Source organism: Lactuca virosa, chromosome 2 (genome assembly GCF_052849685.1).
Source record: "Lactuca virosa cultivar CGN04683 chromosome 2, Lactuca_virosa_CGN04683_v6, whole genome shotgun sequence".
Classification (NCBI taxonomy): domain Eukaryota; kingdom Viridiplantae; phylum Streptophyta; class Magnoliopsida; order Asterales; family Asteraceae; genus Lactuca; species Lactuca virosa.
In genome coordinates, this window is record NC_136427.1 from 285,207,150 (window position 1) to 285,273,960 (window position 66,811).

The 66,811-nt window shown below is 35.9% G+C and overlaps 7 protein-coding genes, 1 long non-coding RNA gene and 2 other non-coding genes across 12 annotated transcripts; 1 reads left to right on the forward strand and 9 right to left on the reverse strand.

The window, feature by feature from the left end:
• Nucleotides 1-7,296: 7,296 nt before the first annotated feature.
• LOC145161841 (small nucleolar RNA snoR143) lies at nt 7,297-7,428 on the reverse strand. The gene has a single exon (XR_013738713.1). It is a non-coding gene; the product is annotated as a small nucleolar RNA snoR143 (small nucleolar RNA).
• A 3,641-nt stretch (nt 7,429-11,069) lies between these two features.
• On the reverse strand, nt 11,070-14,296 carry IDN2 (XH/XS domain-containing protein). 2 transcript variants are annotated; one of them, XM_079080784.1, is made up of 7 exons: nt 14,026-14,296; nt 12,722-13,669; nt 12,454-12,635; nt 12,270-12,359; nt 11,912-12,196; nt 11,613-11,822; nt 11,070-11,512 (listed from the first exon to the last, which is right to left on the reverse strand). In XM_079080784.1, the coding sequence occupies exons 2-7, from the start codon at nt 13,644-13,646 to the stop codon at nt 11,276-11,278; spliced, it is 1,929 nt and encodes a 642-aa protein (XP_078936910.1). In that variant the 5' UTR covers nt 13,647-13,669; nt 14,026-14,296; the 3' UTR covers nt 11,070-11,275. The 2 variants fall into 2 exon arrangements, with proteins under 2 accessions (XP_078936910.1, XP_078936909.1); XM_079080783.1 differs by having other exon boundaries at nt 14,127-14,295.
• A 1,726-nt stretch (nt 14,297-16,022) lies between these two features.
• On the reverse strand, nt 16,023-19,184 carry LOC145161281 (ternary complex factor MIP1 leucine-zipper protein (Protein of unknown function, DUF547)). The gene is made up of 8 exons (XM_079080785.1): nt 18,861-19,184; nt 18,303-18,413; nt 17,519-18,222; nt 17,349-17,448; nt 17,182-17,241; nt 17,029-17,112; nt 16,813-16,920; nt 16,023-16,725 (listed from the first exon to the last, which is right to left on the reverse strand). Exons 1-8 carry the CDS (start codon nt 18,927-18,929, stop codon nt 16,369-16,371), a joined length of 1,593 nt encoding a protein of 530 aa, XP_078936911.1. The 5' UTR covers nt 18,930-19,184; the 3' UTR covers nt 16,023-16,368.
• LOC145161282 (uncharacterized) lies at nt 17,098-17,980 on the forward strand. The gene is made up of 2 exons (XR_013738437.1): nt 17,098-17,462; nt 17,550-17,980. It is a non-coding gene; the product is annotated as an uncharacterized LOC145161282 (long non-coding RNA).
• A 1,559-nt stretch (nt 19,185-20,743) lies between the features above and the next one.
• TRNAK-UUU (transfer RNA lysine (anticodon UUU)) lies at nt 20,744-20,816 on the reverse strand. Its single transcript has one exon. It is a non-coding gene; the product is annotated as a tRNA-Lys (tRNA).
• A 19,785-nt stretch (nt 20,817-40,601) lies between these two features.
• Nucleotides 40,602-41,198, reverse strand: LOC145158596 (uncharacterized). The gene has a single exon (XM_079077472.1). It carries the CDS (start codon nt 41,196-41,198, stop codon nt 40,602-40,604), a length of 597 nt encoding a protein of 198 aa, XP_078933598.1.
• A 788-nt stretch (nt 41,199-41,986) lies between these two features.
• Nucleotides 41,987-43,648, reverse strand: LOC145157064 (Calcium-dependent lipid-binding (CaLB domain) family protein). Its single transcript, XM_079076211.1, has 5 exons — nt 43,442-43,648; nt 42,801-42,866; nt 42,581-42,719; nt 42,361-42,496; nt 41,987-42,222 (listed from the first exon to the last, which is right to left on the reverse strand). Exons 1-5 carry the CDS (start codon nt 43,506-43,508, stop codon nt 42,166-42,168), a joined length of 465 nt encoding a protein of 154 aa, XP_078932337.1. The 5' UTR covers nt 43,509-43,648; the 3' UTR covers nt 41,987-42,165.
• A 2,118-nt stretch (nt 43,649-45,766) lies between these two features.
• LOC145157065 (16 kDa phloem protein 1-like) lies at nt 45,767-46,960 on the reverse strand. Its single transcript, XM_079076212.1, has 5 exons — nt 46,773-46,960; nt 46,584-46,649; nt 46,362-46,500; nt 46,127-46,265; nt 45,767-46,011 (listed from the first exon to the last, which is right to left on the reverse strand). The coding sequence occupies exons 1-5, from the start codon at nt 46,837-46,839 to the stop codon at nt 45,955-45,957; spliced, it is 468 nt and encodes a 155-aa protein (XP_078932338.1). The 5' UTR covers nt 46,840-46,960; the 3' UTR covers nt 45,767-45,954.
• A 1,077-nt stretch (nt 46,961-48,037) lies between these two features.
• On the reverse strand, nt 48,038-50,768 carry SCL30 (SC35-like splicing factor 30). Of its 2 annotated transcripts, none has more exons than XM_079080787.1 (8): nt 50,619-50,768; nt 49,993-50,194; nt 49,824-49,901; nt 48,976-49,140; nt 48,834-48,871; nt 48,683-48,752; nt 48,435-48,584; nt 48,038-48,323 (listed from the first exon to the last, which is right to left on the reverse strand). In XM_079080787.1, the coding sequence occupies exons 2-8, from the start codon at nt 50,154-50,156 to the stop codon at nt 48,212-48,214; spliced, it is 777 nt and encodes a 258-aa protein (XP_078936913.1). In that variant the 5' UTR covers nt 50,157-50,194; nt 50,619-50,768; the 3' UTR covers nt 48,038-48,211. The 2 variants fall into 2 exon arrangements, with proteins under 2 accessions (XP_078936913.1, XP_078936912.1); XM_079080786.1 differs by having other exon boundaries at nt 49,993-50,191; nt 50,619-50,762.
• A 4,161-nt stretch (nt 50,769-54,929) lies between these two features.
• LOC145161284 (receptor-like cytoplasmic kinase 176) lies at nt 54,930-57,077 on the reverse strand. The gene is made up of 5 exons (XM_079080788.1): nt 56,248-57,077; nt 56,013-56,148; nt 55,782-55,924; nt 55,579-55,702; nt 54,930-55,486 (listed from the first exon to the last, which is right to left on the reverse strand). The coding sequence occupies exons 1-5, from the start codon at nt 56,575-56,577 to the stop codon at nt 55,077-55,079; spliced, it is 1,143 nt and encodes a 380-aa protein (XP_078936914.1). The 5' UTR covers nt 56,578-57,077; the 3' UTR covers nt 54,930-55,076.
• Between the last annotated feature and the right edge of the window lie 9,734 nt (nt 57,078-66,811).

Consider the following 66,811-nt stretch of genomic DNA (forward strand, 5'->3'; position numbering starts at 1 on the left):
TGGCCCAACAAGGCCCAAAACCCTAACAGTCCAAGTATGGCCCAAACCATAAAAGTCAACGAAAGTCAACAGCTGCTGAGTACGCCTATCGTACTCAGACTTACGCCCGACGTATGCTACCTTTGGTCAGTACATGATGCGTACGAGCTGGCTCTGCCCAACGTACTCCACAGCAGCCCAATCTCACCATTAAGTACTTAATTGGTTAAGCCACTAAGTCTACTTCTCAGATCTGATCCTAAATAATGTCTTAACACGTAAAGTTGGCAACTTTACTCATTTTCATGTCTTAATGGGACCCAATACTTGTTTTGACCATTAAAACCCATAATAAGAGCCCTAACTCATGCATAGTCCATTATAACACATCAAGACTGCATTTTTATGCACAAGGAACCTCAAAAATGCTAATATCTACCATCCTTAGCTTCTAGAGTAACTCATACTCTCAAGCACGACTTAAGGGACCATAAAATGCACAAAAACAAGCCCTAAATAAATCTATCATAATGAACCATCAAGTTAAGAGCTTTATACCTCCAAAATCTTTCCAAGTTGGTGATGATTCTGGATCCACAAGTTCCAAGTACACCAATGCAGATTCCAAGAGTTCTTCTTCCTTCAAGATCACCAAAAACACCCTCAAAGGTCACTTCCAAGCTCAAAACACTCAAATGGAAATTAGGGTTTTGTTCTCATGGTTTGGAGAGGTAGAGGTTGTTCATAAGAAGATCCAAGAGCAACTTAAAGTGTTTAAATAGGGGTCAAACCCTAAAAATTAGGGTTTATCCCAGGTGACCGTACGCCCATCATACGTGGATGCCTCCGCGATCATTATTTCGACCCAGTACGCCCAACGTACTGGTCAGGGACCAAAATGCAAGAGATTTTAAGTTGAGGGAAAAAAAGGGAAAAATACCTTAAATGCAAATGTTACATAGTATATGCACCGTATACGAGATTGTCTGTAATGTCCATAAGTTGGTTCTTCCTACCAACATATTATAGGGAGAAGGTGCTCGGATTACCAAAAATTCTGCCAGGATGGTTTTTCGAACGCTACCTCTATAATCCTCAACTGTAAAGGGTAATGAAAATTTTCCCCTTAGCCATATGGACTGCCCCACGAATCCCACTACAGATGTTGTGGTCTGTCTGATGCACTTTTGAACCTCGGTAGGCAAACCTTTTAAGTTGTGTTCGTATATAATGTTAAAGGAACATTCGTTGTCTACATAGATCCTTCGTATTTACGTTCTTCCCAGTGTCACTGCAATTATCAACGGCTTGGTTCCTTGGTGATCGAAAGGCACTGGGTCATGATGGTTGAACTCGATATTGATCATCTTTCGCTTCTTTATTGGCTTGACATCAAATCCCCTTCCCCTTGTATCATGAAGATTTATGTGTCATAGGTTCGGGATTCTTCTTTTTTGGATGTTCGTTCTTCCCCGATTTTAAATGCCCGGCCTTTCTCTCTTTCTATTTTTAGGCCCTCGCATTCTTCCGTAGCATTACCCATCTTTTATGGAAATCGCAGTACTTATTGGGGTCTCGGGGTATGTTTTAGATCTTTCCATATTTCCCATGTTCGGGCTCCTGGGAGCATATGTGTCATATGTCTCCTGCCGATATGGCTAAAAACGTTCCCGACGTTGGTTTGAACCTTCCGAGTGAATCTTCTGTTAAAAAATCTTTGGGATTGATTATCGGCTTCTGACCCTGATACTGTTTAGTTCGGTCATCTCGTCCACTACCTCGAGCTACTATTTTCCCTTCCATTCTTGTTTTTTCTGCACTCTCTGCTTCTTGCCTTAAAAACCGATTAACCTTACAAATCATTTCTTCTACGTTCACCCAATCTCTCCCCACCAGTTTTCAAAATAGGTCACCCTCTAGGAGGCCAAAAGTAAATGTTGCCATAATCATGGGGTCATCTCTCGTCGGCATTTTTCGGCTGATTTCGTTAAATCGCTTAAAATAAGCTCTATTGGATTCTTATACCCTTTGTCGGCAAGGAAATATTGCATGTGCCTGCTGTTGGAATTGTCTTTCTTGAATAAAGTTGTTGCAAAATTTCTGACACACATCTTCAAAACTTCCTATACTCTTAGGGGGGGGGGGGGGGGGGGCTCGCTGGCAAGTATCGATTAGATCCATCTAAAGTTCCTGCAAAGTACAGACCCCACAACTTTGGATCCATCGGGATCATCTTAATGGCCCACTGGAAGTTAGAGACGTGGTCATCCGGGTCATCCATCCCGTCATACGTCGGAACTCTTGGCCCTTTCAACCCTTAGGGATAGGGGTTTCGTTGATTTCATTTATGAATGGCGATCAGAAGTTCAGATTTTGGAAAGCTCGGTTATACTATTTGGCTTCTATTATTTCCCGCGCTTTTTCTTGGTCCTACTGAGCGTCTTTTTTTGGCTTTTGTACGACCAGAACTTTCTTCCTTTTTGTTTAACCTTTTCTCGCATTCCCTTATTTCCTCTTCTTCTTCGTCTGAATCTTTCGTTTGATTTGTGTGGACAGAGACTCAATCCCACTCTGTTTCTTTGTGGAGTTGCTTTTCTCTCTGTGACCTTCTCATGTTGTCCATGAGTCTAAAGGTTTTAATTGCCTCGAATTCCTCCAGCTCCCCTTCTTCTACCATTTTGCTTCGCTGATTTGCTCCTCCTTCTTCAGTTACACCTCATGTTGTTGCGTTTTGATGTCTTACCACCGTGGTAACATGCGGTGTTTCTCCAGGACCTTCGAGGTTCTTCATTCTCGTGACAGGACTCGCAGTAGCTGTTGAGGCGTTTATGTCGATCATTTGTAGCGAGGTCCCACGGATGGCGCCACTTGATGAGTCTCCGGGTCCGTCCTCCATACTAGCAGAGTTATGTAACTTCGTCTAATGATGGATTACCTAGAAACAATCACAAACTCGTGAGTTGGTTGCCCATGAGGGGATCCCGAAACAACACTCCGATGATTAAGTTAGTTTGAGACCTTGATAAGATTACTATAATATATCTTAAATCGAAGTGAGTGGATAGTTCCTAGCGTACCTCGCAGGGGTGCATCGAATCCCCTATTTATAACTGGAGTAGGAAACATTCCGACCTTCTTTTCTACCGAACTGGTCCGAGATCTTGTCGTATTTATGGGCGTACACCCGAAGGTACGAATAGGAACACTCGGAAACCGTTATACATTTGTACAAGGTTCAATCAATCATTCCTGCATAGTTGTTCCTGTTTCTTTGAGTTCCCATGCACTTTGTGTACTATAGAGATGTTGTCTTGTGAACGTTTTTATCCCTTCACCTAAGTTCGGTGCTTTAGGCTCGGCCAGGTATCGAATGTGGCTCGAGGTTTTCACATAGTTCGGGGGTTACGCAAGGTTTCGACAGTTCGATCATTCTGAAGGTATATGAATGGCGGTCAATCCTATACCCTATTATGTAGCATGTTAAACTAATCGAGTGAATGAAATGGATCCACCATTTTGAAAGCATATTTAAATTCTTACAAAGTTATATATCAAATAGCTCATAAAAATAACTAATTACTTAGTGAGGTCCCAAGTAATATTTGACATTTAAGCTTTCAATTTTTCCAAATTAGTGAACATGTTCATGTGTCTAAAATAATATATTCCACCAAAGTTTTTAATAGTTTTTTAAATTTCAATATTAAAAAAAAACTTTGGATAAATGTACAAACTTGAAGTTTATAGTTGAAACAAAAACTTCAAACCAAAAAATTATTTAAAAACTTCGAACGAGAAAACTATTTAAGTAGTTTTTAAAAGCTTTTTGCTTTTATATTTTATGTTATTTTACTTTCTTTTAAAAAAACGTACGTCCAGTTTTATTGAACAATTTTACATAAATATAAGGTATAACTTAGAACTATCAGAGTGCAACTTCTAATTTTTTTTTGTCAAATATAACCTAAATCTTGAATTTTTATATTTAAGCTAAGTTGGGTCTCGAAATTAGTGGAATAGTGGTACAAAAAAAAAAGATGTATTAGGCTCTACTGACATCACGTTATCACTCAATATATATTGGGACTTATCTCATCATTGTTGAAAGTGTGACCGGTTGGTGGGAGATGCCCAATGATTCTAAAAGGTGCATCAAGACGTGCTATGTCGCGAGGCGTGACTATGACGTCTATGCCGACGGGCGTGGCGCATGTCAAATGGCTCAAGGTGCAACTTTGTTTTTAAGGCACATTTTTTTTCTTTTTCTTGTTTGATTTTTCCGAACATAACACGATTTAGTTTTTGTTAACTTTTTGTGATTAGGGGTTGATATAACTTTTCTAGAAACTTGATTTATTTTATATATACAAATATGAAGCCTAAATTCACCTTTTGGAAAACACCATGACTTGTAAAGCTTGGAGCTTCACCTTGTTGCCACACCATGCCATACACCGGTTTTAACTTTGCCAGTTATCAACTATAGATGACAAAGTGGTCATGGAGTATTGAGGACACCGATAAGCCTATAATGTCGGCAACTTCGGACTAGACAGTTAAGATATAATAAGTGATAAAATGACATTTTGATAGAAGATTATTTATCCGATAAATAATCTTAACCAAAGCTATAGTATATGTGACAAGGATTTCGTACATAAAGAACTCTGAAATCCAACTCCGTATGAAGAAGTTATGATTCTTTGAAGTTCTGCGATTAAACCGACACGATTATGCGTATTGTAAAAAGTGAATTTTAGATAGGTTGCTTATTAGCCTAAGCAATTTAAACGTAGGTCGTAGTAATCGTAAAACCAAGAGTGTGCATATAGAGAACATCAAAATCTGACTTTGTATGAGGAAATTATGATTTTTCAAAGTTTCAGCGCAGCTGTGTTAGCATAGAAATCGAAATTAAAATCGGTTGGTTGTTAAGCAAAACAATATAAACGAGAGTTGAATATCTCGTGATTAGGAGTCTATAGATATAAAGACATGAGAAAGGAGTTAGACTGTTAAAATTAAGCCAATTTAGATATGAATTTTAGTTAGAGTGAGAATTAGTGGTTGAGACCTCAATGAAAGTTGTAGAGCATGTCGATAGGATTCAAGAGATATAAAGAACGTCGAAAACAGATCTCATATGTGAATGTTATGGCCGTCCGCAGATCTGCGAGAATTTACCTGGACCAATGATGTGGTAGCACCTGGTGGCGCCATGTGACATGGTAGGGTAGCAGCCCTCTCCAAGAGACAATGCGACATTGTACAAGGAGCGAGTGACACGTGGCACCATGAAATGTTGACACGTGACTGCTTCTAGAAGAGTAAGAGGTGGCCAAATTGAACGACGACACATGTCACCAACCTGATGGGCCAGCAAAGCTCGAGGGCGCGGCGCCTGCTGCAGTATATATACCCCCTCGATTTTCTTCATTTCCACACTAATTTCCAATCTCTTTCTCTCTAAGATACTACTCTTTCTTGAGTCCGAATTTTTAGGGTTCCTTAGGATATTTAGCAAGGTTCTTATGGGTGTAGGTGTCATGCAAATAGAGCCTTCAGTTTCGGAGTTCTGCCAGCATAATTTCCCGATTTTTGCTAAAATTCCTATAAGTCAAGTTGCACTTATTTTATTCCAAGTCATTATACCGATTGATCTATTTATGAGAATGATATATGGGTTGGATTTTGTGAAGTGTTTAAAGTGATATTTCCAAACAGTATACTTTGTATACCAAACGGACTCTACCTCCGATATGATCATACCTGGTTGTTCCTTACTTGATAGAACTTGATGTAGATATTAGGATTAGTGATGATTCTAGACAACCGTTAGTCATAAATAATATTAGGCAAAGACTTAGTGATAATCATACCTAGGTCACATCAAAGAAAAAGTCAAGGTGTTAAATGGAGCGGTGTCGAATTTATTAGTCATCCATTTTATCAAGTGAGAGCATAGTTACTTCATCTTACACATAGATATGAAGTATTTAGATAATTAAATGTTATATGTGTCAATTATCTGTGGTTAAGACCTTCTGTCAAGTAAAAACGAATTTTTTTCATGAAATTCCGACATTGTCAAATCGGATTTCATAACTTTTATGAATCTCCTGTTTTATTATTTTATAATATTTTTTTCGAACTCTGACATTTTAGTCCGGAATCCGAAATGCACTTTTATTAGATAATGTTTTTATATCCGAAATGCATTTTTTATCAAAAAATTTTGAAATGCCCGGACCAAATGATTATTTTTATAAAATCAAAATTTTTAGTTATTTCTTCAAATACACATTAAATTTTAGTTAGAATAAGTTTCATAAATTTTAGTTCTCCAAATGATTATTTTTATAAATTATTCAGCTATAATTATTAACGAATAGTTTCAATCACCTTCAAAACATGTACCATAATCAGCAAAACAGTTAATTATCCGATTTAAAATTAAAAAGAAAAACTTAAACTATTTAGGGCTAAAACGCTATCTATAAATTTAATGATTTCTTATTATATAAGAAACGTTTTACTTCCTTAAACCATGTATACCATGTTAAAGCCTTTGCATGACCCACATGGATTAGGCAAAATTCATGGATTGTATGTAACAAGCGATTGGTTTGCAACTTTGCAATCACAAAAGTCCAACTCTTTTATTGCAAAATCCGTGACTATTCACATGAAAATCGATCAATCAGGCCTCCATATCCATAGGACAACATGCCTTTGTTTCTCCTTAAGATATAACTAATAAATATATTTATTACAATCTCGTTCACACAATTGAACATTGACAAACTATACAAGGATTTATTCAAACAATAACTAATAATTGGTCTGTTATTTGATTGCAATTTTTGCAAGATATAATAACCAACGATTGTCATCATAACTTGCAATAAATATTTGATGAATTAGGATTAGGATTACTAAATATCTAGCTATTCATATTATAAAATATGGAAAAAGCAAACAAATATGAATTCCTTTTAATAATCAACTTCCTGTTTGATTATCCGATCCAAAAGTCCAAATTGATTTTTGGTTTCCAAGCAAAACATGTTAAGATTCATGAAATATCCCAACAAGAAGGTTATGAACACAATGAAATGATTATCTCAAGGCAAATCCCAGAATCAGAGACTGCTTTAAAATCCATTGAATCAAATTCTGAAGCATTTCCGACGATTTATATTAACTTGAGTTCTGCAAATACTGATTATTATTTGCCCCAATTATTCAATACATATCGTCACTAAATTAATAAGCGAAAACAGAAATCGTGTAAAAAATGATAATTTAAACTTCACAGGATGTGAGATAGAATTTAGTAGACGAACAGATGGAAATAACTGTTCATCTGTGGAAACCATCTCTACGGTTGTCTGGCCGTAGCCTGATTTAAAACAAAATGAAGAAAATCACCATCGATAGATAGTGAGATCAACAGATGAAGAAATCAGGCTTTCGATTTAAGCATTGTTGTTTGTAAAAAAAGAAACAGGATTTTAAATAAATCCATCTCTATCTACAATTTTAACGTAACAAATGCAATTAGGTAAACAAAAAACGATTCTAGAAATTATGAGAGAAGTGACTATGTCGTCGGCTGATTGGAGGGTTTTTAGAAATAACTTCTTTCATCGCATTGTCAAGAGGCGTACGTTTGTGTAGAAGAGAAAGCGATGTAGGGTTTTTAAACCCGAAACGCATCAAGGGTACAATTGTAAATTAACTCATAAATTACATACTAGGTATAAGATTTTATTACATTTTCATTTCTGCCACATTAGTTTGTTAAAATGTTATTCATTTGTTATAATGATTTGTATTTGAAAATGATCATTTTAACGTCTATAATTATTGTATTACTTTACTCATATATTTCCACAAACTTTTATCTTATAAATACTGACCAAAACTCACTTTAATAGATTAACCCCTTTAAAAAAATGAATTAACAAAATTGTTCCAGTCTATTTTCAATATTTAAAAAATATTCTCATGTAGTTTGTCATCTTTAAAAAAGTCATTGTATTTTGTAATCATATTATTTTACTAGGTGTGAGACCCGTCTGTATATACGGGTTTGATAAAACAAAAAATTAAATATAAAAGTTTAAACAAAAAATTATTTAAATTTGAAATTTTAGATTCGAAATTTAAAAGTTAAAATTTAAAATCTGAATTTAAAATGAAACATATTAAATACTATATGAATATTAATATTGTAATTTATTGGTTATTTTCAATTAAGACAATTATTAATTGAGGTATAAATATGATGTATTAATTAAAAAAAATAAGAAAATGACAAATGGAAAAAACATTTATTCAAAAATACCAAAAAATGACATGTATCCAAGTTAATTAAAAAAAATATACAGACGTTTTTATTTTGTGTATATTTACTAAAGTAAGTTAACTCGTCAAAACATAATAAACATCTTAATATGAAAATTTCAATAGAATTTACAATAAAATATTACTTAATATAGATAAACAATTTACAAACATACCAATAAAATAAGTTTTAAATAAGTTTTTCTTTAACTGTTAAAATATATTAAAAAATGGTTCAAGTAATTTGTACAATTACATCATTGTATAATGATCTTTCGAATAAGTTTTCATCGTTTGTTTGTTTGTTTGTTTTTTGGATTTTACGATGTTTTGTTTTGGAGTTTTAGCTTTTCTTTTACCATGAAAGTCTCAAAATTGTCACCATTTGTCCACTAAAGCTTTAATTGTGCTAATTAAGTTCTTAAGCTATGAGTTTTGTCACCATTTAGCCGGTAGAACATTCTATATCATGTTCAATAGGTAACTGCCTAAATGTGGTATGTCGTGTTGGCAAAATTTGACCATATTTATCCATGTGGCGCTCACGTCCATGTGGAATTTAATTTATTAATTACAAATTCACAAGCAAAGCTTCCACACTGCCGACAACCACCATCTCCGCCAACCACCACTATCTTTGACAACTACCCGTAAATCCGACAATGGTGTCTCAAATCAAAGTTGACATCTATAGTGTTCTTATCATGGATGTTGCTTCGATGGATGTGGATATTGTTTTGGAGTTCAATCACCAAGAGTATGGGCTACAAGGTTACCGACAATGGTGTCTCAAATCAAAGTTTGCTCCTTGTATGGCCAGTTGAAAATGGTCTTGAACTATCTCGTGCCTTTCGCACTTTTACCTTAATGGTTGGTTTTCCCCACTTAGGTTCGAACCCTCACCTGCTGCTACTCATGACCAATCAAAGCTCAAGTTAGCTCTACTTATGTGACATGTAGCTTTTTTTCTTTTCTTTTTTGGAAGAAACTCTTGATTGTCATATTAATGATTTTGACATCTTCAACGTAGTATCACTGGTTGTACCTATAACGAATGGTCTTCTCGTATAACACGACCATAAATCGATCAAGATCTTGGTAAGCACGAAGTTGTTTACCAATGCACATACATGCAAAATGGTATAAGAAGGTATTACTATCGTAATGGAAATAGTAGCAACAACGATGGTTGTTAAGTTCAATATTATTCATTTCATCTTCTCTAGGACAATTAGCTTGTCGCGCTCCAATTGATCTTCTTGTAATGATCATTATGATCATCTTTGAAGCATTTGGGTAAAACGCATAAAAGACACTTGCATGTGTCTCATGTACTAGCTACAATGACCGTAGATCCCCTAACTTCCTAAAACAAAAATTAATAGGTTTGAGCCAATGGCAGTGTTTAAAGCTAGCGAAACTATCTCCAAGCGCTCCAAACATATTCTTTTAAACCTTTTTTTTATTTGTTTTCAATGGTTTACCTTATAATCTAATAGTATCTAATATAGATTTGTTTGCAAAAAAAAAAACAAACAAACAAACTTTTTGGAAGTGTTCACATATGACCATTATGACCGGCTGTAGCAGGTTACATCCGGTCATAATGGTCATATGTGAACACTCCAAAAAGTTCGTTACCTAGATGTGTACACAAAAAAAGATAGTGACACAGATGTGAACAAACCGAAAAGATAAAAGTAAAATACACGAATGGTCTCTGTAGTTTGGGTAATTTGTGCGTTGGTCCCTAATTTATTTTTTAACTTGGATGATCCTTACTGTTTATTTTTGTTGTGCGTTTGGTCCCTCTCTTACTTCAAAAGACTATTGTGCATTTATTTAATTTATTTATTTAATTAATTTTCTTATTTATGTATTTATTTTTTATATATTTTAAAATATTAATAGACCCCACATATTTTGTATCTCCTCACCCTAAACCTGAAACCTCATCCGAGAAATTTAAGCTCGGTCCCACCAGTCACCATCCCATCTCTCATCCTCCTCAACTTCTCTTTTCTTTCCATCTTTAATGACATCAAAGTATTCACTATCTCTTCTTTTTTCGGTCCTTCAACTCCGGCGAACCAACCCCGCAGCCCTTCTATTGGGTTGTGGTGGTGGAAAATTCAATGAAGAGATAGTGAGTTGTGGGATTGGTTCGCCGGAGTGAAGGACCGAAAAAGAAGGGATAGTGAAGACGTTGATGTGGGGCCTATTAATTTTTTAAAATATATAAAAAATAAATACATAAATAAGAAAATAAATTCAAAAGGGCACAATAGTCTTTCGAGGTAAAACAAGGATCAAACGCATAACAAAAATAAACAGTAGCGATCATCCAAGTTACAAAATAAGTTAAAGACCGAACGCACAAATTACCCAAACTATAGGGACCATTCGTGTAATTTACTTTTACCTTTTCGGTGTGTTCACATCTAGGTAACAATCTTTTTTGTACACATCTAGGTAACAAACTTTTTGGAGTGTTCATATATGACCATTATGACCGGTTATGATCGGATGTAACCTGCTACAGCCGGTCATAATGGTCATATGTGAACACTTCCAAAAAGTTCGTTACCTAGATGTGTACAAAAAAAGATAATTACCTTATTAAGTCCATTTCCCTTTTCATTAAGGCTTGTTATTATTTGTATGTATAAATAACCTTCAAATTTTTACAAAATATTTCACTTATTAATTATTTTATAAATTAAAGTGTGTTAATAAGATCCTTTAGGGGTAAGAAATTACAGTTATACTCAAGTGTTTTCGCCACAAATATCTCAATAACCAACAATTATTAGCACAGCCTAAGTCTGAATACATTTGTTGGAGAGTCTTATCATAAAAGAAAGTCTTATAATCAATCAGCTACTAAGAATCTGGATCCATTAAGAACCAGAATCCCATATCATAAACTAGAAGAAATCCCAATCCCTCACATGATTCGCCTGCGTTTTTGAGCAGAATCCCACAAGTCCAAAAGAAAAGAAGCTCCCTCCTGCAAAAGAGCTTTCCTTCCTTGAGCAAAATTCCATAACTCAGTTGTAATATATGATCCACTTGGATTATAATCATTAATCTCAGTCAAAGCAGTCGTCACAGCTTTATACACATCTTCACCCAAATCTCTCTTTAAACTTTTCAATTTATCATCACTTTCATCAATCAATCTCTGCAACAAAGCAATCATATCAAACTTTCACTTCAGTCACACCATTTATCAGACTTTCAATTAATCATATCATGTTTTTTTCACTTTAACACACACCCACCTGTGATTGCTCATTGACAGTGATGACCTTGAAAGGATGCCAATTGGGATCTCTAAGATACTCTTCCCACAATGAACACATCTCTGAAGCCCTATCTTCAGCATCCATGTCACCATACTTCCTCTTCATGGCATCCAAGAAAGGTTTATTTTCAAGCTCCCCCATCCTCTTCACCCCAATATGTGCACTTTTTGGAAGCTCCTTCAATCCCTATAGTTAGTTTTACACAAAAAATATGTTTATATAATAACTTCAATTTTTACATAAATGTGTAATTTAAAGAAAAGATTGTGTGTTACTTCAATTAATTCTTTGCGGGCATCTTGCAACTCATCATTTCTCTTGCGTTCTTGAACAACAAGAGTTTGATTCAAACTTTGGATATGTTCAAGCTCTTCTTCTCTATCCCTTAAGTTCTTGTGTATCTCTTCCACTTCCTTCAACACCTCCAAATCAACATCTCCAATGTGTTTCATCACATTTAATTGTCCCTTTAAACGTTCTATCTCAAGCTCTACAGCTTGCTTTGCATCTAGCTGTTTCTCGAGATTAATAATTTTCTTATGGAGTTCTTCCTTTTCCCTCTGAAATTTAACACATTATCTCAACTCAACATTCAAATATTCTAAATTAACAACAAATTTCTTGAAATCAAACCTTTTGATCTTCAGCAAGTTTCATCACACTTTCATCGGCTTTCCTTTGTTCATCAGAGGCCATCTGAAGCAAACTATTTTTCACAGCATTCTAGCACAAGAGGTGAAAAAAAAAATATTAGTTTTGTTTAATGTTTAGTGCTTATAAAATGATGGTTGAAAACTTATAAAGTGTCATGTCACACCTCTTCAATCTCTTCAGTGAGTTTTTTTCTTTCATTTTCATTTACCACTTCACGTTTCTCAAGTTCATTACCCCTGAGCTCGAGTTCCTTCTTCTGGTTTTCCAGCTGGAGTTTAATCTTTTCATGGTCATTAAAGATTTTTTTAAAATGATCATGTGCACTGGCCTGGATTTTCTTTAACTCTAATCAATACAACAATAAAGTTAGTAACTTTATATGTTATAAACAAACCAACAGAAATAAACTCAACTCAAAGAACATCAACAACCATCATTATAAGACTGATGAAGCAAATCTTTTTCTTCAATTACTTTGCTAAGTGAATTCTCTGTCTCAACATATTTAGTCTCCATTTCTTCAAAGGTTCTCTTTTTCACCTCAACTTCTCTTGTCAAGGTTGAGACTAAAGTATTTGCCTTTCGTTCTTCTTCTGCCATGATATCAGAAACAGTCCTAAGATCACCAATCTTGCGAAGATGCTCTCCAATTATATTAAGAGCTTTGTAATCATCAGCACGAGCAACCCAACCATAAATATCAGATTTGGGATCATCATTTACCTTCCAATCCCTTTTACCACGATGATCAGCCTCATAAGCTTTCTCAAATGACATGGCATTCTTAAAACCATCCCAACCTTTGTTAAATTCAACCACTGCAGATCCAGAATGACCACGATAGTTCCATAAAGGGTGCACTCGTGTAGGATTAAAACCTCTTGCAGTTAAATGGTCTCTCATGTTTGACCCACTTTTTCCTACATATCGCCCGTCTTTTAACTCGGTTGGGAGATTGACCACAATACCCTTCCATGGCCATACAAACAGCTCATCACCATCATGATCTGCAAGGTTATCCGTCTCCTCTTTAGGTTTTGATGGGCCAGAGTTAGAGTTTCCAGATATATCTTTTTGAAGAAACTTAACTAGTGCAAGATGATTTGCTTTGTCTTTTGGGTTTCTCTTTTGTGAATCGCTTTTTCCCACCATTGTAGCGTGCTGTAGTAGATCTTTGTACTGATAATCACGCTTTTTCTTGTTACGACAATAGGGACAAGTGAATGTTTCATCAGATAACTTTACTTTGTGTTTTCCGCTTTGTAGCTCTTCATAAGATTTATCCACATACTCCTCTACCTCTGAATCACTTCCATCAGTGTCTCCTCCAGAGCTTTGATCCATATAATCCTCCATTTTTGTTCAGCAAAGAAGGTTGGCTAACAACAAACAAAGTAATTATAAGATAGGCAATTTGGTTCGTTTTAGAAATGAAATGCGAGTACTTTGTGGCGCCCCTCCTAATTTCGACTAGAATACATTTCGGAAACACAAACAGCATTTTTGTGAATACTTGAACAAAGTTGCAAATCGGAGAATAAAAAATGTAAAAGCCCTAATTTTCTTAAGAAAATGGTAGAATGTAGGATGATAGAACACAAACCCCTAATTTATACATCCAATTGCAAACCATACTCAACGATTCGATTTCGAATGCTACTAAAAATCATAAATTTGGTAAATAAACACAAGCTCAACATAATGGAAAGGGAAAATCTAGGCAATTGCTAATTACGTAGAGACATAGGAGCTGGTGTACGAGCCTGCACTTTGTTGGTGTGTGAAGCAAGAACGGGCGAACGAGATTGATAGGGAGGAGAGATATACAGCGCTTACCTCGAATCAACCGTACGAAGTGTAGATTAATTTGTAAACCAAGGTGATGGAATTATAAGAAAATGAATTTAGGGTTTTGGGTTTGGCGAAGAAGAAGCAGCAAGTGACTGAAGAGGGATTGTGACTTAGTTTGACGAGAAAAGCAAAATTCCACGGAAAGATACAGAAAAAGTGAAAATTAAAGTGCGTTTTGGCGTATATTGAATTTGTGGTTCCAAGACTCCAACAGGACCCTGTACGTATCACAAATCATAAATATATAATTATATACTGTCACAAAGATCAATACAAAAATATATAGTTAATCATAAAAATATGAAAAAATTACAAATCTAGTCGTATATTCAATGATGTTTTCAAAAATATTTAAAATATTAGTTTTTTTCATAAAAAAGTCATTGAGATCGCAGTTGGTTACGTCATTTTTTCAAAAATGATATTTGAAGAAACATAGATGTTGTTCATCATTTTTTCAAAAAATTGGTTTTCACTTGTCGGAAAAATAATGTTTCGTCAGATCAGAGTCTCGACATAACTAACAAGAAAACTGGAAATTAACTAAACCCACAACAATCAGGATTAATTGTGTATAAGATAACAAAAATATCTTACTCAAATGTGTATAATTGTGTATAAGATAACAAGTTTAATCAAATGTGTACAAAACAAAAATATCTTACTCTTTTAAGTTATTTTCCCTAAGTTATATATAATTAATTAATTTATAAACAACTAAGGGTCTGTTTGATTTACCTTTTACTGGTCCAGTAAAAGGTTATCTCTTACTCGGTCCAATAAGAGTGTTTAATATCAACATATCAGGTTTCTTACCTGGTCCTTAAGTCTCTTACCGAGTCCATGAAAAAAATACGATGACCGAGACTTTACCCGCATTCACCCTTCTCCTCCTTCTAGCCCCAAACGCAATTCCTTCCTTTCTCCTTACACATACATGATTTCTTCCATTACCAGTTTTATTATTCTACTCATTTGGTTTGGAATCCTTTTATTCTCATCGCCTTTTGTTCTTCATTACCAGTTTTAGGTTTTATTGTCCATCGTGTTCCTATTTTCCTATATCTTCCTATATGATTTTGAATATTGATCGATTCTGATTTTCATCTACGATTTAATGTTTTTTGTTCGTGTATAAGGATGGATTGAAACCCATTAGTTTTTTCCTGGATTAAACACGTTTGATGATAGCTTTTTCTAGGGTTATTTTTTTTTCAATCGATGATTGTGATGAACGTGATTTATGATGTCCGAAAGTGTATTTCGATGATATGAAGTTTCCAGACTCATGCTTTGTTGGTTGACTCAAGGTAGAATCTGGATTTGTAATGTCAAAATGAAGCTCCAATGAACTATTTCTATCTTGGTCAATTTCACTTCACGATGCTCATGTTTCGATTAGTTGATGTTCGTTTCAGTTTTGATGATGGTAATCCATGAACTGGGTTTTGGCGTCCATGAACTGTATCTTTTAGCTCAATAGAGTCTTTATTAGGTACATGTTGGCAAGGGTGTGTCTTTATAAATATTAAACCCAAGTATAAAAGGTATAATCAAACTTCTAGTATCAATCAAATATATCATATTCATGTGATTTGATTTCAGGGAGCCAAGAAACAAGAAGGTGCCCAAGTACAACCTACTTCTACATCCAAGCATTATTGTATAGACCTGGTTTATCTTATCATGTATTTAGGATTTCATTTGTATATTATCATAATGAACTAGTAAATGCATTTCTTTCAATCATATTTTTTGTAGAATTTAGATATGTTTTTTTGGAAAAACCAAAGTTTATTTGATTATTTTTGCTTTTAGTTGAGTAAAATCTGGATTCGTTTCAAGCAACAAAGTTTATTTTTTTTAACAGGAGAAAGAGTATTGAAAAAATAGCAACCAAGTTTCAAAAATATGGAACATGTATGTGTGTTTGTATGTAAACACTGACCAGGTTTCAAACCATTTTACATATTAATTTAAATCAGGGCTCTGACTTCAAACCCTTACCTTACCCGGTAAGAGTTTTGGGCTCTGATTCAGTCAGCGAATCAGCAGCTATCAAACAACCTAACAAACAAACCTATAATAAAATACATAAACGGTTTAAAAACAAAGTAAAATATATTAGATTGTAGTTGTAGACCTTCTATTATACAATATAATTACTAAAGTTTTAACAAGAGTGTAAAGATTGAAGAATAATACATGGTGTTCCTCTCTCTTTAACCTAACAAGATGTTAAGCCCTTTTCATCGCTTCCAATTTCATGTCGTGGCAACAAGTATCGGAATTCATAAACATACGGCTGAATCTCTATCATTTTGGCCGGACTGGATTTGGTGTCACCATTCAAACACTCCATTATCAACCTTTTCAGCGACCCAGTCCCTGACTGCGGCAACTCGCTATAAATCCATTCCAGAAGCGACTCCATGTCATCCGCAAAATCCTTTATATGCCATTGCAGAAGCTTCGGTATCATAATCATCTTCTTCTTGCTTACAACCCCTACCGAAGCTTCTAGATACTCCACCCTCGCTCTTGCCAATTCGTTCACTATATCCTCCGCCGTATAAACCCTAAGCTGCAAATTACAGTATCACCCTCCTCATCAACACATACTAATTAGTAAATTACATACCAACCACTGACTTATGTTCTTAGTTCTTACCGCCGGCGAAGACCAGCTCCCTCTGCAAAGACCAAAGCTCACATTGGGTTCCGGGAACCCCAGTCCGTAGGTCTGTCGGAGTAACATTTCCCTCTCGTTTGCTGGACCCTTGTAGGATTATTATCATTATAACAAAATCATGTCAGATTTATTATATCTTTCAAGTTGTTAAGCTGTTAGTGTTCACTTGTGTTAATTTTTTAATATGAAACTTACATGACCGGAGCTGGATGGATACCGGAGAATGAAGTGTTCGATTCCCAATGCATTTACTACAATGCCACCGACGTTGATTACTGCCTGAATCATATAATATCAATTTAGGATTTCTATCATGAATCTTTTAATTAACATATTTATCAGATGTACCTTGTTCATAAGAACCAGTAGTTTCTCCTGTGTTGAGGGCAATCCATGTTGAAGAAACGCCTGCAACAAATATACATTACATTACATAGATCTTAAATCATAATCTCAAATTTTATATGCTGTGCATTTCAACTGATTTATTTAATTGAGTTGTCTTCTTACAGTACATGCATTATGCAGGCGTTGTATATGTTGATCCAGAAAGCTAACTTCTGCTTGTATGTCAGCAGATTCAGTTTAACATTGCAGAGTTTCTGCATCAAAATTCTATATAAAAAAAGGTAAGTTTCATATTTCATAAGCGTATGTGTCTTCAGAAGCTTCTAGAATTAATTACCTGAGTTTTCCGACTTCTTTGGAGCATTCAGAAATGCGAGTATGGTCCAAGGTGTTACGTGTGATTTGAGTGAAAGTCTTGTAAGGACCGATGTCTCTGATTGTGCAATCGGAATCAAGTAATGTGGCATAAGGGTCGAGATTTGAAGCGTTATTGTTGAAGAAGAAGGTTGGTGGTGTACAAGTACAATTGAAGGTTGTTTTAGAGATGAAGCTTTTTGAATTCATACATGAGATATGCTTTGGTACAATATCCGATCCTTCTTCACTGTCCATCAATGGCTGATTCAGTTCCAGAAATATCCCTATTAAACACTTGATTAGATCTTCCGACAACTTGTTTGGATTTTTAGTGATATCGTCTGTTCGCAAAACCGAAAGTTGAAGTTTAGCATGTTTGATGTCAATAGAAGAACCATGGAAGGATCTTCTCTGTTTTACTAGTGGAAAGCTTTTCTTTGAATCATAATCTTGTAATTCATAACTCATGAATTTGGCCCGATTTTGTTGTCTTCGAAGTGTGTGCTTTCGTGGTCGGTGGTGGTGGCTGTGTGATTGTGGATGGAGGTCTCTTAGCTGCCGGAACTCCCATTCCCTGGTTTCTTTTTTCTCCAAGTACAAACTCAGGTTCAACTTGTTCACTTTCCTCTCCAGCCACATGATTTCTTCTTCCACTGTAGCAAGTTCAGTCAACAGTTCTTTTATCTGCATCCAAACATTTTTTTGGTGAAAAATTGGTAACATGGTTGAAAAGGGGAATCAAATAAAGTGACTTTTTAATTTACCTTAAAGGGAAGGTGTGTAGAGAAACAAGGGTGAATAGGGCCATCTAATGCATACTGCAAGGTTTTGCTCAGTTTTAGTTCATCTTCTAATTCTGCTTCAAGTTGATCAACCTTTTCACCATGGAAACAACCGATAAGTACATATATATATGGAGTTTTAAGTTTTTAATCCAACATTCAATAACATTTTCATAACCATTTGATCTGAATCGATTCAAATTAACCAGAGGAAGCCAGATAGTGTAATCAAACAACAATCAATTTCGATTTTCATAATCATTACATTTGATCCAATTCAAATTAACTAGGCGAAATACAGAGGAAGGCAATCGTAATCAAACAAAATTCAATCCGTTTTTTTTTTCTTTTTCATAACCATTTCATTTGATTCATTTCAAATTAAGTAGATGAAAATATAAAGGAATACAACTGTAATCAAACACGATTCAATCTGGTTCTCACAACCATTTCATTTGATTTTATAACCTATGAAATTCGACTTGGTCTGTATCAATTAGACGATGACATTTAGAGAAAACAGAAAGAAAAAAAAAATACCTCTTCCTGAAGTTGCATTGTTTTTTGCTTCTCACGAGTCTCCTGCATGATGAGTTCTTCAAATTTCATTCTATGAAATGTAGGAGATACAGAGAGAGATGATATGGGAGGTGTGATTTAGAGGGGACTGTATGGATCTATAATATAGGTACAGTTGCATGTTGAGTACTCAGTGTCGAATATTTTAATAATTTAATTACGTCCAAAGCATCGCTTTCCATCTAATTTTGATTGTTTTCAAGTTATTGAAGTAGAATGGTGAATGGTGAATTGTGAACGTGAACATAAGGAAGCAGGAGGTGGCGGTGGTTATGGTGGTGGTGGGGAGATGAAACCCGTGAAATGAAAAGAATAAAGTCATAAAACCTTCTTCTTCTCACCCACTTGATTTCTGTTATGTGAAGAACTTTTTGGAATGGGTTTTTGGCCCGTGATACATGTCATATTGTCATCTGAATTTTGCTTTTCGGAAATTTGTCTTTTTAATTTTCTGAAATTATACTTATTATATTTTCAAACTCAATGAGCAAGTTGTTTCCAAACTTTTTAAAAGCCAAGTCACATATATAATAAGGATGCGACACAAGTTGTATCTTTTCCATTAATGGATGTATGGTATAGGTGTTAATGAAATGTTTTTTTTTTCTTTTGAAAACAATGTTCAACCTATAATTAACGTTCAATCAACTTGATTGAAGCTATTCTTGTGACTCGAATCATTCATGGATTGTTGTTGTAAGCAAATGCATCTTTGACCACCTCCTTTTAGCTTAGCGGGTACGACTCACTAAGCACCACTCCATATGTAACCCGAGTTCGACTCCTAAGATTTCAAACATGGGTGACTATGAGTTTGAGTTGCGGCATAGTTTTGAATTGGACTAGTTAGCACATCGCATATGCCGAGATCCTTCCCTCATATCCTCTCAAATCATGTGTTAGGGTGTGACTTGAAATTTGGTGATCTGAATTATAACTCGATTATTGTACCCAGAACGAAGTGAAGAAACCATTTGAATGGTGATTTTGAAGGGATAAGTGTTTGGAGTATATGAACTCAACCAAATAGTTTTTAGGGTTTTTACGGTTATAGGTATCTGTAACTTGGTTTTCCAATGTATCACTTTCATAATAGTCGAGTAATAAAAAAGGTTCCATGGTTATTGGCTTACTGCCCATGGACGTAGGTCACATCGACTGAACCATATTAATTCTTTGTGTCATTTTATTATCTTTATTTGATTGCTTGCACGATAAATGGTGTAAGAGCTAATGTTATTTGAGTAACTTGGAGATACATGCTTTGTATAATGACAATCATAGTGCTTTAAGTTTGACAAAGAATCCAGTCTATCACATGAGAAGACAAATCATATGATGTTAGGCTGAATTCCAATCGTTATGTTCTCGATGAAGATAGGTAAAACTTGACATATATGTTAACAAATGAGCTACCAACGGAGTAGTTCAAACATTGTTTGGACTAGATGAAAGTTCACAGAAGATAAATCTCTTCAAGACAAACGGCAACAAACCATGCATAGTCAACAAACCTTCCTTTACAAAATAGTCCAGAAATATGAGCGTTATTATCTTATTTATGTAAAACCTTAATTATATACAAAGTATCTTAATATGAAATCTTAAAATATAGTTATTTTGGGCATATAAGTTGCTTATTAGATAAAATCTTTAGATATTGTAAAAGAATATTGATTTGTTTGTTCGATGGAGAGAAGATTGGTTATGTATGTACGTGGAAGGCAGCATTTGGTGATCACGAGGTAAAACGCAAAGGAAAAGAAGACAGGAATGATAGTCTCCGGTTGGCCTAAAACATATACTACAAAAGAAAAGAAAAATCTAATGTCTCTGTAAAAAAACGCCATCCGTGGGACTCGAACCCACGACCACGTGGTTAAAAGCCACGCGCTCTACCAACTGAGCTAGAACGGCTGATGTTTATGATGATCATAATTTGTTTAAATCATAACAGGAACGTTAAGGCGTCAAATTCAATGTTGAGTAAGCCTCTAGTTGATTATAAAGTATAAACTTGTAATATATAACTTTAAAAAGTGGTTTTGAAAGTATGTTTCACAATATAATGTTACTTTACGTGTAATTGTAATATTATGTATCTATATTAGAATTTTTTTTATCAAATAGAAAAAACCAGTTTGTTATTTTTTATGATGCAAACTATTTGACATACGTGATTGGTTAATGAAATATTTTTTATGATGAATACTATTTGACATACGTGAGTGGTTAATGAAACTCATATGAAGTTTCTCTCTACATAAATCAATAAGTTTTAAGCTTGTAATTTAAAGTGGCCCCTTTTAAAAAAAATAGAAAAGTCTAATGTTAAATCAAATTTCAAATATGATGTGTATAATGTATGGCTATACTTATATCAATCCTTGACCTTTAGGCTATTGTGAAATAAAAATGTAAACATGTGTACATACTTAATATTCCAATGTGTTGTCCTTTTCAAAAACTTATTTTCATTTGGTGGATATGTTGTAAGATTAAAATCAATATTTTAAAAAGTTATATTAAATGTTATAAACATTTCACTCTTAAAGCAACCAAATACAACTTACATTTCAAGCATAGGATATGTTGTAAGATTAAAATCAATTTCATAAAATGGATTTCGAAATATGTTTAATTTTGTGCCAATTTAGTATATAAATGTTCACCGTTGTAGAACATTTTCACATGTTATTTTATTTTCGCAAAACAATTTCATCAAAATAATAATATTTTTTTTAAAAAGAATCTGATGAAGTCTAAGGTGGTGTTTGTTTTTTGCCCACAGATCTTCTTAGCCTCTTCTATCTGCGCGACGCAGACCACGCGCAGATATTAGTCTTCGCAGACTGTTTGTTTTTTTTGAAGACTGCGGACCTAAAAATGTCTGCGCGTCATCTTCTTGGCGCAGATGTGGACCAGAGTCTTCTAATATCTTCAGACATCTTCTAACTTAAAAAAAACACATATATCTTGATTTTTTTTAGTTTTTTTGAATTTATATTTATTCCAACTTTATTAATGATAAACAAATTGTAAAAAAAAAGTTAGAATACTTAAAAAAAATTCGACGACACAAATATGATATTTTTCACAAATTTATAAATAAAAATTTATTAGAATAATGGTCATTGAAGTTGTTTATATAAATATGAAAAAAAAAATCATAATATATTCTTATATTTTTTGTGCCAAATTTTATAAAACATTATGTAATATAATATCGTCAATTTCTTAGAAAAATATTTATGATACGATTTTCATTGATTTAATTGAAAAAAAATCAAAGTTTATTTCCATCAATTTATGTATCAAATTCTTTGATTCACAATTACAATGTTTAGGTATAACTTTGCGACCAAAATTGTTGGTTTTTATCAAATATACGTTAATTTGTACCATTTTTATTTTCACTTTTTATACAATAATACATAAAAGTTGATCTAGATTTGTTAATTATTTATAATAAAGTCATAAAAATATTAAAAAATCACTTTGTAGTTAGAACAATCAGTTTATTTAGATTTTAGCTTATTTTAGTAGCTTGCAGATGTTAAAAAAACAAACAATCTTTTTTCAGACTGCAGACGTTTGGTCCACCTCTTCTGCTGCAGAGGTCTACAGATGTGGTCCGCAGACTGCAGACATTTTGCCTAAAAAAACAAACAGCACCTAATTAATGGCTTCTACTATATGCGGCACTACATTCAAAAGGTTATACTAAACATGCAATTTCGATGACCCCTCTAGTTAAACATGAAAAACCCAAAAGGATGACATTCAACAATTAGGTTTTCACAAAGTCGGTTACTATATTCAAGTTTAAGTTCTTAGGAACTTTTGACATAACATATTTTCCGATTTTTCTAAAGTATTGAATGTTGATTTTGCTGAGGTTTTTGCTTTTGTCTTAACGTGGAGTTTGTTGAAGATGCTCTAAAACCTAAATTTTGCATGACAATGTGTTATTGTAGAATGCAACTTTGCTACAGTGTCAAATTTGCCTGTGTTGCATCAAGCATATTGAAACATCCCAAAAATACAGTCTGAAAATTTCTTTTTAAATCATTACTTAAACCACAATTGTCAATTCATAACATAAATCATAGCATAAAATCATAGTGTTAATTCAAAACATAATCTTCTTATCAGAGTAAAACATCCCAGGCTGACTAGCTATGGTGTGTGCCATGCGATCATCCCGAGCTCTACTCTCCGCTACCGAAAATGCCTGAAACCAAAACTGAAAACTGTAAGCACAAAGCTTAGTGAGCTCCCCCAAACTACCACATACCATACTATAACATATAAAGCACATATTGGGCCTTGCCCACTGCATCGGACCGAAACCCGGACTAACTGGGGTCTTGTCCCCTGCATCGGACCGAAATCCGGACTAACTGGGGCCTTGCCCCTGCATCGGACCGAAGTCCGGACTAACTGGGGCCTTCCCCCTGCATCGGACCGAAGTCCGGACTAACTGGGGCCTTGCTCCTGCATCAGACCGAAATCCGGACTAACTGGGGCCTTGCCCCCTGCATCGGACCGAAGTCCGGACTAACTGAACATAGCATAACATAATCATAACTACTAGCATAAACACATATATTGCATGCTGCATCGGACCGAGGCCCGAACTAACTAACACATAAACATGCCTGAATCACAAAGACATCAAGCATACTGAACTACTGCATTGGACCAAAGTCCGAAACTACTGCTATCTAACGGGTCGGCATTGTGGCCGTAGACCCGTTCCTACTGGAAGGAAACTCACCTCGTAACACTGGCTGCTGAGATACTAAATCTGAAACTGCTTGATTGCTGCTCCGGAACTCCCGGCTACAAATCCCATAAACACTAAATCAATACTGATAACAAATCTCAGGGTAAAATGACTACTTACCCCTGGTCAAGTCAACTTCCTGGTCAAAGTCAACTTCCAGTTGACCGGACTCGCCGAGTTGGGCCGCCAACTTGCCGTGTCCCTTTCATCCATTCTAGTCCTCTACTCGCTTCTACTCGTCGAGTTTGGCAAAGACTCGACGAGTTCTTCTTCGATACAAACATCGAGTCTAACTTCATCCGACTCGCCGAGTTGTATGAACAACTCGTCGAGTTCTCCTTCATCATATGAACACGTCCAGTCTGTGGCTCGCCGAGTCGTATGAACAACTCGTCGAGTCTGAAGAACAACTCGCCGAGTTGAAGAACAACTCGTCGAGTCCCAAGCATGCTATTACTATACAGTCGATTCTAATCTATTTCAGTGCTTCCAAATCATAGATCTGAGCTTCTAGGACTGGTTTTACACGTAAAGTTTCCAACTTTACGTGCATGCACAAGGGTATGAGGCTAAAATACCCAAAATCATCAAATACTAAGCTCTTAGGGTTTGGAACAAGGCCAAGATTTCATAAAGGTGGCTATAATGAGCTCCTGGAGTTCAATAACGTCCATATCTAAGGTTTCCATCCAAAGGAAAGTCCATATCTCAAGTTTTGAATCATATAAGGCTCCAAGGAAGACATAACAAGCATAAAAGAGGGTTTAATGGAGGAATACACAAGGTAATAACTTTATTACCTGAATGAGAAACAGATGGAAACTAACTCTTGGATCTCCTTTCTCTTATATGGACCTTCTTTCCTTCCCTTCCAAAGCTTCCAAACTAGCACAAACACACTCAAGTTCAACAATGGGGGCTAGGGTTTACAGGGGAAAAGGTGCTGGAGGCTGGGGTGGGAGGCTATAATGACGTTTAAATAGGGTACAAACCCTTGAAATTAGGGCTTCATCCAGACAGGCAGACTCGCCGAGTCCCAACATATGGACTCGCCGAGTAGCCAACTTAAATCGCGAACTCATCCCGCTTCTACTCGACGAGTCGGACTACAGACTCGTCGAGTACCCCTTAAGAAATGGAGATACTTAATTAAAATTACATACCAGAAATGGGGCGTTACAACTCCCCCACTTATCTTAGACTTCGTCCTCGAAGTCTGCTGCCGCTGAATCCGAAAATAACTCAGGATAATGCTCCCTCATCTCCCCCTCGGTCTCCCACGTCCACTCTGAACCCTTTCGGTGCTGCCACTGCACCTTCACTAACTGAACCACCTTGTTCCTCAAGGTCTTCGTCTTCCGATCCAAGATCGCAACTGGTCTCTCGATATAATTCAGGCTGCTATCAACCTGAATATCCTCTAAGGGTACAACTGCTGACTCGTCCACCAAACACTTCCTCAACTGAGAAACATGGAAAATGTTGTGGTTCTGGCTAAGCTCTGCTGGAAGGTCCAACCGATAAGCAACCCGACCCACCCGGCCAAAACCCTAAAAGGACCAAGGAACCTGGGGCCCAGTTTACCCCTCTTCCGGAACCTGATAACACCCTTCCAGGGTGATACCTTCAGGAGGACCATATCGCCCACCTGAAACTTCAAGTCCGAACGCCTCCTGTCGGCGTAACTCTTCTGTCAACTCTGCGCAGTCTGCAATCTGCTACGGACCTGCTGGATCCAAAATACCATTACCGCTTGAGACCCAACACTGTCTGAAACACTGATCTGCCTGGAAGCACTGAACTTCCTGAACACTGAACTGCCTGAACATTGTACTGCCTGGAACACTGAACTGCCTGAATACTGAATTGCCTGAAACACTGGACTGCCTGAACACGAAACTGCCTGAAACACTGAACTGCCTGAAACACTGAACTGCCTGAACACTGAACTGCCTGATCACTGAACTGCCTGAAACAGCATGCTGCTACATGGCTGTTTTCCAACATCTATCGAGACCTTCCTGGTCTCAATTCATTCGTCATTCATCTGAAATACCGGGTTCCCACCCGACTGCGGAGCCCCAAGGACTCCCTACTTAGTCGCCTCACACAACTTCTGAACGAAATCCTTCTCTGAAACTAACAACTACTAGTTATCTTGTCACTGTGGCCCTAGTGGCCTTCTGATCTAACTGATCGATTCCACACGTCGAATCCTGAGGTTACCAACCCACAGCTAAACGCGATTGCTACATGACCAATTGTAGCCTTATATAACAAGTAACCTGAAGCAATCCATTTCTTCCTCGATCTCACAACTGCAGTGGCATTCCTACAGTCTTATCACTGGTTCAACTAGGTCTAATCCATCCAGACAATTCCGAAATCCACTTCGTGGATTTCCACATCCTTACTGCTACGCCCGAACTGGGGGGGCTAATGTTCCTTCCGCGTCCTAACAACGCGCTCATGTTGTCTACCAGCTAAGTGTATTCCACGGCTACGCCCGCAGTCTCACAACACTCTAGCACTACCTAACTGCTAGTGAATGCTACGGCTACACCCGCAGACTTACAACACTCTAACACTATCTCATTCGTTGGTTTCTGATCCGAACACATCCGACGACGAGTATACATACGACTTATCATTCAAGACTGAACCCATGTCCTGACTGGAATCCCCAACCTGATTCCCTAAGGCTTGCTGGCAAACATTACGGGAATGCGATCTCCTTACTGGCAAGTTTTTTCCAAACTTCCATCTCACACTATCCTCAAACCACACATCTGTCTGGACTGTCTTCCTTTCTGATAAGGATGCGAAACTTATCCCAGTTTCAAAACTGCTCCTACTTCTGAATCCTTGGATGATTCTCCCCCACTTTGATTCAACTAACGTCTTACAGCACACAATGCTGGAAGGATCCTCAATCCTTTTTACCATTCTATGCTCAATCTGTTGAAAACCACGTTTGCCATTGCTAGTGTGTCACTACTAACCAATCCAAAAGATCACACCACTTCCAAGAATCTGAATACATTTCTGGTGATAACCTGCTAAACCCAGGAAGCTCCGAATCTCAATTGGAGACCTCGGAAATTCCCACTGCATCACGGCCTCTACCTTAGTCGGAACGACTAGAATACCCTTCTGATTGACAAGGTACCAAAGAGATTGCACCTCGCACAACCAGAACTCACATTTGGGGTACCTTGCAAAAAGTCTCTCCCTTCTCAAAGTCTCTAGCACCTCCCTCAGGTGCTCCTCGTGTTGGAATATAACCGATCTAAACCCGAACTACACCTTCCCAAAGGTAGTGAGATACTACCGAGTCTTACTCATACTTGCTACAGTTACTGCATCCGAAGTAACCTGCTCTACAGGGGACGTCCTCCAGCTATCATTCCAAATCCAAGATATGCAGATGGCATATGACTCACTCACAAGTAGGTAATATAATATTCCAATATATGTACTTACTAAATCGGTGCAGTAACATAACAACAACATCATAAATAATAATTGACAGGAAGGTAAAAGATACGCACCTCCAACCTCCCGTGCTGCTCGAATCCTTGCTGAAATCAACCGGAATGCTCTGCTCCGAGCCGTGGGCGCCCTTGCCCGACCCTGACGTCTGCTGGCGGTTCTCGAAGTCACAGGAGCAGGAGCTGTCACCTGCCTTGCTGAACACAAACTCGGACAGTGGGCCTTCTTGTGGCCCCTCTGACTGCAATGGAAACATATTGGGTCAAGTCCATGGGTGATGGTAGCAGTACAATCTCTGCTAAAATGACCAGTCCGGCCGCACTTGAAACAGCCAGGATCACCACCTCTACTACTCCTACACGCACCCCCGTGCGTCCTGCCACACTTACCGCATCGGCTGCGTCCCTGGAAGTCTCTCGATCTCGAACTCGACCCTTTGGTTCTTTTACCCGAACCTGTGGGCCACTGAACCTCATCCGGTTTCCTCTTCCTTTCTGACTCCCGGTCAATCTCTCGCTCCTGCGTTAACCCATCGATCGTTTGAACAACTGCTGTCTGATCCTGGAGCTTCTCGGTCAACCTATCAGTGACCCTCTCGACGATGTCGGGTAGCTCCTCGCAAACGACTCGTGATACCTCCGCAGCAACCCAATCACGCAGAGAACTCTCCTGGGGACAGGGTGCCCCACTCACTCCCGACCCCTGATGGCAAGAGCTAAAAATGGGATCCCCCTCCCTGATGGATCCCTGGGATCCATAAGAGTCGGGCTCTAGACAAGCCCTAAACTGCCCTGAAACTATCCCGGCCCTAAAGGCCTCAAGACGACTATCCAAAAGCTCCACGATGGCCTCCCTAACCGAACCGAATATCACAGGAGTCTGATCAATGATGTTGCGCATAATCTCCGCGGAAATGACATCTCTCATCTGATCATCAAGCTGTCCGGCTCTAGAGCCTGAGCCAGATCCCTCCTCGGCACCTAAACTGCCAACTGGTATCTCGTGCAACGTCACCATGCTGAAAACATATCGCAATAACTGTCAGAATTCTCATTGTTGCTGAGGGATCTCACACACACTCTACAATTTCCCTGGTTTCGTCTTGGCCCCTCTTGAATCGAGTACGGATCCTTTGCTTTCAGTAGTACGGGCCCATACTACCTTCCACATCTATCCGTACTTTCCTCAAGATTTACCTTAACCAAACCAATCCCCTTCTACTGCTACTGATCCCTGCTACTCTCATCCTAGGCTTGCCCTAGGCAAATCTCTGACTCTACCCAAACCAGTCCTCAGCTGCTGAAGGCCTCCTTGTAATGCCAATTAGTCATCACCTGAATACCATCACATGTGACGAGGCTCAGATAATCCTTCGAGTAAAAGACTCGTCCCTACAACGGTTAGACTCAAACGAGAGCTGCGCAATAGGGCCAAATCCAGCACTCTGAGATTATTCAACCCTGATCACATGTGACGTGACGTATTCACCTAATGGCTAACTCCAATTAATCAGAGTCCCACAAGGCACAAAGCAAGCAGCATTCAGACACAGGAAACTACTCAAGCAATTCTATCCTCATAACAAGAAACTGTACTAGCATACAATGCTAAGCTCATACTATCAGGCATAACCTAAACAGGCTATCCTACTGCTGTCTACTCAATACTAGCATGCAATTCTCATAAAGCTGAAACACATATAGCAGGCACATAAGGCATCCTCCTAGATCCTTAGTCCTATTCTAGCATGCTGTTCTACTGAAACTGAAATTGATAATCATAATATAAACTTGTATGGGTAATTTGGGAGTACTTACTTGAGCTCGGTTGATTGCATGCACCACACCCTTTTTTCTCTTTTCAGAGCTCTTTTCTTTCTAAAAATTCTTTTTGCTTTTCTAAAACTCTTTTCCTTTTTAAGTTTCTTTTTGCTTTTCTAAAACTCTTTTCTTTTGAAAACTTTATACCACTTCCTTAGTTTGAGTTCAGACACACTCGGGAGTGCGCCCGAATCCCTCAAACCAAGGCTCTGATACCAACTTGAAACATCCCAAAAATACTGTCTGAAAATTTCGTTTTAAATCATTACTTTAACCACAATTGTCAATTCATAACATAAATCATAGCATAAAATCATAGTGTTAATTCAAAACATAATCTTCTTATCAGAGTAAAACATCCCAGGCTGACTAGCTATGGTGTGTGCCATGCGATCATCCCGAGCTCTACTCTCCGCTACCGGAAATACTTGAAACCAAAACTGAAAACTGTAAGCACGAAGCTTAGTGAGCTCCCCTAAACTACCACATACCATACTATAACATATAAAGCACATATTGGGCCTTGCCCACTGCATCGGACCGAAGCCCGGACTAACTGGGGCCTTGCCCCCTGCATCGGACCGAAATCCGGACTAACTGGGGCCTTCCCCCCTGCATCAGACCGAAGTCCGGACTAACTGGGGCCTTGCCCCCTGCCTCGGACCGAAGTCCGGACTAACTGGGGCCTTGCCCCCTGCATCGGACCGAAATCCGAACTAACTGGGGCCTTGCCCCCTGCATCGGACCGAAGTCCGGACTAACTGAACATAGCATAACATAATCATAACTACTAGCATAAACACATATACTGCATACTGCATCGGACCGAGGCCCGAACTAACTAACACATAAACATGCCTGAATCACAAAGACATCAAGCATATTGAACTACTGCATTGGACCAAAGTCCGAAACTACTGCTATCTAACGGGCCGACATTGTGGCCGTAGACCCGTTCCTACTGGAAGGAAACTCACCTCGTAACACTGGCTGCTGAGATACTAAATCTGAAACTGCTTGATTGCTGCTGCGGAACTCCCCGGCTACAAATCCCATAAACACTAAATCAATACTGATAACAAATCTCAGGGTAAAATTGATGGGTTTTATGGTACAACAAATAAACTAGAAACAATTCCTAAGTTCACATGCAACCTACTTTGGATCTATGTTTTAACTATTGAACATACAACTTTGAATTGCAAAACAAGAACCCTAGAGGAGAGAGGCTAATTTCGAAATTAACAAACTAGGGTTTAGGAGTTACATATCTTTCAATTGTTATAGCAAACAATTGATAATCCTCTTGATCTTGATCTTGATCTTCTTGGAAGCTTAGCACCACAAATGTAATGCCTCTAATGGAATCACACCCAAGAACTAGCAAGAAGGAAACTTGGAGGAGAGAGGATGGAGAGAGTATGCAATTTCGGCCTTAGGGTTTCTTCCAAAGAAATCAGTGCCCAAAAACATGAACCAGGAGGCTCCTTATATAGCTGAGGGATCTAGGGTTTAAGGGAAACCCTAGTTATCCTTTGCTTAGGGCCTAAGCAAACCCAAGGGCCTTATTCAAGCCCCTATGGACGAAATTATTAGGGTTTCCCCTAAAGATTTCGTCCACCCTCTTCCAAGGGGGTTCTAGAGCCTTCCACTCAACTATTAGATAATTGCAAACTAGTCCCTGCACCTTATAATTAATTCTTTTAACCCCAAAATCAATTCTGATTAATTTCTGGCTAACAATTAATTAAACATAATGATTTCTAATTAATATATTAATCCATTAACATATTAATAAATCATTTATATTAATTCATTAATCTTATAAATTAATATCTCTCCTTTCATAATTTCCTTGTCCAGTTGCTAGGTTGAGGGCAACCCAAAAGGACTGTGCTGCTATCAATTCAAGTACATACCAATTATAGTTATGGGCTTAGACACCTAATCCAACAGTCTCCCACTTGGATAAGTCTGTAACTATAATTGCTAGTATGCCTTCTAAATTTGACCAGCAAATTGTAGCTTCCAAAAAGCTGCTGCCGAACTCTGACCCAGTCAGTTACGTGTCCTAAGATAAGTGATCATATAACCCTTCGTTCTGCTTGATATCCCCAGACAAAAGACATGGAATGTAATCAATCTGTTTGTCCAGAATCTATGTTTCCCGATTCCTGATTTGCGATGATGTAGGACTTCTAATCGAACACATCAATTTAGTCCTGGCTGGGCCCAGCACATAAGTCAACACCAAATCATCGAGGGGCCCACAGATATCGCTTTTCCTGTTAGGGCAAAAGGAACGAATAAACGTTGACTCATATGCTTGTATCTTTTACTCATCAAATTATGCATGACAATACGTTTTATAACACCAAGTTACTGATGCGTTTTCGTATCACCAATGCACAACCGACTTGTAAATTACAACTCATATATCTTCGTTTCAAGATTATAAGATATTATCGTCTCAGTATTACTCGTGATGAATTCCATGAAGTAATACTCTGAGCGAGGGTTTATCCAATACTCAAATCTCAATTTCTGAGTACTCATGAACGTTGCAGCAATTCTATTGCCATGTCTATCCTTAGACAATCTGCAATCCAATTCATGACAGTCTAATTCACTACTTACTTCCAAGAGTACGAGCGACTGTGGAGTTTGAATAATCTCATTATTCAGGAAGTAAAACATGCAAAATATGAAACACAATAATAAACAATTGACAAAAGGTAGTAGCCAAACTTATAAATAATACTTTATTATTTAATCACCAAAAGTCAATTACATTTACTTTGTTACAAGTTTCAAAAACTAATCTAACTACTAAAACTAATATCATCTTTCAGTCCTATGCTCCGAGCATGCTGAATATGCTTAGCCCTACTCAGACCCTTTGTGAGAGGATCTGCTGGGTTATCTTCAGATGACACCCTCTTTACTATAAGATGGCCTTCTTCAACTCTATGTCTAATGAAATGGTACTTTCTGTCGATATGTCTGGTCTTACCATGATCTCTCGGTTCCTTTGTCAAGGCAACCGCTCCTTCATTATCGCAGAACAGTTCCATAGGCTCCTGGATGGTTGGAACAACTCCGAGATCCCCGATGAAGTTCCTCAACCAAGCTGCTTCTTTCGACGCTTCACTTGCTGCAATGTACTCTGATTCACAAGTAGAATCAGCCACCGTATTTTGCTTGGAACTCTTCCAAGTAACTGCTCCTCCATTCAGTAAAAATACCCAGCCCGACTGAGAACGGAAGTTATCTCTATCCGTCTGAAAGCTGGCATCACTGTAACCATCTACTCTCAAAGTATCATTGCCACCAAGCACAAGAACCCAGTCCTTTGTCCTTCGCAAATACTTGAGTGTATTCTTAACTGCTATCCAATGAGCTCTACCTGGGTTTCCCTGATAGCGACTGACCATGCTCAAAGCAAATGCCACATCAGGGCGAGTACATGTCATAGCGTACATGATCGATCCGACAGCGGAAGCATAAGGTACACGACTCATGTCATCTATTTCAACATCTGTACTCGGGCATTGAGTCTTACTCAATTTGGTATTGCTCTGGATAGGTAGCTCTCCCTTCTTGGAATTTTCCATACTAAACCTCTTTAGTACCTTATCCAAGTATGTGCTCTGACTAAGTCCAATTAGTCTCTTCTTTCTATCTCTCAATATTCTAATCCCAAGAATATAGGCAGCTTCTCCAAGGTCTTTCATGGCAAAACACTTTCCAAGCCAAGACTTAACTTCTTTCAAGGTTGGAACGTCGTTACCAATGAGTAATATGTCATCGACATACAACACCAGAAAAGTTACTATACTCCCACTAGCCTTGATATACACACAGAACTCATCTTCACTTCTAGAGAAACCAAACTCTTTGACTTTCTCATGGAAGCAAAGATTCCAACTGCGAGATGCTTGTTTCAATCCATAAATGGATTTCTCAAGCTTGCACACTCTATTGGGGAACTTCGCATCAACAAAACCCTCTGGCTGACTCATGTAAACATCTTCAGCCAACTTCCCATTAAGGAAAGCAGTTTTGACATCCATCTGCCAGATTTCATAATCATGAAAGGCAGCTATGGCGAGCAATATCCTAATAGATTTAATCTTAGCTACTGGTGAGAAGGTCTCATCATAGTCAACCCCTGGGGTTTGAGTGAAACCTTTTGCAACCAGTCGAGCCTTGAATGTGTGCACATTTCCATCCATGTCTGTCTTCTTCTTGAAGATCCATTTGCACCCAACTGTCTTACGACCTGGTGCACTATCAACCAAATTCCAAACTTGGTTGTCATACATGGACTTAATCTCGTTGTCCATTGCCTCTTTCCACTTGGAAGCCTCTAGGCCTGCCATTGCTTCCTTATAAGTGATTGGTTCATCTAAGTTTACCAGTGTTCTGTCACTTATGAATGTGTCACCATCTGAAGTAATATGAAAACCATACAACTCAGGTGGCACACTCACCCTAGTGGATCTTCTAAGAGGTAATGAGTTATCGATTGGTTCAACAGGAACTGTTTCCTCTGGTTGAGTGCTAGTGTCATCTAAGGTTCCTTCATTGGATGACTCTTGAATTTCTTCAAGGTCAATAGTGCTCCCACTGTCCTCTTTGAATATGAGCTCTCTTTCAAGAAAGACTCCTCTTCGTGCTACAAAGACCACGTTCTCACTAGGCCTGTAGAACAAATATCCAAAAGACTGCTTTGGGTAACCAATGAAAACACATTTCTCACTTCTAGCTGCTAGCTTGTCGTGAGTCTCTCGTCTTACGAAAGCTTCACAACCCCAGACTTTAATATGTGCTAACGAGGGAACTTTCCCTGTCCACATTTCGTGAGGTGTTTTGGCAACCTTCTTTGTAGGGACAAGATTGAGGATGTGGGCGGCTGTCTCTAAGGCATACCCCCAGAAGTGAATAGGAAGCGAAGCCCGACTCATCATAGAACGAACCATGTCTAACAAGGTTCGATTGCGCCTCTCAGCTACACCATTTAACTGTGGTGTCCTAGGAGGAGTCAATTGTGAGACTATCCCACATTCTTTCAGATAGTCGTTAAACTCGATACTAAGATACTCCCCGCCTCTATCGGATCTAAGTATCTTTATCTTTCTGCCCAATTGATTTTCGACTTCATGCTTAAACTCTTTGAACTTTTCAAAAGTTTCTGACTTATGCTTGATCAAGTAGATATATCCATATCTGCTATAATCGTCAGTGAAAGTCACATAGAATCGATTAGCATCTCTTGTAGTTGATCTGAAGGGCCCACACACATCCGTGTGTATGAGATCCAACAAACCTTCACCTCTTTCACAAGACCCTGTGAATGGTGATTTTGTCATCTTTCCCAAAAGACAAGATTCACACATATCATCTGACTTTAGGTCAAATGATTCCAACACTCCATCCTTTTGGAGTTGGGCTATGCGTTTCTTGTTAATGTGTCCAAGACGACAATGCCACAAGCATGCCTTGTCTACACTATTAGACAAGTCAATATTAAGTACACTATTTCCTAGGCTATCAACACAAGTCACTGTTTCATACACACCATTACAAGGCAAAGCTTCAAACATAAAAACACCATTCTTATAAACAGAAATTGAACCATTCAAATCATTAAAAGAATATGTAAAACCTTGTCTGAACAATGCATGAAATGAAATAATGTTTCTCGTCATCTCAGACGAATAACAACAATTTATTAAATCTAATCTAACATCATTACTAAGCAGAAGCTGATAAACTCCGATCTTGGTTACTGGTGAAGACTTTCTGTTTCCCATGATCAGGTTTATCCTTCCTCGCTCTATCTCCTCACTTTCCTTTAGACCCTGCAAATCAGAACAGATATGAAAACCACATCCTGTATCAAGGACCCATGAACGAGAAGATAATGAGTTATTAGCAGAAATAGTGTAAATACCTGCCGAAGATGGCTTCACTTTGCCATCCTTGATATCTTGCAGATATTGTGGGCAAGATCTCTTCCAATGCCCCTTTTGGTTGCAGTAAAAGCAAACTGCCTCTTTTGGATCAGAAACATGGGGAGTGGAACCATTGGGCTTAGCCTTTGGGCCATTACTAGATGACCCAGCTTGAGCCTTGCTCTTCCAGTTTTGCTTGGGAGGACCTTTCCTCTTTTTCCCCTTTCCCTGTCCAATAGCCAAAACAGGGGCACTCGTAGGTGTGGAGGGTATACTTTTACCCTTCATCCCTGCCTCAGCTGTCTGCAACAAGTTGTGCAATTGGGCCAAGGTCTGCTCAGTATTGTTCAAATGGTAAGTTAGAATAAACTGACCATAACATTCAGGAAGTGAGTTCAAGACCATGTCAATGGCCAATTCCTCATCAAAGTGAATATTGAGCTTGACCAAACGCTCTATGTAGCGTTGCATTCTTTGCACATGTGACACTACCGACTCCCCATCCTTCATCTTGCAAGCCATGAGTGACTTGACTACTTTGAACTTTTCTTGACGAGCTCGCTTATGGTACTTTTCCATAAGGTCCTTGTTCATCTCGAAAGGCCAGTAGTCCTCATAGTACCTCTGCAGTTCTGGGGACATAGTTGCCACCATGATGCATGCCACTTTGGTAGCATCATCGTAATGTTTCTTGTAGGCAGCAAGATCTTCAGGAGTAGCTTCATTCTCATCAAGCTCTTTGAGCTCCTTTTCAAGAACATATTCTTTGTTCTCGAAACGAAGAGCCATCTTGATGTTGCGCATCCAATCGTTATAGTTTGAGCCATCCATAACGACTTTGGAGCAGATATTGAGCAAAGAGAAGTTCTGGTTGGAGGAGGATGAAGCAGAAGTGTTTCCAGGAGTAGACATCTGAAAAGAAAGAAAGTTTTAGTTAGATTTCAAGATACCTTAATAGAATAACCCAAAGATATAATATCAAGGTTAGGATCCAACTATGAAGATTCACATCTTAGAAATGGGATGCCGAGATCCAAGTGCAAATTTCATAAAGGTAGGTGAATGACGATTCACCAATTCCACCATTAGACGAAACAAACGAAGTGAAATTCCTAATTCTTTTGAGATACATTGGAACTATTCAATGGCATGTTTTAATCTCAGATTATGCTCTTCTATTTGTGACTGGGATGCCGAGGATCACAAACAAGATGTGAATAACCATGCAAATGTGCTTGGTAACCTCATTGTCTTTATCATTAACTATTGATGTGCTGGTAAACCACACACGCTCCATCAAAATGACAATTATGAGATACCCATTACTACTCTTTATTGGTGCCTTTTAGTGTGCTGGTTAACCACACACGCTCCACTAACGACCAATAAAGCATAATGTGCAATTTCATGGATTAGCATACTTTTCACATTTTTCCTAAAGTAACTAGAGTTGGGATTTTGAAAATAATGTTCTAGTACTTTTAATATCATTATACTTTTAATGAGAGGTAGTTGTCCTATCAAATCCTTTCTGCTAACGACCCTCCACTAATCAAGGAAGCGGTGGGTGAGAGTGGACACCCATTCAACTACCATTTTATAGGCAGTTTCCTTATACCCCCCTTATAGATTAGCTTCGTGAATGAGGCATACTAGCGATTTGACTGACCATGTTCTTATACATATATAATATTAAACTTTTAATTATAATATATATATAAGGTGTGTTTTAAAACATTTTAAAACTTCAAGGGTTTATAAATTTCGAAATTTAAGCTATTAAATTTAAATTTAAATAAACCAATTAACTAGATTTAATATTTATCTTTTAATTAACTATTAATCAAATTATTAAATCTTGTAAGGATTATCTAATTAAATTAATCCATTAATTTAATCTTAATCCTTATCCCTCTAAATTTCGAAAATTAGCGTAAGGATAATTATCCAATTAATCTAATTAAGTAACAATTATCCAAAACAAGAAACCCTAGTTATCCTCTAGCATATTTCGAAATTTACAAGGGAGGAGGCTAGGGTTTTCAAAACCCTAACCCTAATTTCGATTAGGGTTCTTTGGAGGCTAGGGTTTTCGAAAAAACCCTTTGATCCAAAACCCTAGAAATCGAAAATTTGGCCTTTAGGGTTTAATAGCTATAAACCCTAATTTGCAATTCAACAATTGTAGCAATTCAATTTAAAACAACTAGGCTCTGATACCACTGATGGGTTTTATGGTACAACAAATAAACTAGAAACAATTCCTAAGTTCACATGCAACCTACTTTGGATCTATGTTTTAACTATTGAACATACAACTTTGAATTGCAAAACAAGAACCCTAGAGGAGAGAGGCTAATTTCGAAATTAACAAACTAGGGTTTAGGAGTTACATACCTTTCAATTGTTATAGCAAACAATTGATAATCCTCTTGATCTTGATCTTGATCTTCTTGGAAGCTTAGCACCACAAATGTAATGCCTCTAATGGAATCACACCCAAGAACTAGCAAGAAGGAAACTTGGAGGAGAGAGGATGGAGAGAGTATGCAATTTCGGCCTTAGGGTTTCTTCCAAAGAAATCAGTGCCCAAAAACATGAACCAGGAGGCTCCTTATATAGCTGAGGGATCTAGGGTTTAAGGGAAACCCTAGTTATCCTTTGCTTAGGGCCTAAGCAAACCCAAAGGCCTTATTCAAGCCCCTATGGACGAAATTATTAGGGTTTCCCCTAAAGATTTCGTCCACCCTCTTCCAAGGAGGTTCTAGAGCCTTCCACTCAACTATTAGATAATTGCAAACTAGTCCCTGCACCTTATAATTAATTCTTTTAACCCCAAAATCAATTCTGATTAATTTCTGGCTAACAATTAATTAAACATAATGATTTCTAATTAATATATTAATCCATTAACATATTAATAAATCATTTATATTAATTCATTAATCTTATAAATTAATATTTCTCCTTTCATAATTTCTTTGTCCAGTTGCTAGGTTGAGGGCAACCCAAAAGGACTGTGCTGCTATCAATTCAAGTACATACCAATTATAGTTATGGGCTTAGACACCTAATCCAACAAAAATGACTACTTACCCCTGGTCAAAGTCAACTTCCAGTTGACCGGACTCGCCGAGTTGGGCCGCCAACTCGCCGAGTCCCTTTCATCCATTCTAGTCCTCTACTCGCTTCTACTCGTCGAGTTTGGCAAAGACTCGACGAGTTCTTCTTCGATACAAACATCGAGTCTAACTTCATCCGACTCGCCGAGTTGTATGAACAACTCGTCGAGTTCTCCTTCATCATATGAACACGTCCAGTCTGTGGCTCGCCGAGTCGTATGAACAACTCGTCGAGTCTGAAGAACAACTCGCCGAGTTGAAGAACAACTCGTCGAGTCCCAAGCATGCTATTACTATACAGTCGATTCTAATCTATTTCAGTGCTTCCAAATCATAGATCTGAGCTTCTAGGACTGGTTTTACACGTAAAGTTTCCAACTTTACGTGCATGCACAAGGGTATGAGGCTAAAATACCCAAAATCATCAAATACTAGGCTCTTAGGGTTTGGAACAAGGCCAAGATTTCATAAAGGTGGCTATAATGAGCTCCTGGAGTTCAATAACGTCCAGATCTAAGGTTTCCATCCAAAGGAAAGTCCATATCTCAAGTTTTGAATCATATAAGGCTCCAAGGAAGACATAACAAGCATAAAAGAGGGTTTAATGGAGGAATACACAAGGTAATAACTTTATTACCTGAATGAGAAACAGATGGAAACTAACTCTTGGATCTCCTTTCTCTTATATGGACCTTCTTTCGTTCCCTTCCAAAGCTTCCAAACTAGCACAAACACACTCAAGTTCAACAATGGGGGCTAGGGTTTACAGGGGAAAAGGTGTTGGAGGCTGGGGTGGGAGGCTATAATGACGTTTAAATAGGGTACAAACCCTTGAAATTAGGGCTTCATCCAGACAGGCAGACTCGCCGAGTCCCAACATATGGACTCGCCGAGTAGCCAACTTAAATCGCGAACTCATCCCGCTTCTACTCGACGAGTCGGGCTATAGACTCGTCGAGTACCCCTTAAGAAATGGAGATACTTAATTAAAATTACATACCAGAAATGGGGCGTTACACATATATACTACTTTCCATTTATATGCAACATTTTTGTATTGCTATTGCATTATTACTATTTTATGCTAATTCCGAAATTAACATCTATTGGAGAATTATCAGATTGTTATAATCTCATTTAGATAGAAATATTTGCTAACTATTACGGGTTTTAGAATTTGATTACGGGTTTTAGAATTTGATTAAGACATTTTGTAGGGTTTTATATAAAGCCATTAGATGTCATATTTTTATTCATTCATTCATCCTCTTTTCTCTTTTCATCCTTTGGCGGTTTCTACTTTTTGTACCCTATGGTTTTTATGTTTTGGGTTTCCATTCAAATTTTCGTGTGTTCTTCGTGAGTTGATTATTTGTGTTCCAAACATTCTTAGTTTATAACAATTTGGTGAGTTGATTATTTGTGTTTCAAACATTGTTTGTTTATAAGGCTGGAGGGAGTGGTGCCACCGAAACCGCACTTCTTCCCCCGCCACATAAGCGTCATGTCATTTTTTACCACACAAGTGTGGTTTCTTGCCACACCAAGGGAGTGGTGCCACACTTTTATTTTCTTTTTTTTTTTTTGTTTTTTATAACTATTTTAATATAATAAAGCTTATTTTTTTTAACTATTTTAATTTAATAAAACTTCTTTTTTAATAAAAAACATAATTTTTCATTACTTGAAAATTAAAAAAACATTACATTGCATTACCAAAAAAAAAAAAAAACGAAAATCACACACATGACATTTAAATAATCCTAGAAACTTAAAAAACACAAATAAAATAACTAAAGCAAACTACATAAAGTCGTTCTCCGAGAACTCGTCTTCGGAGTCATCCGGTGGATCCAAATTAAGGTTAATGTTTTGAACCCCGTAAATGTGTTCCACCAAGTTATTGCGAAGATTGTGAAATGTTTCAGTGCAACGTATCTCTGCTCTCCTGTTCATATACTCTTCGCCACCAATTTCTATTGGTTGTGTCTCTGGTATGGTTTCTTCCTCGTCAAACGCACATATTGCTCTTCCTTCGTCTTCAATAATCATGTTATGCAATATGAGACATGTATACATGATTTCTTGAAGTTTTTCCTTGCCTAAATAAGCTGCTGGTTTTTTCAATATGAATCACCGTTTATTCAGAGCTCCAAAAGCACGCTCAACATCCTTCCTAGCTCTTTCTTGAGCTCTCTTGAATTTCTTTCGTCTAGAACCATGTGGACACGTAAACGATTTAACAAACACAGCATACTCAGGATAGATTCCATAGACCAGATAATAACCATACTTATATGACGTTCCACGCACTTCAAAAGAAGAATCTGGTGCGGATCCATCGTATATTTTGTTAAATATTGGTGAACGATTAAGAACGTTAATGTCGTTAATCGAACCAGGAGAACCAAAAAAAGCATGTCAAATCCACATATCTTGTGATGCAACTGCTTCAAGTATGACCGTTGGGTGACCATGATCACCTCGGTAAATTGCACATGATATGATGTAGGGCAATTTTCTCATGCCCAATTGAGACAATCTAAACTTCCTAGCATTCCAGGAAACCCATGCACACTAGCATGATGAGCTTGCAATTGCAGGATGTCATTACGTGTAGGCTTACGTAAATATTTTGGACCATAAAACTGAATTACAGTTTTGCAGAAAAAATGGAGACTGTCTCGTGTGATCCTAGCAGACATCCTAAAAGTTTCGTCTAACGCATCAGGCGGAATGTCATATGCTAACTGACGAAGTGCGGTCGTGCATTTTTGTAAGGGAGTGAAACCAGGTGCACCTCTAGCATCGTAGCCTTGTTGAAAAAAAATGCACTCCCTCGTTACATCTTCAACTATACGTTCGTATAAACCTTTGAACATTCTGAAGCGCCTACGAAAATAATACCCTTGATAAGTGGCATTCTCTTCAAAATAGTCTTGCACCAAACGTTGGTTGGCTTCTTCACGATTTCTACAAATATATCTTCGTGTTCTCTGTTGAGAACTTGCAGCTGCGTTGTTGCATAAAGCATCGTATGTTTGTTCCGACATTTGAGCACACGCAACAGCGGTATCAAAAATAGTCTGAAATTCTTCAGAAGATGAAGAATATGACATTTTTGAGAGAGTGGTGATTTTTTTTTTTAATTTTGAGAGAGAGAAAAGGTTGTATTGTGGTTTAAAACAAATGAATTGGATATGTATATATAGGAAAAAAAGGCAAAAAAAAAAAAAAAATTCCGGACGCAAAGGACTGTCAACGGTCAAAAGGTGGAACATCCAATCAGATTGCGCGGTTGTTTCTAGCCGCACTGCGGTTTTGGCCGCAGGAAACCGCACCCTGGGGGTGTTGTTCGCGGTCCACGTGGTTGCACTGCGGTTTGGAACCGCACCACACACCGTATAGCCTAATAATTTTGTTGATAATTCTGAAAAATTAATCATTTGATAACACCTTTAGTTTTGTTATTTTAGTGAGCATTCAATTGGTATATTGCCTCTTCCTTTTTCTTGTTTAGAACTTGAGCGAATAAAAGAAAACAAAAACAAGGACATACAAGGCTGCATGAATCACTGCCAGTCTAGTCCTACTATATAAAGACCAAAACAGTTTTTCAAAGTTTTCATAATAAATCTGCATAGTACAGTGCTACCTACCAACAAGTATTCCTCATAGACTTAGACTGTTGCCTTTTTATATTTTCTTGTAGCAATCATGTTTTTCTTGAATGCTACACATCTCTTTTTACATTATTTGAATGAAAATTTATGGGGTTTACACCAAAATTAAACTACTTTCTTGTCATATCAGACATCAATATCAAACCTTTCTACATAAAACAAAAATTATATGAATACTACTTATTATAATATTTGATGTAATCTTTGGTGAGGAACACACGATAAAAAAAAAAACAAAAACAAAATTATGAACCTCGAGAAACCATTTCAAGTTCCATGAACATTTTGAGTCTTTGACCACTAAAACAAGCAAATGCAATTTACATTTCGAACATCTAAAATTCACATACTCAAAACTTAACAATTTTCAAACAGAAAAATCAAAGGATTACCCACAAACTAACTACCACTGACTCTCCTTCCATCCTCCAAATTCTTGTGCATAACTTTCATTTTCCACCTGTAAGTATCCATCAAATCAAAGACATAGATTATATATAACTATATAAGCCAATTAATTATCAAAAATACCTGTCATTCTTGTATGTTTTTTGTATCAATTGTGTATATAACAGTTTTAATTTAAGAGAGTGTGTACCCTTGGGGTGAAGGAGACACCCACTCGAAGATCTCCACGGTAGCTTTGGCTACTATCCACGATACTATACTTTTGAGCACGTAGCTCAAAGCTTCCATTCTCCACTCCTAGTTCCAGTACTTCTTTCAAGTATATTCTGCATGCATACAAGAACTTGTGATTTTTTGTGAAACTGTAATCAAAATGTTATCATTGGTTTAATAAATTAGTCTTTACATACGTTGTTTGTCCAATGTAGTCATCAGATGAGAATGTATCATGGTCCATTATCTTGAGAACAAGCTTAGGTTGTTCATCTGATCCTGGAAATTCCACCCTGAATTTGAATGTTTCATTCCAGCTTGGCTTGCTTCCCTGCCCTGCATCATTTAAAGATGACAATTAAGTTTACAATGGAAAAAAAAACCATTTAATTTAACTAAATAAGGAAAATGTTTTACCTTTGGCAATAGTGCTCTTGTGTTCTTGACTCTTGTACTGAATCAACACATATGGATCTATTTTATCTGTGTAAAATGAACCAATAGTATAAAGTTATGTTGTGCTTGTAAGTCTTTTAAGGAAACATAGATTTATGGTTTTTTTATTGATCAAGATTCGTGTACGCTTCAAGTTCAGCTATTACCCCACAATCATATAGACAAAAAAATTGGTAAGTGGAGCCCAAAAATCACTAACATGATAGTATTAATTAGATCAACTATAGATCTTAACTAATAAATCATGTGATCAGGTGAGAAATTAACACACGATGAACGGAGTGCTAACAATCAATGGTTGACTACAACAAAATATCATAAATACTGTAATTTTTAATGAAAATAACCAAAATATCCAGACTGGAATGTGGTAGGTCCACCAAATTAATTAATGTGTTAATGCGAAGAACGTTTGTAGGACTTTCTAGTGCAGAAATGAATCTTCGTCAGCTGATCATGTCGAATTCCAGCCGAAGATTTACGAGAAACAGATGCAATACACATATAAAATGAACAATCGCGTCTGATCAAACAAAATTCGAACAAAATCGGTGTACAAAAGGTATAAGAAGAATTGGAATTGAAAAAAATAAGAAACATACTGAGGAAATCGGAATTGCTAAGACCACGAGCATCCACCAGATTCACCTCCATTATTCCGATCGTCATCTCTCTTATTTTCAGATTTCTCTCTCCCTATGAATCTATCTGGTTTGCTAAATCACACAGAAGAATGAAGTGAAAATGAAATTGAAAATCACACGCACACGGCAGCGTACATTAATGGAACTATAAAGACTGGGAGATGAGAGTATCTACTATCTATACTATTACAAGTTAAACCCTCATATTTTGAATTCATGCCAATCAACCTACCTCGTCTTTAATGGTTATTTAAAGAGTCAGTTGTTTGGTTGGTTGTGGTGTTATTGTTTTGATCAAGACTTCAAGATTCCTACAATGGCTGGCGTCTTTGACTTGTTCAGCATGGAGTGGACTTTTCAAATCTAGTTGAAGTTTTCTTTCCCTCATGAGAAGAGTAGCTTCTTTATTATAAACTTTTACTAAGTGAATAAGAAATGTAATTTTTTTTTTATTTCTCATAATTATTAGTTCATGGTCTCCAAATTATAGATTTCGTTTGAGGAAATTAAAGCAAAGGCATTTTGATACTTGAAAAATGTTATTCTATTACATTTTAGACAAAATATCCAAATTTGTTCACTTGCTTTGCAAAATGTCATATGGTAAAGACAACTACACTAGTATAGAAAGCATTTGTTATTACGGTTAAAACCATTAATTGGTGCGGTTATCGAACCGTGTCAACTAATATCGCATCAACAAATACCCTTATTTAATTGTGTGGTTATAAAAATGCACCAAACACAGCCAAAACCGCACCAACAAACAAGAAACCACGCCACTAAATACAAAATTGTATTATTAAACATAAAACGCACTATTATAAAACTGCACTCAAAGACAACCAAAAATATTGACATGATTAATAATTTTCTTAACGAAAAAATTAGATGAGTATACGAATTCAAAGTTTTTCGATCCTTCCTGAAGACCATATATTACATATGCATCAACCATGATGTTAAATGATGTTGTATTTGGTTCAAAACCCATATGTGACGACTTATGTGTCTGTCTTGAAATGCTTGTCTTGGAATGCTGGAGTACGCGATTGCTTTTACCTCTGGATGAGATTACTAATCCTTGGTTTTGCCTAAACCATAAACTCATAATATAAATATAACAAAGAAATTCTAATCCAGTTAGTTAACAAGAAAATAAAAAAGAAATGGAAGAATACCTTTTGCATATCAAATTTCGACTCCCCGTTGTTGGATAACGAAGTAAAAGAGATATACTTAGAAAACAAGCATACCAAGAACTTATAATGGTGAAGCGTCACTAGCGAGAAGGGGTCGTCATAGGTTGTGGCTAGGGTTTCTGCCTATTGGAATATTGGGAACATGAAGATGACTATTTTTGGAATCGAGTGATATAGCCTACATGGCTACATGGCTTTATGTTTTTTTTTACTTTGGAATCACATAGTGTATTCAGGACAAGTCGATTTGCGAGGAGAAGTGAAGAAGTCGATATGGAGATAAGGGTGTGGATTTGGGAGGGAGGAATGGAGGAGACAAAATAAGTGGGAGGGAAACAAAAAGTCGAACCAAATAAATTAGAGGGATCTCTGCAAATTTGGAGGGATTTCATGCGAAATGAAAATTTTGAACGAAATAATGCATTTATTGGTATGGTCATATGAAATCGCACCAACAAATACTTTAATTGGTGTGGTTACTTGATTTATTGATATGAAAGTATTAAGTATTTAAATGGTGCAGTGTGGGTTACTACCCCACCAACAGATCGTACCAACAAATACGTTTTTGTACTAGTCCTATTAAAACAACTATGAATTTGATATTTATGGTTTGGTCCTTTACACATATAAAATATATAAAATGACATTTATACCATTTTATTTTATCTTACATTTCTTAACTAATTTTAAATAAATAAGCCTCCACTCCATTTTTTTCAATAATATGTATGTACAAGTAAAAATGAAAAATATACAAGCCTACTAAATCAATTAATCCAATACTACACACTAAGATCAGGGTCGCAACATAGGCAACCGTTCAGGCCTATCGACAAGTACATGTTCAACTATGTTGTGAGCACAGAAAGAAATCATTAGAAGTCTAAATCAAAAAGAAGGTGGAAACGAACATCAAAATAGGAGAATAAAAGAGAAATATGAAATCAAATCTATGCGACCCACGCACCAATTCCTGGTGCTCAGACGAGTCACTTTTACTAGGTAAACTTTTTATGTAACCGGATTCTTTTAATTACCCTATAAAATGTTACATGTTACATGAAAATGATGCACCTGCTACAGTTAAATATAACTTAAAACAAAAATATGAAGTTTACGAAAAAAATTGTTTTATAAACATTTCCACAACAATATTAAATTAAAAAAACTAGATACGATTTACATGATTTCGGTCATCTAAAATACAAATATTGAGCACCTGGAAAATCTAAATAGTAAATACAAATTCAAGGCAAAATCCACAAACTACCGTTGGCTCTCTTTCCATCCTCCGAAATCTTGTGAATAAAATTCTGTTTCCACCTGTAACCATGAAATACAACACCAAAAAAGTTATATAAGCAAAACTATAGTACATTTCATCATTCTGCTATTCTTTCTGTATACACTTATTAAATAGTTAAAGATAAATATATACCCTTGGGGTAAAAGTGACACCCACTCGAATGTCTCCAGAGAAGCTATGGCTACTACTATCCACAACACGATACTTTTGAAGACGAAGTTCAGAAGTTCCACTCTCCACTCCAGATTCGAACAGTTCTTTCAAGTATATCCTGCATGCATGCATGATCAATAAGTAACCAAAATCAAACAGTTGCAGTCTTTTGTGAAATCATAACAAAAAAAAAATCATCAAATTAAGGTCTTACGTTGTTTGTCCGAGGTAGTCATCAGATGAGAAGGTGTCATGGTCTATAATCTTGAGAACAAGCTTAGGTTGATCGTCTGCTCCTGGATATTCGACCCTGAATGTGAATTTTTGGTTCCATTTTGGGTTGCTGCCACTCCCTGTATCATTTAGTTAAGGTCGATAAGTATTTCAAATGGTCACGTATGACTTATTCCAAAAATACTGTGAAAAAAGGTTTTACCTTTGGCTATTAAGCTTTTGTACTCTTGACTCCTGTATTGCACCAACACATATGGATCTATGTTGTCTGCAAGAAAACGAATAAGGAGCATATAAAAAATGGTGCTTGTAAATCTTTTTAAAAGAACATATCTGTATATGACTTTTTATTAATCATCAAGATTAGAATTCAATTGAGAGAAGTACGTACTTAGGAGATCGGATTTTTTGAGACCATGAGCATCCACCAGGTTCACCTCCATTACTCCAATCGTCATCTCTCTTTACTTCAGATTTCTCTCTCTCTTAATCTCTCTTTCTCTGTCTAGTCAAATCACACAGCAGAATGAACTGAAAATCACACGTAAATGGCAGCGTAAAGGTGAGAGTATTTATAATATTTACAAGTTAACCCTCAAATTTTGAAGTCGCAATCAAGCATTCAAGCTACTAGTAGTTTTTTTTTTTGTAATTATTCCAAGGATGGTACTTCTTTGGTAGGCCATGAAAAGGTCGTTTCGTTGTTTTGAACAAGACTTTTAAAGATTCTTTAAATGGCGTCTTAATTTTGACTCCTTCAAAGTCAATCCCCTTTCATGTATGGTTGTGTAGGTTAGAGATTAGAGTCGCTTTCTTTCAGTTTTCTAATCAAAGTAAATAATCCGAAGCAGTTGGAATCAACAAATTAGATCATTTTCGTTGTACAATTTGCAAAATTCCGCATACAGAGACGTCTCTGATCCCTTCAAACTCGACCCATTTTTTTTTCTCATAATGCAAAAACTTTAAGAAGTGTTGCTTTTCGATGAACATATAGTGAGCGTTTCCATCGTTTTGAAGAAAAATATATGTAATATAAAATGATCAAAATCAAATAATAAGTTACAAAAATTACAAATTATAGAAAACAGTGTCTGAAATTGTTTATATAACTTTTATCTCAAACTCCAAAATGTTGAATCCCAACAAACTCAACAAGTGCACATCTTAATTTAGTATTTAGTGTGCAATATATTCTAATTTTAAGAAAATATATATTGAATAACAAAAAAGTCTTCTTATATATCAGTGAATTACTTTAAATATAAGATATAAGCATTTATTTGTTGTCCATTATTAACAATATCTTTTACATACTACATCCAACATTTTTTTCTTCCTAATAAGTTATATCAGTAACTAAAATATCTTAAATTTACCGCTGAAGAGAATGCTAATATTAAGATGTGATTCAGTCAGATTAATTGGGTTTCAGTTTAATAGGTTTTTTAACAATTTTATATTAACTGTTGGGTTTAACTATTTTTGGGTCATTCTGCTCGGTTTACGGCTAAACTGAATTCTGTATACTTAGGACATATTTTCCATGCACACAGTAGAAAACTAAAATAGATTTTTGTTCAAAATATGTTATAACTGAAGATTGGGATAAGCTAAGAAACTCAGCTTACATGATTAATCAAGCAAAATCGCAGGTAACAAACAATACATAGATTTCAAGCATTCACAATCCATGAAATACAACAGAGTCTAGAAATGATACACAACAAGTTTTTCCAGTGTTGTTCTCAACTTAGTAAGCAAATATGAAGCATACATGTACAAATACCATACATACCCCCATAACATAACATGAGGTGTCTTCACTCTTCAGGTCCTGGGTGGTGGTGACATATCATCACCAGATCTAGATCTAGACCTAGACCTAGATCCAGATGGCGACCTTGCTGCTCTACCAGATGATTTATATGGTGACCTCCTCCTACATAGTACATACATAACCACCTTACTCCATTAACTGCTATCTTCAATAATGATTGAAAAAACATTTGAGAAATTAAAAATTAAGTGCTTAAACACATACTGACATTACCTATCAACATTATGATCATTAGCAGCAGCATCATAGCCTGGAGAATAAGATCTACGGCTACGATCATCATCAACCTGAGGCTCTCGTCTTACAGGTGGCGGTGATTCAGAGTAGTCGCCACCTCGTCTTTTCGGAGCAGGCGAGTAGGACCTACAAAGTAAAAATAAATTCACCATTTAAAAAAAAAAAAAAAAAAAAAAATCAAAATATAGTTATGAAAAATAGCAACATAGAAATTAGTCAACTACCTTGACCGTTGACGGCTTCTAGAACCTGAAGGACGACGTGGGGACCGCGAACGTGACCGAGATCGCCCTCCTAAATAATTACAAACAAACAAATTAAAATCCAAACACAAAAAACAAAGCATCATGTTATGATGTTATGATGTTAACTTACCATGATGAGATCGCCTTCCTTCATACCCCGAAGATTCCCTATATTAGTTTCCAACAACATAAATATCAGAAACCTTAATAAAGATTAGAATGTTAAGAATAAAAAAAAAATTTAAAAAAATCATGTGTTAATGAATGTTAACCTAGGCCTAGTTCTTCGGCGCATCTCCTCGGGTCTTTTTCTTGATTCAGAAGCAAGAACAACAGAAATCTCTCTACCAGCAAACATCCGTCCATTCATATGGTATTGGGCCTCTCCAGCTTCATAAGCATCCACAAACTGCACAAATGCAAACCCACGTGGCTCCCTGCATAAAATTAAAAAAATCAAGTATGAATGGCAAATGCAAACCCACGTGGCTCCCTGCACAACAGAAATCTCTCTACCAACCAGTATGTGACACTAAGCGACCAAAGATTCTTCTAATTATATACCTTTTCTTCTATAATCAAGTATGAATGGCAAATTGGCAACTTCAAAAGATGAAAGTGACTTCAAAAGTCTTCAGGTTTCTTGTAAATAAGTGATGAACTTGAAATCAACCTTGTCCACAAGTTAAAATTTGCCTCAACTTCTCTTCACAATCTTTTTTCCACATCAAAACTTGTAATGATTGTGTGATTATATAATGAAACATTCTTCTTTTGGTGAAAAAGTTAAGCAATGATAAACAACAGAAGAGCCTTCATCAATTGTGGGGCTTGGGCTTGTTTTAACTTCAAACCAACATACCCCCTGACAAACCAGGTCAAAACGTAACTCCCCATCAACACAAATTAAGAAAAGAAAAAAAGACTCGTAAAACAACTTTTTTTTTTTAAACCAAGAATACTCACTCTTCTCCCAGCTACTATATTCTAATCACACGTGACATGCCTAGCTAGCGTGAATCCATATCAACAAACATAATCCAATTCATTTTGAGATTATAATTTAACATCTTGATTTATGACATTTCATTTCAAATGGAGGTCAGATGCGCAAACCTACCCAGTGTAATAGTTCTTTGGGAGATAGACATCTCTGACCACTCCAAACCTTTCAAAGGGGACACGAAGCTCTTCTGGCCTACAAGTTCAATTAGATAATCCCAAAAAGCTGAGGTTAAACAACAATGGAAAAAGTGTTGAAGATTTAAGATGGAAAGAGAAGGGTTTACCTGCAATTTAATGGAATATTACGAACCAAAAGACTGCCATGATTCTGATCCTTGTGCCTCCCTCGCTCACCACCATATGCCCTTCGGGGAGGGCTTCTTGGTCGACCTCCGTGTCCTCTATCTCTCCGTGGAGGACTGTGATAGGGCGGACTATATCTTCGCATGGTTCAACCTCGGCAACTAAACTGTAGTTGAATACCTGCTGTCAAGTTTCAGTAGCTACACAATTAGGCAATTTGAGGATACCCTTTCAAGGAGCATATAGTTCACATATAATTTTCAAATATAGAAACGAAACTGAATCCAAGTTTCCAGAAATCTGAATATGAAAATAACCAACGTTATAATTTCACATCAATACAGAATTTTGTATTTTCTTAAGGACTTATCACAGCTTTGCCTCGGAACAAACGAAATCGAACCTTATAGATGTGTCCGGTTCACAATAAAATTAGTATCGTCTTCAACTTTTGAGGAATCATGAACCCGTTACAAAATTAAAAGAAAAAAAAATCATATTCTCAGATTTGATTCGAATCGATAACCGAAAGTGCGAGAAGTTCAAATGTTTTAATATATATAAAGATTATTCGGAAATGATAAGGAAATCAAGATGATAAATTTACCTGAGAGATGACAAGAACGGGTCAGGAGATCGACAAGAAAAGAGATTGGTAGATCCAGATGCTCGATTTGAAAATTTTACAGCCTGATGAGACTGTTTAGCCGTGCCCTAGAAGCTACAACTAGAAAACGAAGTGGGCTTTAACCTTTTATTGTCCCGTTAGAATATCCACTTTGAATGATGCGCACAAAACCCGGATTTTTTATCCGACCTTAGTAAAACCTGTTATAAAGGAACCGGGATAATCATCGAACTTATCCGGATTTTTAGATGGCTTTTTTCGGATTTCAGATAACCCGGTGAGCAAATTACAAAATAGTCTTTGTGGTTTAGGTAATTTATGTATTTGGTTTTTAGTTTTTTATTTTAACTCGGACCATTTTTATAGTAAGTTTTTGGTGTGCGTTTTGGCCACGGTCATATTCATACATAAAATAACTGTGTTACATATGTATATTCTTTTTAATTAATTTAATGATTATTGAATATTTGTTTATTGAAGAAATTGTTTAATAAACAAGTGAGTCCCACACCCTAAACCTAGACTCGTCATCGTCGCAACAACCTTCCATCTCCTTCCTCTCTTTGTCGCAACAACCCTTAGCACCTGACCAGACTAATGTGTTGTTTGATTTTTTTTTAGGCAAAATATCTGTAGTCTGCGCACCACATCTGTAGATCTCTGCAGCAGAAGAGGTGGACCAAACGTCTGCAGTCTGAAAAAAGAAGACTGTTTGTTTTTTTTTTTAATATCTGCAGGCTACTACAATAAACTAAAATCTAAATAAATTGATTTTTTTAAACTACAAAGTGATTTTTTAATATATTTATGACTTTGTTATAAATAATTAACACATCTAAATCAACTTTATGTATTATTGTATAAAAAGTGAAAATAAAAATTGTATAAATTAACGTATATATTTTATAAAAACCAACAAATTTTGGTCGCAAAGTTATGCCTAAACATTGTAATTAAGAATCAAAGAATTTGATATATAAATGAATGGAAAAATACTTCGATTTTTTCAATTAAATCAATTAAAAACGTGCAATAACTATTTTTTCTAAGAAATTAAGGATGTTTTATTAAATAATGTTTTATAAAATTTGGCACAAAAAATATGAGAATATATTATTATTTTTTTCATATTCATATAAACAATTTCAACGACCATTATTGTAATAAACTTTTATTTATAAATTTGTCAAAAATATCATGTTTGTGTCGGCGAACTTTTTTTTAAGTATTGTAACTTTTTTTTTCAAAGTGTTTATCACTAATAAAGTTGGAATAAATATAAATTCAAAAAAACTAAAAAAAAATAAGGTATATGTGTTTTTTAGGCTAGAAGATGTCTGAAGATGTTAGAAGACTCTGGTCCACATCTACGCCAAGAAAAGGCGCGCAAACATTTTTAGGTCTGCAGTCTTCAAAAAAAAACAGTCTGCGAAGGCTAATGTCTGTGTGTGGTCTGTGCCGTGCAGACAGAAGAGGCCAGGAAGATCTGCGGACAAAAAACAAACACCACCTAAGTCTAACAGAGAAATATCTTCACTGCCATAAAACCTCGTCACACTTAAAGTTTCATCGGAAAAATTGTAAACCACTAGCAAAAAATTATTACCGCCTCTTTTCAGTGTGTAACCCATCGACACTTCTCTCTTCAATTTAGAGTTGTCAACGAGTACAAAATGCCACTACCATCCTTTTTCTTTTTCTTTCTCATTTTTCTCTTTCCCTTCATTTCCTTTCCTTTCGTTTACTTCCTTTGTAACCCAAACCTAGTAAAAAAAATAGATGTAGTTATATATGTTTGGAGTAAATGAGCATACTCAGATAAGGTGAGATAAGGTGATTATGTATGATGTTGTTGATTGCATAGCAACGAGGGAAGTTGGGTAATATCTATAACAACCTATAAAAGATCGACCCATATAGGATTTAAGAGCCCAAAGGGAAGGGATGTTTGAAAGGGCACTATTTACATTCTAATTATTTGAAGTGGAACAAGAAGGTTTTGATGAAGCATTAGTGAATATCAGTTTTTCATGAAGCCGAACAAGAAGGTTTAGATGAAGCATGATTTTCCTGTGTTTATGTGGGTTTAGATACACAATGGCCGGTGGTAGTCATTTTATGTCAATGGAGCTTCGAGCTTCTAGTTTAGGAGGAATGGATAAAAGGGAATAGGTTGACCCACCGGTTTATCAAGCAATATTTTAATAAGTAAATAATCAATAAACATTAATTTAATTAAAAAAAAAACTATATATATGGACAATATAGTCTTTTTACATAATACGAACGATTGAGTTAAAAAAAGTTAGAAACCATTTGTGTAATTTACTCTATTTATTCGGATTTCAGACAAAAATTATGACTTTTTTCGGATTAAAATTGGAAGTAAATCTAATATCAAATTTTATTTGTATCCAATTGATCAAATTTATCATATCCCTATATTTTATGACCATTCTATGACCGGCTATCAAAATTTCGGTTCAAGTTTACTTTTAACATTTAAAATTTTGGATCTAATTAGAACAGTTTTATAGTTGATTTGTATAACAATGTAACCACATCGGATGTTTATATTGTTCCTATTAGATTTCAGAAAATAATCTGATTTTATACGTTTCATAAAGAAAAAAAATAGAGCTGGCAAAAATCGACCCAACCCGTCAACCCAACCCGAAATTAGCGGGTTGGGTTAAGATTTTTAACTCATTTAACTTAAATTGGTCAACCCGTCTAACCCATTTATGGTTTGGTTGGGTAAAAATAATCAACCCGTTTTCAAACCGTCAACTCATTTAACTTTAATATATATATTTAATTTAGTAATTATTTAAATATTATTATGTATTAATCAAAGTATTAATTTGTAAATTATAATGTTGCATTATTATTATATATTTTAATAAAATTCAATCATAATTTTCATTCTTTTTTTATCGCCGATAACACTAGTCACTCTCCAAAATCACTGTGAAACTAAACATCTTTAATGTTATTTGAACAATTTATTTGTATTTATGAATTAGTATTGTGCTTTTATCATAATTATAAAGGTTTATTTACGTTTTATAATTTAAGTGATATAATATTTAATTATATAATTTATTGAATTGATTTTAAATGGGTTAACCAAAGTTTAACCCATTTAAAGTGGTATAATATTTAATTATATAATTTATTTAATTGATTTTAAATTGGTTAACCAAAGTTTAACTCATTTATTTAATAGGTTCGGTCGGGAACCACATAAACATGTCAACCCGGTGACAACTAGGGTTCAAACGAGCCGAGCAGAGCCCGAGTCTGGTCATGCTCGGCTCGGGCTCGTTTAAGTTATATGAGGCTCGAGCTCGAGCTCGGCTCGATTCGAGCTTTTTGTACTGAGCTCGGCTCGATCTCGTAAATAATTATACAAGCTCGACTCGGGCTCAGGCTCGGCTCGTTTTTTGTCTGACGTGCCTAAATAAGCTTAAGCTCGGCTCGAGTTTGTTAAGAAGCTCGTTTACTAATACCCTAAATCCCTAATCCCCAAATATGTATTTAATTTAATATATAAAAATAATAATAAATTATATTATATAAAGGTTCGTTTAGGCTCGCGAGTCTAATCAAGCTTAGTGTTATAGGCTTGAGCTCGAGCTCGTTTAATAAACGAGCTTAATATTAAGCTCGAGCTCGTTTAAAATCGATTTCGAGTCAAGCTTTTAACGATCCGATCTCGAGTAGGTCACGAGTAGCTTGACTCGTTTGCACCCTACTGACAACCCATTTATCTAAAAGGTTGGGTTGAGTTTGGAAATATCAACCCATTTAAATAAACAGGTTGGGTTAGGTTGAAATTTTCAACCCAATTATTAAATGGATTAAACACAAACCTGAACCAAGGTCGACCCATTGCTACCTCTAAAAAAAAAACAATATTCTATACAGAGTACAAGTACTTTTTTTTTATTTTAGTCGGGTTTTTTTTTAATTTTTAAATTGATATCAAAAACTAATTTCCAACACTATTTATCTTTTATCAAATATATATTTGCATTATATTTGATTGTGCAATGAGGCACCCAATACTAGTGACACTTATATATGCAAACTTTGAAATTTTAATTTAATAACTTTGATCAAAGATATATATTTGATAATTGATATGAGCACAATAGAAAACCCTCGTTCTCAATGGCATCTTGCTCTGGCATCATGCCCAAAAGCACATTCTGAGTCCAGCGGTAGTACTATGGTGGCGGACGGTGGTCGGTAGCGGTGGCAACAGTGCCAATCAAATTTAAGATCTGCAAGACGATAATGGATGCCTTTACTCCCATTTCCAGAGCTAAAAACATTCAAATTATTTACATAATCTGTTCTTCTTTGTTACACTTTCCAAGTTATACGTTAACGACTATACAAGGACTCTGCAGTCTGCATGCACTCGCTTTTTTAAACCCTACCTCCATTAGAAGCCACCGGCCGCCGGCAACCTGAATTTTTGATGCCGATCTGTTTCCGAACCGGTTCTTTTCTACAATTCTCTGACGCTTTCTGCAATTCCTGAAGGTGTTCCAACGCTTTCACCAACTCCCCAGCACTCGGCCTGTACTTGGGTTCTCTCGCAAGACACTTCATTGCAAGAATCGCAGCTCTCATGGCCACATCGGAAGAATACTGACCGTCGATCCGCTGATCAATGATTTGAAGAATCCTTCGTTTGCTGATCAAATAAGGCTTAACAAAGTCCACAAGTATTTGTTCATTAGGTGGACGATTCTTGTCTATGCACCGTCTTCCCGTCAAAATTTCAAGAAGAACCACCCCAAAACTGTAGATATCGCTTCTCTCAGTCAAGTGACCTTCATCCAAATACACAATTTAAATCAGATCAATACAAACAAGGTCGATTCACACCAAAATAATTCAAAAAATTAGGTCAAAAATAGATTACCTGTAGCCATGTACTCTGGAGCTGCATATCCGTAAGTCCCCATGACCCTTGTAGACACATGGCTTCTCCCATCGATTGGCCCGTCTTTTGCCAACCCGAAATCCGAAAGTTTTGCGTTGTAGTTCTGGAAAATTGTATAAAAGTCAAACTTGTAAGAAATATATGACAAAGGGTGTTAACAGGAATGAATGTGAGATACATACAGAATCAATCAAGATATTGGAGCATTTGAAATCGCGATATATCACTTTTGCATCTGGACTATGAAGGTATGCAAGCCCTTTCGCAGCACCAAGAGCAACCTTTAATCGGAGGTTCCATGAGAGAGGTTGAAAGTAAGAACTCCCTGTTTCAATGGCGAATCGAAATAAGATTTTTTACCAAACTTTGGGCGGATGGATGAATAATAGGAAGAAACTGAAACTGATACTTACTTCTGAAAAGATGGTTTTCCAAGCTGCCTCGAGACATGAACTCGTATACAAGAAGTCTTTGGTCATCTTCTAGGCAGTAACCGATTAGTTGTACAAGATTTGGATGATGTAGCTGCCCCAAATAGTTGATTTCTGCCTATTATTACAAAATTTCATGGAATATTTGATTTTGATCCAGTCATCCAATATAAATGAAGTAAAAGAAGATGGGTGAGTTTTTATAGTTTATACTTACCAACCATTCTTGGTGACCTTGAAGGCCTTCTTGATTTAATCGTTTGACAGCAATAACAGTGCCAGTTCCAGGTTTAGCAGCTGAAAGCGAGTGTTCATCTATCCAACCCTTGAAAACTAAACCGAAACCACCTTCTCCCAATACACTATCAGGACGGAAGTTTCTGGTGGATGTTCTAAGTACATTGAAACTAAACGACTTCAAATTTGGTGACTTTAATATCTCAGCTTGGCTCCGAGGGCTATGTAGTACTGTTGCAGCGGGTAAAACCTTGTTACAGTCAAGTTCAGAGCTTTCTATTTTCGACCAAACACAGAAACAAGAACTCATTTCAAGCTACTCGTTTTCCCTTTTGATATAAGTCGCTGGTTTGCCTGTAAAAGAGAAGACAACTAGGGAGACTGTGTGGGGTTTTGTTTGAGGAAGAATCAGTTATGAGATTGTGAAAAGAACTCACTGTGGAATTATATCAAACAGGTGGTGGGTGTGAACGTAGTACGTCTAGGGGTTGGCTTCACGAGAACCTTTCCAGAAGAAAGAAAGCCAATGACAAAGAGAGTTGACTTGTCTCCATTAAATTTTCTCTGCAACTTGCTTTGCCCATGAAAGAGATATCAATAGTCAATACCATCCCCAGTCTTGAATTAAACAAATTTTCAGATGTAAAAGAAAGTAGATTATTTAATTTGGTAATCCAAGTAGGCGGATCTTAATTAATACTGGGAAATGGAGGAATCGAACACACAGTTTAATAATCGGATTATAAAAGTGACACTAGGTTCTTTAGTTTAAACGAAAATCAGGAAAAGACAGAGCAACCTTTTCAAGATCCATTGAGCCGAGTCGGTTGCTTGATTCGAGTTTAACTGTTTCAGACATCCTTATCATCTCGATCAGCTTCAGGGCATACTTATTAACTATTAATCTATTATTCTTAATTTTCATCTTGATAAACAGTATTTTCATACAACGTTACAGACTAATCACTAAACCATATTGTTAATTTAAAAACATCTTCACTTTATTCTATTATATATAATTTTTCTTTTTGATATCATATTTAGTTAATGTATATTTAGTTAGCGTTTTAGTTTATATTATTGTCCCAAGAAAAACGTTGCTGAGAACAAAGGGCGTGTTCGGCAAAATTAGTTGTTAGCGGGTAGCCGGGTAGCGAGTAGTTTGTAGCTTGTAGCGTTTTGTTAAACGCTACATAAAGTAGCATTTGGATTTGTAGCGTTTTGTTTAAACTAAACGATAGAAGCTTGTAGTGCCAAACAATGTCTTCTGTTTAAAACGGAACATTTTGTCAAATGTTAAAATCTAGAAGCTCTCAAACGCTCCGTGCCGAACACGCCCAAAATGTTTAAATGATATATATATATATATATATATATATATATATATATATATATATATATATATATATATATATCAAATGTTATATAGGTTTTTAAATGATTATTCCTCTCTCTCTCTCTCTCTCTCTCTCTCTCTCTCTCTCTCTCTCTCTCTATATATATATATATATATATATATATATATATATATATATTAAAAATTATACAGAATGGTTTTAAGGAAAAAAGACCTTATTAAAATTATAATACTAGTTAAAAAATTTGTCGAATATATTAATCAGAAAATAAATTAAATAATGATGATGGTTATAAGGTTATATGATTAAAAATAAATAATTTATTTTCAACCACATAAAAAATAAAAATATATATAGGTATATAGATAGATTCATAGTAATTTGCCAGTAAAAACAAAAAATCGCTGCCCATAAAACTTCGGACAACAACGTTTTGTTGACTTTTTTCTACAACTTATTTGACTACAACTCGACAAGGCTCGAGTCCACCATGCAATGAATTTTCCTTTAAAGCAATGTTTTCGGTCAAATAGACTAATAGAGTGATTAATATTAGAGTTAATTACAGTTTTGGTCCCTGTTGGCATCGTTTTGAAATTTTGATCCAAGTTTTAAAACTTTGACATATTTGGTCCTCATAGTCGGAAAATCTTGCAAGGTTATCCCTGGTCTAGGGACCAATCTTGGAAGACTTTCAATGTCAAACTTTCAAAATTTTGACCAAAACTGCAAAACATTGCCAACAGCAGGTACCAAAAGTGTATTTACACTTAATGTTTTATATTATAGGGTCAATTTAATACAAGTTAAGAGCATTTTTTTTTAAGACTTCAAACTTTTTGGTTGATAGATTTTAAAACATTAGATTTTTTTTTTGAATGTTTAAAATTTTGTAAATTGTAAAAAGTTCGAACGATTATCATTATAGAAGGACTCAATTTGTTTTAAGGTGATTAAAATATTAAATTATTGATGTAAAAAATTATCAATATATATTATTTCTCGCATCTATGTATCTCCTTATTCTAATAAAAAAATAATTTTATTCTTTTTTTGACACGTGTCACCTTATTAGACCTCCTAATCAAAATGCATATTTTATTCTTCTTTTGTCATGTGTCACTCTATTATCTCTCCTAATTAATATTTACCACTTGTTAACATATTGATTCTTCATTTCAAATTTCAAATTTCAAATTTTAAATTTTAAATTTTCCATTCTATCTACATTAAATTAATAACATTAAAATAAAAATTAAAATAAAATTAATACAAATTATAAAGTAATATAAATTCATATATTTATTTAAATCAGTTATTATAATTTTATATAACTAAAAAAATAAAATAATTTATTTAAAATAATTGATTAATAACTTTGACTTTTTACTATAAAACTTTAATTAATTTTGTAACCGTGGTTTCCACAGGTTATAAACTAGTTTTGAATATATAAAAGAAAACGAGTAACATATACTATAAGCATAACAAGACTTGGAAAAGAGAGAAAGTGTACAAATAGTTACTTTTTGTCGTGGAAAACAATTTTTTATTTTTTTGGAAACATTTTAGAAAAAAAGTTGTAACATCCGATTTATTATCCCCAATATGTTTTGTTGGATCTATATGCTCAATAATCATTTTTGAAATAATATTTCCCACTAATATATTATTGATAGTTTATTTTATTTCCTTCTTTTTTATAATTTATTTTAGATTTCTTTAGCTCTTTTTATTAGTATTGCATTATATATTCTTTATTTTCTTTATCATAGATTGTGTCGGGTACTTTCTATTTTGCATGAGGTGTTTTGCAGGGTTTTAGAGTCTCGATGTGTGTCACACCCCCGAACCGGAACGGCGGAAACGTTCCTGGGTTTGGGTGACTTCATCTTGTAATATCATCACAGTGTAAATAATTGAATCAAGACAACATCATCATCACACATACAATAATACAACCGTCATTGTTTATATCAGTGTGTTAGATTACAAATTTCATTCCCAAAATATAAGTGTATGATGATAACAAAAATACAACAAAATCCATGAATTCTTGAAGACCAACCCGCTTAACGAATTCCTGATAATACAAGTTATTTTGAAAATGGTCAACATATATAATGTTCGTGAGTTCATAAGCATGATTGTATGAAAGGTTTTGTATCACTTGGTAAACACCAGAAAATCCGATATTTTTTGTAAAAATGGTTTGAAAATTTTGTGTTAAATCTTGTATTAAAGATATGTGTTTCTGTTCTGAAAATGTATAAAGAGAGTATTCCCGAAAAATTGTATATTTTCTGTTGTAAGTAAAAGGTAATATATAATGTAAGTTTCCCAGAAAATCCGATATTTTCTGCTTATAAAAGTGTTGTGGTCTTAAACCCTAAGACCGTAAAATTATGTATAAATATTTAGTGTCGAAACTGCAGAAATGTATACGTATTCCGTAAATTTTACAGTGGAGTTAATTTCTATGTGAGTCGTTATAACCATGCTTGATATGACTGATCTGTCTGTCATGACGTTTTTCAGGCGTCCCTTGTTTAAGGTAAGACATTTGTCACCTTAGACTGGCCTAGTCTAGCTGTAGCGAACAGCTCAGGTGCGGGGTTGTCAACCATGTATAGATCTATACACAAACTCTCGCTCTCCCTCCAGGAGACTCTGGTTATAACTACAGGACTGAAGGTTGTACACTAGGTAGGTACGAATGAAAGAACGTCTCACAAGAATCTTAACAATGTTTACGCGAATATTGTAACACGCTATTTAATGTTCTAAATAATGCTTTCGTGTATGTATTTAGGTCACAAGGCCCAATGTGTATGTACAAGAATGAATGAGACCCAATAAGCATTAAATGTGTATACACGGTCCATTGAGCATGTAAATGGGTTAACAAGGCCCAATAAACATGTAAGGAGTATACAAGACCTATCAAACATGTAAACGGGTCACTAAGGCCCAATAAACATGTAATGAAGGTTTCATACCCAATAAGCATGTAATTGGATCACTAGGCATGTAATTGGATCACTAAGGCCCAATAAACATGTAATGAAGGTATCAGGCCAAATAAGCATGTAATCGGATCACGAAGACCCATTAACATGAAAATTGGTAAACAATGCCCAATAAAAGTGAGAATGACGTCATTGCTCGTGTTATTATATTGTTTATTGAGAGACCCTAACTTTCTAAACTTTCGTATTTCTGAAAACATTGTTACTCAAAAACATGCTACATGCATATTCATAAAACAATATTTTACATTGATAATTTATTTACATAGACTGGATACAAACCGACTATTAAGATTTTTACAATGTTTTATATATTACATATATTCCCAGGAATACATTACAAAAGTTATAATATTATCTATTCTACATCTTCTACCAGTATAAAACTATACTGGATGCTTATCACCTGCAATACTTTAAACATTGAGAGGGATAAGCGGGTGACGCTTAGTGAGTTCAATAACAGTCACAATATAACATTATGCCATATACATATCAATATGACAGAAGCAAAGAGGGACAAGGAGCAAGCAAGACAAATGAGTATCATATGACAGGCTTTCCATATCAACGAATAATCTGATTCAAAGATTTGTAATCAATGAGACATAACAATTTCAATACTTGATATACATCAATAAGACTTTAGCCCAAGTGACGCAGAAAATATAATTTCAGAATATCATTTCGCTAGAATACACAGGCTTTCAGTCATATCTTTGTATTCTGCTAATGCCAAAGTGATGCTTATGTCATACACTTTGTGGTCAAAGGTATAGCTCATTATCATAATAACATGGGAAAACACATTGAACATATAACACATAACATAAAATTGTCCCTATATTGAACTCACCGTGAAATAACCGAGGATTAAATGATAATTTGGGCAGTACTACGGCTCTAAATATGACTTTCTGTGACGAAACCGGGAATTTTAGTTGAAAACTGGCCTTACACGGGCAGAGTTTCGGCTTGTAAATATAATTTTATCGGGAACTTCGGAGCGTCGGGGCTTGCTTCGGGTGTCGGGAATGATTCTGGGGCTTCGGGGGAAGTTGAAGTAGTAAAAATATGAGTTTAGGGGTGAAAAGGTACAAATTTCTAAAAATTAGCCGGGAGGTCTCGCACCCTTATATAGGTGCGAGCCTCGGATCCGAAGCAAGAGGAAAGGAGGGCAGGTGGCGCGAGGCTGCGAGCCTCGGTACACGCGGCAGAAGGGCGAGGTTCGGACGACAGGTGGCTCGGTTCGGACGGAGGCACGCGTCCGAATTCGGAGGCTACAACACGACGCCACGCATCGGAAGGAGAGAGGGCCGCGGATTCGGTCGAATCGGATAGCGATGCGTGGCGTGTCACACCCCGATCCTTGTCGGAATCGATCAAGGCGTGATATATTGTTCAAAGTCTCACGACAATTATGTTATAATATGATTAGATTCAATTAAGTACTAAGTATGCAAACAAGATCCACAACATACAAATACAAATCCAAATACGAACAACATTTATTACATCAAATTTAAATAGTCTTGTGGATTTCTAAAGCACAACCTATTTTTCATCAACTTCATTCTTCAAATCTGCATCATGGGTAAAAACAGGTCAACTGCGAGAGTTGGTGAGTAATCTAATTTTAGTAGAGAAAATTGTGAAGTTGAAACATTTATAATTTGAAATTTGTTTTCTTTTGAAGTCGGCAAACAATTGTATTTGAGATAACGGTTTATAAATCAAAAATTGATTAACAAATGATAACAACAACAATAAGTCCTCACCCTATATATACAAATGTATATATATATATATATATAAATATATATATGATGGAGCATCTAATCATCAAACACACTCAACCACGTGCGATCAATCACCTTAGCGTCCCAAGGTGGGGTGGTCAACCCAATAGCGCTATTATTGTCCATAACGTACCTCAAGAATACGGGCATAGTCATGGAGATTAGACTAAAAATGGTAATGCACTACAAGTACATGTAGCGTAAACAAACAATAGTTATACAATTAATGACTCACGTATAAATGTCCCAACAATGTCTCAATTGTGATAAAACAATAAAATGAAGTTGGAAAATATTAGAACCACATGATACACCCCAAAAGTATTGAAAATTATAAAATATGGGGTAGATTACTCACATTAGTCCCAAAACGACATGCGTGTGTCGTACGATAGACGGTTCGGGTCAAAATGGTGTAGAACCTAATATAATTAATAGTTTTGGTTTAGGAACTGCTAAACGAGAATAGAGTACTAATACAAATAATTAGACACATATTCTTATATTAGATGAATTAACAATAATTCATTTTGATTAGAATATTAAGGTATTCATTTGTTAAATGAATTTTAAATTGAATTAATTACTTTGCATAATTAATTTATATTTTCAATTTAGGCCAGATTTTAATAATTTCTTATTAAAATAATAACTTGCCCAATTATAATTATTTACAGATTTTAACAATTATTTATATGAAATAATCATTAAAATGCATTTTTACATGCTTAAATACTTAGGAAAATGGTTTTAAATAGTAAACAGTATTGAAAAATTATGAAATTATTGGGAAATCATTATTTCATACAATATTAATTACTGTAAAAATTTTATATTTTTCTAAACTGTTTTAGTATTTATTTAATACTTTAATGATTAAACAACAACAAAATTCGGGAAAAATAATAAATGATTCGCAAAAATTCTGTAAAATTAACCATAGTTTTATAACATGATATAGAGCCCAGTGTATAAGTTTCGGATATTTGTGACTATGGGAAGTATTTTTTATATATTTCATTATTAATTAATCAATAAAACCATAAATAATAGTAAACAGTAATATAAATGCATGAAACTTCATAAATTATGTTTAATCAATATATGGGTCATCCCAGAATTTTCTCAGAATTTATTGAATGCAAAAAGTATTTTATGTGAATTATTGCCCTACTTTATTGCAATAATTATAGTAATTCAATAAAAATAAGTTATTTTCTGAATATTTTCAGAACTTCTTATTTTATTGATGGGATTCTGAGAAAAATCAGGTTTATGCATAAAATGAGTTTTAGATAGTTTGGTGGATTTCATTTGTTTCTTGTATGAATTTGAAACTTTTAACAACATACCTTGTTGAATGCTTCAAGAGGGATGAAGATTGGAGTATAATAGATTGTTCTTGGCTGGAATATGAGTATTTCTTGGATGAATTTCGAGATTGAGAGTGAGAGAAAGAATAGAGAAGGTTTAAGTGGTGAAGAGAATAATATGTTGGGAGAAAAAGGAAAGGAAAGTGGATGGGAGGTGTGAGTGGGAGACCATGAGAATAATCTTTTTGCTTTTGGTGGTCTTCATAATTTCCCACTAACACAAGCATCTTTTACATAATTAATATAAGAGTTTTATAAAATTTAATGTAAAGTTTATAAAAATAGAGTTTTATAAAAGATAGGTTATTATTTGATTATAACAATTTACTTTGATTTGAAGTTTAATTATAGCATTCAAGTTTGATTCTTTTAATTTAATTAGAGCATTATACTTTGATTTGATTTTAATATGGTATCATAATTTAATTGGATTATAGTTATAACGTTGTACTATACTATGTTGCTATTAACGTCAATTTATACCGTAGTGTATGGGTTTTGATCCTATTAGCGTCAAGAAATCTTGAGTAGGGTTTATTAAATTTCCAATGTTGTTTAGCACTGTAAAGGCTAAGGAAAATCAAACACACGAATTTTCCAAATGATGTTTTCTCATTAAAGTAGCGAATTGTACAGTTATTACATAACGTAAACCCTAACATACAAGGGTTAAGAGAGTTGACCGGTTTGACTTGTTGACTTAGTTTGACTTTGCCTTGAACGAAATTTGACGGTTGTCACATGTCGGATTCTCGGCTGCATAGCTCATCAACGTCGGACATGCGGCACGCTCGGAGCGAGGTGACATGGCCGATCTTATCCATGCGAAAATTCTCGGAATTTGTTCCAAAATCTTCTAAAATCCATAACTTTCGCATACGAGCTCTGTTTTTGACGTTCTTTATATGCACGCGTAGGTAAAATTTTGTTTTACAACTTTCGTTTAGACTCCGTCGGCTAATTTTGACTTTATTTTTAATATTATTATTTTTAACAGACCGGGACAGGAAAATCCGTTAAAAATTCATAACTTCTTCATCCGACGTCCGTTTTCGTCTGTCTTTTTACCGTTGTACTACTATTGACGAGACCTTCGATTCTCGTTTAGGTTGTGTCGGCTAAATATCACTCGATCTTTATTTCGAGTTTTTAGCTGTCTACTGCTATTCCGAAACTTAGAAAAATCATAATTTCCTCATACGAAGTCAGATTTGGACGTTCTTTTTATGAAAATTCCCGGTTTAACAAATACTACGACTTTCATTCAGAAAACTCACTTTTTACGTCATTCGGCGTCGTGTCGGTTTTGTCGCGGATCTTCGATTGGTCATAACTTCTTCGTTATAACTCGAATTTCGATGAGGTTTTCGCCTAAATGTTTCTAACGAGATTCTTTACAACTTTCAATAATAAAATTCTACTTATTTCAAATTTTATATTTTCGTTAAATTTCACTATTTGACATTTGATTGGAATCTCATAAGACTTCCAATATTTTCCGAGTGATTCTAAACATAGTTTTACTTCATTTCTTAGTAAAAACTATTTGTTAGAACTCAATACTCAATATTACATAATATTTCATAATATTATTTACTTTTAACATTTACAAAACACGATTTCAAAACGTGTATGTTACAAATACCTCCTCCTTTTGAGGATTTCGTCCCCGAAATTACATCGATTAAAATAAATGAGGATATTTCGCTCTTATCTCATTATTATTTTCCCAAGTATAATTTGGGCCTCGATGGTGTTACCATTTGACAGACACCAACTCTACTTCTTTATTACGTAGCTCAATCGTTCTTTCATTTACGATCTCTTCAGGCTCTTCTACATAAGTTACCTTATTATCCAGTTTCACCTCGGATAATGGAACTGCTTCATCATATATGTTTAAACATTTACGCAGATTAACCCCCAAGGGTTCTTCTCAAAATTGAAAGCTAGGGTTGTTCCACGAGTTCTAGGGCTTCTAGCTGCACCTCCAGTCGCAAATTAACCCCCAAGGGTTCCCCCATTTGTTAGGGTTCGAATGAGAAGCATTTATATATATATATATATATATATATATATATATATATATATATATATATATATATATATATATATATATATATATATTCTGAAAACAGGGGCTACTCGGCGAGTCCAGTGACCTACTCGACGAGTCCATCACTTAAAATCCCGTGTACGGCAAGGCAAAGTCAAGAATCGCGAAACTTCTGACCAACTCGTGGAGTTGATGGCCTACTCGTCGAGTCCATTTGGAATCAACATTTTCTCAAAACATGAAAGTCGTCCAAAATTGTGTCTAGTTTTTAGAACATTTTGAATCTCGTCAATCGGAGTTACGGTTCATGAGATATGGCCAAAACACTGACGAGGGGTCAAGCTGTCCAGCAACATCCTTCTTTCTTCAAAATCCAATATCCAAGCTTCCAATCGCCAATTCCGCTTCCTTTTCCATTCGAGCATGTCATTATTGCTGAAAAATGAAATTATAAACTAATTAAGCACCTTTTGTTCATAAATTTCAAATAACTAGCCAATAAATAATAAAAATCTATACTAAATATATAGCTAAATATGCACATATCAAAATACCCCACACTTGACTTTTGCTTGCCCCCAAGCAAAACTGAATTTTAGCACACCAATATCACATACGACAATCCCAATCAAACCCAGCCATTATGTCAAGACCGCAACGCATGCATTTGTGTCTAAAATTTTTCCTAAGGACCCCCCTTAATCCTAAATACTTACAATCCTCATAAACACTCGCCCACTTCTTTTGAACAACGCTCATTTTATGCATCCCTCCGAATCCATCCCCAGAAAACTTTCTTAACCTCAAGGTATTTTTGGTTAAACTACCCAAGCATACATAATCTAGAAAAATTACAACTTTTTGTACCACAATGGAGCTCTTGGAATTCTTCACTTCTTTAATATTTGATCTTTGATTTCTTTGAATTC

Coding starts and splice junctions, on each gene's coding strand:
- LOC145158596 (XM_079077472.1), bottom strand. CDS start 41,198: ATGTCATATTCTTCATCTTCTGAAGAATTTCAGACTATTTTTGATACC.
- LOC145161281 (XM_079080785.1), bottom strand. CDS start 18,929: ATGAAATTTGAAGAACTCATCATGCAGGAGACTCGTGAGAAGCAAAAA. Junction 18,223..18,302: donor CTACACACCTTCCCTTTAAG/GTAAATTAAAAA, acceptor GTTTGGATGCAG/ATAAAAGAACTGTTGACTGA. Junction 17,242..17,348: donor ACAACGCCTGCATAATGCAT/GTACTGTAAGAA, acceptor TATTTGTTGCAG/GCGTTTCTTCAACATGGATT.
- LOC145157065 (XM_079076212.1), bottom strand. CDS start 46,839: ATGACGATTGGAGTAATGGAGGTGAACCTGGTGGATGCTCATGGTCTC. Junction 46,501..46,583: donor CAAAAGCTTAATAGCCAAAG/GTAAAACCTTTT, acceptor TAAATGATACAG/GGAGTGGCAGCAACCCAAAA. Junction 46,012..46,126: donor GTGTCACTTTTACCCCAAGG/GTATATATTTAT, acceptor TCATGGTTACAG/GTGGAAACAGAATTTTATTC.
- IDN2 (XM_079080784.1), bottom strand. CDS start 13,646: ATGGAGGATTATATGGATCAAAGCTCTGGAGGAGACACTGATGGAAGT. Junction 12,360..12,453: donor TCACTGAAGAGATTGAAGAG/GTGTGACATGAC, acceptor CTCTTGTGCTAG/AATGCTGTGAAAAATAGTTT. Junction 12,197..12,269: donor AACTTGCTGAAGATCAAAAG/GTTTGATTTCAA, acceptor GTTAAATTTCAG/AGGGAAAAGGAAGAACTCCA.
- LOC145161284 (XM_079080788.1), bottom strand. CDS start 56,577: ATGAGTTCTTGTTTCTGTGTTTGGTCGAAAATAGAAAGCTCTGAACTT. Junction 56,149..56,247: donor AAGGTCACCAAGAATGGTTG/GTAAGTATAAAC, acceptor TTGTAATAATAG/GCAGAAATCAACTATTTGGG. Junction 55,487..55,578: donor TCCAGAGTACATGGCTACAG/GTAATCTATTTT, acceptor ATTTGGATGAAG/GTCACTTGACTGAGAGAAGC.
- SCL30 (XM_079080787.1), bottom strand. CDS start 50,156: ATGCGAAGATATAGTCCGCCCTATCACAGTCCTCCACGGAGAGATAGA. Junction 49,141..49,823: donor CCAAAGAACTATTACACTGG/GTAGGTTTGCGC, acceptor AATTTTATGCAG/GGAGCCACGTGGGTTTGCAT. Junction 48,585..48,682: donor AGAAGCCGTCAACGGTCAAG/GTAGTTGACTAA, acceptor TTTACTTTGTAG/GTCCTACTCGCCTGCTCCGA.
- LOC145157064 (XM_079076211.1), bottom strand. CDS start 43,508: ATGACGATCGGAATAATGGAGGTGAATCTGGTGGATGCTCGTGGTCTT. Junction 42,867..43,441: donor TAGCAATTCCGATTTCCTCA/GTATGTTTCTTA, acceptor CATTTTACACAG/ATAAAATAGATCCATATGTG. Junction 42,223..42,360: donor GTGTCTCCTTCACCCCAAGG/GTACACACTCTC, acceptor GGATACTTACAG/GTGGAAAATGAAAGTTATGC.